The sequence below is a fragment of the Elephas maximus genome, chromosome 2, assembly GCF_024166365.1.
Source record: "Elephas maximus indicus isolate mEleMax1 chromosome 2, mEleMax1 primary haplotype, whole genome shotgun sequence".
NCBI lineage: Eukaryota > Metazoa > Chordata > Mammalia > Proboscidea > Elephantidae > Elephas > Elephas maximus.
This window is the reverse complement of record NC_064820.1, coordinates 49,370,836-49,442,924: the sequence shown is the minus strand read 5'-3', so window position 1 is coordinate 49,442,924 and position 72,089 is coordinate 49,370,836. Positions and strand designations below refer to the sequence as shown.

General features: G+C 42.7%; 1 protein-coding gene and 1 long non-coding RNA gene across 2 annotated transcripts; one reads left to right on the top strand and one right to left on the bottom strand.

Annotated features, from left to right (window-relative positions):
• Window positions 1-27,652: 27,652 nt before the first annotated feature.
• On the bottom strand, window positions 27,653-57,860 carry LOC126062205 (uncharacterized). The gene is made up of 4 exons (XM_049859438.1): window positions 57,285-57,860; window positions 54,055-54,171; window positions 53,372-53,457; window positions 27,653-28,440 (listed from the first exon to the last, which is right to left on the bottom strand). Exons 1-3 carry the CDS (start codon window positions 57,858-57,860, stop codon window positions 53,398-53,400), a joined length of 753 nt encoding a protein of 250 aa, XP_049715395.1. The 3' UTR covers window positions 27,653-28,440; window positions 53,372-53,397.
• Window positions 57,861-62,106: 4,246 nt separating this feature from the next.
• Window positions 62,107-64,073, top strand: LOC126061447 (uncharacterized). Its single transcript, XR_007513777.1, has 3 exons — window positions 62,107-62,306; window positions 63,148-63,298; window positions 63,648-64,073. It is a non-coding gene; the product is annotated as an uncharacterized LOC126061447 (long non-coding RNA).
• The last annotated feature ends 8,016 nt before the right edge of the window (window positions 64,074-72,089 follow it).

Sequence of the window (72,089 nt, the reverse complement as noted above, 5' to 3'; positions counted from 1 at the left end):
CGACAGGAGAACCAGTTCCCTGCGCTACATATTGAGTGTGGCCTTTATGCTCTGGGTTTCTGCAGTTGGCTTGTTCGGTTGCAAACCCAGCTCCGAAATTCTGGCTTTCAAAGGCGCCTTACCTCTCAATAGTAAAGGGAGCTGAAATAGAATGTTCTATGCAGGGGATGGGTTGGGGGGGGGAGCTTAAAAGGGAACACTGAGGCCTGCAACTGATTGAAAACTAGCAACTACATTTATTCCGGTAATTCTTTTCCTCCTGAGTTTTCTCTATAAAAATCGCTGGGGGGTTAGTTCTGAGCTGTCTGAAAGTTTGTGTTTTCTTCCCCTGCGGGTATTTTCTCTACTCTCTTCACCTCACCTCCCTAGTTTCAGTTAGCCTGCCCTGTTCCACCCTCTCCCACCTTTCCCTGCCAGGATTCTCTGTGCTGCCTCTACTGAGTCACTAGTGAACACCAGGCCGGTCTATTCAAAGTCCTCTCCTCCTGCCATCTGGAGGATTCCGACTCAGAGCAATCCCACAAGGAAGGGCAGAAATGTCCAATAGGGTTTCCACGGAGCAGCTGGTGAATTGGAACTGCTGACCTTTCGGTTAGCAGCTGTGCTCTTAACAAGTGTGCCACCAGGGCTCTAGCCTGCCTCCAATGAGTTGCAAAAGTATTATTTTTAACCAAGTTTGGGATCAAGGGTGATATTTTACTTTTTCAGACACAAAAAGAATATTTCCAGTAAGGGGTAGATTGTGAGATATACAGTGTGTTGGAGACACTGATGTATATTTATTTAACTACTTTAACTTCTCTTACTCTGTTTCTCAGAAAGTTTATATAAGAAAGAAAATTAGTAAGCACTGGAAAAAATGACTGTCCAGAAGTGAATTACTTTTTTTTTTTTTTACCCACAACTTCTCCACTAGTGATTTCAGAAGACATTTTCTTAAATTCTATTAAGAAAACATTCTGCATCCCACTTTGAAGTGTGGCATCTGGGGTCTTAAATGCTAGCAAGTGGCCATCTAAGATGCATCAATGAGTCTCAACCCCCCTGGATCAAAGGAGAATGAAGAACACCAAGGTCACAAGGTAATTATGAGCCCAACAGACAGAAAGGGCCACGTGAACTAGAGACTACATCAGCCTGAGACTAGAAGAACTAGATGGTGCCTGGCCACAACCGATGACTCCCCTGACAGGGAGCACAACAGAGAACCCCTGAGCGAGCAGGAGAACACTGGGGTGCAGACCCCAAATTCTCACAAAAAGACCAGACTTAATGGTCTGACTAAGACTAGAAGAATCCCGGCAGTCGTGGTCCCCAAACCTTCTGTTGGCCCAGGACAAGAACCATTCCTGAAGACAACTCATCATACATGGATTGGACTGGACAATGGGTTGGAGAGAGATGGTGATGAGGAATGAGCTACTTGCATCAGGTGGACACTTGAGATTATGTTGGCATCTCCTGTCTGGAGGGGAAATGGGAGGGTAGAGGGAATTAGAAACTGGCAAAAGGGTCAAGAAAGGAGAGACTGGAAGGAGGGAGTGGGCTGACTCATTAGGGGGAGAGTAAGTGGGAGTATGTAGTAAGGTGTATGTAAGTTTATATGTGAGAGACTGACTTGATTTGTAAACTTTCACTTAAAGCACAATAAAAATTATTTAAAAAATACATTTTCCCTCAAGGGAAATAAATAAAATATCCATTGAATTCACAGAAAGTGACAGTCCTCTAAAAATCCACTTGCCAGTAATCACTGCTAAAACTTTCAGTACACATCTACATTTCTTTTACTAAGAATTCTAAAATCCAAAATTCTCTGCCAACTTACTTCTTGTGTGTAAATTGGGGTGGAAAACTCCTTTGGCACCAAAGTGTGACTTGAAGTGAAGTAAGCCAATGCTTACATATAGTGCACTGTGTATTTATTCAAATTGGCATGAATATTCATAATAATCATTGGTTGCCTGTTGCTTGGTTCCTTTTAGTCCATTCAGACTCATAGCAATAACCCCATGTGACAGAGTAGAACTGCCCCATATGGTTTTCTAGGCTGCAGACTTTATGGGAGCATATTGAAAGGTCTTTCTCTCTCGGAGCCACTGGTTGTGTTTGAACCACCATCTTTTGTTTAGCAGTCTAGGACTTAACTGTTCCAACACTAGGGCTCCGAAGAAGTGGCTACTGGACACTATATCAGGATATCAGTTTAGACTATATCAGGATAAGCTCTGGTCACTTTATAATTCCTCCTATTTTGAATTCCAACACACATCTGCAGCCCCTCCATTTCTGAGAAGCTATTGTGGACCTCTAATTTTCCTAGTGTATATAGAAATATGCAAAATAGAAATGAAATCACAATATACAAACCATGATGTTGTTGTTGTTAGGTACCATGGAATCAGTTCAGACTAGTAGTGACCTGATCTACAACAGAAATACTGCCCTATCCTGCACCATCCTCACAATCACTGCCATATTTGAGCCCATTTTTGCAGCCACTGTGTCAATCCATCTTCTTGAGGGTCTTCCTCTTTTTTGCTGACCCTATACTTTACCAGGCACATCTTCATACATATTTATTTTGGAAATGGGGGAGTTTTGTAATGGCCAGAAAGCTGTCTTCCATATTTCTTGGCATAGATGAGTGAGCACCTGCTGTGCTGCATGCATTTGTTGAAACATCTCAATTGATATTCTGTCAATTCCTGGAGCCTTGTTTTTTGCCAATGACTTCAGAGCAGCTTGGACTTCTTTCTTCGGTACCATAGGTTCCTGATCATATGCTGCCTCTCGAAATGGTTGAACATTGACTAATTCTTCTTGGTACAATGACTCTGTATATTCCTTCCATTTTCTTTTGATGCTTCCTGCATTGTTTAACAATTTCCCCATAGAATCCTTCACTATTGCAACTCGAGGCTTGAATTTTTTCCTCAGTTCTTTCAGCTTGAGAAACACCGAGCATGTGCTTCCCTTTTGGTTTTCTAAGTCCAGCTCTTTGCGCATGTCATTATAGCACTTTACTTTGTCTTCTTGAGGTGCCCTTCGAAATCTCCTGTTCAGCTCTTTTAGTTCATTTTTTCCTTTTCCTTTAGCTGCTCGACGTTCATGAGCAAGTTTGAGAACCTTCTCTGACATCCATCTTGGACTTTTCTCTCTTTCCTCTCTTTTCAGTGACCTCTTGCTTTCTTCCTGTATGATGCCCTTGATGTCATTCTACAACTCGTCTGGTCTTTGGTCATGAGTGTTCAATGCGTCAAATCTATTCTTGAGATGGTCTCTAAATTCAGGTGGGCTATACTCTTTTTTTTTTTTTTTTATACTCTGGTTCTTGTGGACTTGCTCTGATTTTCTCCAGTTTCAGCTTGAACTTGTGTATGAGCAATTGATGGTCTGTCCCACAGTTGGCCCCTGGCCTTGTTCTGACTGAGGATATTGAGCTTTTCCATGATGTCTTACTACAGATGTAGTTAATTTGATTCCCGTGTGATCCATTTGGTGAGGTCCATGTGTATAGTCACTGTTTATGTTGGTAAAAGGAGGTATTTGCAATGAAGAAGTCATTGGTCTTGCAAAATTCTATCATTTGATCTCCAGCATTGCTTCGTCACCAAGACCATGTTTTCCAACTATGGATCCTCCTTCTTTGTTTCCAACTTTCGCATTCGAACTGCCAGTAATTATCAATGCATCCTGATTGCATGTTCGATCAATTTCAGACTGTAGCAGCTGATAAAAATCTTCTATTTCTTTATTTTTGGCCTGGTGCATAAATTTGAATAACATTCTTATGAACTGGTCTTCCTTGTAGGCATATGGATATTATCCTATCACTGACAGCGTTGTACTTCAGGATAGATCTTGAAATGTTCTTTTTGATGATGAATGCAACACCATTTGTCTTCAAGTTGTCACTCCCAGTATAGTAGACTATATGATTGTCCAATTCAAAATGGCCAATACCAGTCCCATTCAGCTCACTGATGCCTAGGATATCGATGTTTATGTGTTCCATTTCACTTTTGATTATTTCCAGTTTTCCTAGATTCATACTTCGTACATTCCAGGTTCTGATTATTAATGGATGTTTGCAACTGTCTCCTCTCATTTTGAGTAGTGCCATATCAGCAAATGAAGGTCCTGAAAGCTTTACTCCATCCATGTCATTAAGGCCGATTCTACTTTGAGGAGGCAGCTTTTCCCCAGTCGTCTTTTGAGTGCCTTCCATCTTGGGGGGCTCATCTTCCGGCACTATATCAGACAATGTTCCACTGCTATTCTTAAGGTTTTCACTGGCTAATGCTTTTCAGAAGTAGACTGCAGGGTCCTTCTTCCTAGTCTGTCTTAGTCTGGAAGCTCATCTGAAACCTGTCCTCCGTGGGTGACCCTGCTGGTATCTGAATACCGGTGGCATAGCTTGCACCATCACAGCAACACACAAGCCCCACAGTAGGACAAACTGACAGACATGTGGGGGAAGGAGCAGATTAGCCAGAGAGAAAAGCAAGCAAAAATAGGAAGACAGACACCATGCTGAGGATGCCAAAAAATGGTGAGAAGAATGCTGGAGAATCTGAGACAAGGATTTACCCCCAAAGCAGGCAGAGAATGCCTTCTCTTAGAGCTGATGCCCTGAATTCGGGTTTCTAGCCTTCTAAACTGTGAGAAAATAAATTTGTTAAAGCTGCCCACTTGTAGTTTCTATTTCTATTATAGCAGCACTTCCACGAGAGCCAAAATATGACCTTGAGTATATCCCACCTGCGTTTAGAGACCATCTGAAGAACAGATTTGACGCATTGAACACTAGTGACCGAAGACCAAACTGGTTGTGGAATGACATCAAGGACATCATACGTGAAGAAAGCAAGAGGTCATTGAAAAGACAGGAAAGAAAGAAAAGACCAAGATGGATGTCAGTGGAGACTCTGAAACTTGCTCTCGAATGTTGAGCAGCTAAAGCAAAAGGAAGAATTTATGAAGTAAAAGAACTGAACAGAAGATTTCAAAGGGCAGCTCGAGAAGACAAAGTAAAGTATTATAATGACATGTGCAAAGAGCTGGAGATGGAAAACCAAAAGGGAAGAACATGTTTGGCATTTCTCAAGCTGAAAGAATTGAAGAAAAAATTCAAGCCCTGAGTTGTAATAGTGAAGGATTCCATGGGGAAAATATTAAACGATGCAAAAAGCATCAAAAGAAGATGGAAGGAATACACAGAGTCATTATACCAAAAAGAATTGGGTTATGTTCAACCATTTCAAGAGGCAGCATATGATCAGGAAGCGATGGTACTGAAGGAAGAAGTCCAAGCTGCTATGAAGTCATTGGTGAAAAACAAGGCTCCAGGAATTGACAGAATATCAATTGAGATGTTTCAACAAACAGATGCAGCGCTGGAGGTGCTCACTCATCTATGCCAAGAAATATGGAAGACAGCTTCCTGGCCAACTGACTGGAAGAGATCCATATTTATGCATATTCCCAAGAAAGATGATCCAACCGAATGTGGAAATTATAGAACAATATCATTAATATCATACACAAGCAAAATTTTGCTGAAGATTATTCAAAAATGGCTGCAGCAGTATATCAACAGGGAAGTGCCAGAAATTCAGGCTGGTTTCAGAAGAGGACGTGGAACCAGGGATATCATTGCTGATGTCAGATGGATCCTGGCTGAAAGCAGAGAATACCAGAAGGATGTTTAATGTTTACCTGTGTTTTATTGACTATACAAAGGTATTCGACTGTGTGGATCATAACAAATTATGGATAACATTGCAAAGAATGGGAATTCCAGAACACTTAATTGTGCTCATGAGGAGCCTTTACATAGATCAAGAGGCAGTTGTTCGGACAGAACAAGGGGATACTGATTGGTTTAAAGTCAGGAAAGGTGTGGGCCAGGGTTGTATTCTTTCACCATACCTATTCAATCTGTATGCTGAGCAAATAATTCAAGAAGCTGGACTATATGAAGAAGAACGGGGCATTAGGATTGGAGGCAGATGACACAGCCTTGCTTGCTGACGGTGAAGAGTATTTGAAGCACTTACTAATGAAGATCAAAGACCTCAGCCTTCAGTTTGGGTTGCACCTCAACATAAGGAAAACAAAAATCCTCACAACTGGACCAATGAGCAACATCATGATAAAGGGAGAAAAGATTGAAGTTGTCAAGGATTTCATTTTACTTGGATCCACAATCAACAGCCATGGAAGCAGCAGTCAAGAAATCAAAAGACACATTGCATTGGGTAAATCTGCTGGAAAGGACCTCTTTAAAGTTTTGAAAAGCAAAGATGTCTCCTTGAAGACTAAGGTGCACCTGACCCAAGCCATGGTATTTTCAATCACATCATATGCATGTGAAAGCTGGACAATGAATAAGGAAGACCAAAGAAGAATTGATGCCTTTGAACTGTGGTGTTGGCGAAGAATATTGAATATACCACGGACTGCCAAAAGAGCAAACAAATCTGTCTTGGAAGAAGTGCAGCCAGAATGCTCCTTAGAGGCAAGGATGGCAAGACTGCGTCTTACATACTTTGGACATGTTGTCAGGAGGGATCAGTCCCTGGAGAAGGACATCATGCTTGGCAGAGTACAGGGTCAGCTGAAAAGAGGAAGACCCTCAACAAGGTGTATTGACACAGTGGCTGCAACAACGAGCTGAGGCATAACAGCGATTGTAAGGATGGCACAGGACCGGGGAGTGTTTCGTTCTGTTGTGCGTAGGGTGGCTATGAGTCGGAACCGTCTCGATGGCACCTAACAACAATAAACTAAGACAACATCCTTATCATATCTCTTATGTTCAAGCAATGGAATTAACAAGTATTCAGGCACTGTAAATTCAGATGAGTAAATTTGAGTGCATCTGTCTAAATATAAACATCTCTTGTTGAATGGGAAGCTAATTTGCCCTGTAAACTTTTACCTAAGCCACAATAAAATGTTCCAAATACACACACACAGACACACACATGCATATGTAAGCATCTTACACCCCTGTGATCATTAAGTTTGTGTGTCACTTTGCCTTGGCCATGATTCTCAGTGGTTTGGCAATTATGATGTAGTTTGGCAGTTCTACGATGATGTGATCACTTCCATGATGAGATTGGATATAATGTGATCATCTCCATGATGGGATCTGCTGTGAGTAATCAGTCAGTTGAAAGGGAGTTTCCTTGGGGGTGTGGCCTGCATCAAACTTTCTGGCAAGGCTCCTGGGCTTTTGCTTGTTCTGGATCCTGCCCCTGGCTCCTGTTCCTCTGACCTCTGGTTCTTAGGACTTGAGCTGGCAGATTATCTGTGGTCTTCTCTGCTGATCTTTGGATTCGTTGGTGTTCTCCGCCTGTGAGCTAGAGCTTTCCTATCTGACCTGCCAATTCTGTGTTTGACAGCCCCTACAGCTACATGAATCATGAGAAGCCTCCAGCCTGATCCATGTTCCAGGCTCTATAATCGTGTGAGCCATTTCATTAATATATATTTCTCTCTGTATATATTGATATGCTTTACTGGTTTTGCTTCTCTAGAGAACCCAGCCTTCAACAATCTCCAAATCTCTCTGAGCTTCCCTCCTAGCAACGGCCCCTCCTCTATCTGAAGAGGCTAATAATCCTACCTTACTTGAAGACACTATAAATGAGATAACTGGCTTTGAGGAGAATGTCAATTTACCTTAAATCGTAAATATCCCATGTCATTCCAAACCATAAATAGAGTCTGATACTAGAATATCCCTCAATATATCCAACGGACAGCTACAAATCTGAATTTGGATGTCATTTCTTACCAAAACAATTGCAAGAGATAGCTAACTCATATTGGCAGAAACTTTTGGAATTTGCATGGAAATTAGTTCAAAAAGTGCTAGATCAAGAAGGTCAAAGCAATACATGGAGGAGATAAAATTTATTTATATAGGCACAGAAAACAGAGGTTCTGTATTCCATGTACATCAAGCAACCAGGAGAGGCTCTAGTAGATGTGGATGACTGATCGGAGCTTTCATTCAGTGGTAGACCTCATAGAACGAGACTGACAAGCCAGAACTTTCCTGTTAAGATGTAGAGGAAGAATAAAAAAGTTTAACAACATAAGAACGTTGGTGTGGATTTATAATGTGTGACGTTCTTTACCAGTTAAGCTGAACTATTTTTTTGCGTGTTAAGACTTCAGATGATATTTTTGTTTTAATGTTTAAAGATTATCTCAGGGCAATAGGTTCAGGAGCTCATCCAGCATCCAAGATTCCAGCAAGTCTGGAGTCCTTGAGAATTTGAAATTCTGTTGTGCATTTTTCACCTTTTCATCAGGATTCATCACTGAATATTTGATCACAGGGTTTAGTGACAATAGCTGGGCACCATCCACTTCTTCTGGTCTCATGGCCAAGGAGGCAGTTGTTCATGGAGGCAATTAGCCACACATTCCATATCCTCCTCCTATTTCTGACTCTCATTCTTTCTATGATATACTAGGTTAGTATAGACCAGTTGTGCTCTCCTGGATGGCTGCTTGCAAGTTTTAAGACCGCAGACACTATGCAATGAACTAGGAGGTATGACAGAAGCACTAACCATGTTATTAAGCCAATTAATTGGGATGTCCTATGAAACCATAACCCTAAGCCTCCAAATCAAGGAACCAAATCCCATGTGTTTTTATTTATTTATTTATTGTGCTTTAGGTGAAAGTTTACAAATCTAATCAGTCTCTCATACAAAAACCCATACACACTCTGCCAGGCACTGCCAGCTGCTCTCCCCTTAATGAGACAGCACATTCTTCCTCTCCACCTTGTATTCCCCATGTCCATTCAGCCAGCTCCTGTACCCCTCTTCCTTCTCATTTTGCCACCAGACAGGAGTTGCCCGCAAAGTCTCATGTGTCTACTCGAGCCACGAAGTTCACTCCTGACCAGCATCACTGTCTATCTTACAGCCCAGGCCAATCCCTGTCTGTAGAGTTGGTTTTGAGAATTTTTCAAATCCCGGGCTATCAAAGGGTCTGGGGACCATGGCTGTGAGGGTCCCTCCAGTCTCAGTCAGACCATTAAGCCTGGTCTTTTTATGAGAATTTAAGATCTGCATCCCGCTGTTCTTGGGCTCCATCAGGGATTCACTGTTGTGTTCTCTGTCAGGGCAGTGAACAGTGGTAGCCAGACACCATCTAGTTCTTATGGTCTCAGGCTGATGAAGTCTCTGGTTTATGTGGCCCTATATAAAAAAAAAAATTTTTTTTTTTTTATCTGTCTCTTGGGCTCATATTTACCTTGTGTCTTTGGTGTTCTTCATTCTCATTTGCTCCAGGTGGGTTGAGACCAATATACATATGTTGGATGGTCACCTGCTAGTGTTTAAGACCCCAGATGCCTCTCACCGAAGAGGAATGCAGACCATTTTCTTAATACATTTTGTTATGCCAGTTGACCTAGATGTCCCCTGAAACCATGGTCCTGAGGCTCCCGTCCCTGCTACTCTGGCCTTCGAAGGCTTTGGTTGTATTGAGGAAATTTCTTTGATTTTGGTTTAGTCCAGTGTACTGACTATCCCTGTGTTATGTGTTGCCCTTCCCTTCACCTAAAATTTTTTTTTATCTACTATCTAGTTAGTGAATATCCCTCTCCCTCCCTCCCCAACCTCGAAACCATCAAAGAATATTTTCTTCTGTGTTTAAACTTTATCTGGAGTTCTTATAATAGTGGTCTCATACAATATTTGTCCTTTTGCAATTGGCTGATTTCACTGACCATAAAGCCTTCCAGGTTCCTCCATGTTATGAAATGTTTCACAGATTCATTGTTGTTCATAATTGTTGGGTACTATTCCATTGTGTGGATATACCATAATTTATTTATCCATTCATCCATTGATGGGCACCTTGGTTGCTTCCAACTTTTTGCTATTGTAAACAGTGCTGCAGTGAACATGGGTATGCATATATCTGTTTGTTTGAAGGCTCTTATTTCTTTAGGGTATATTCCAAGGAGTTGAATTGCCGGGTCATATGGTAATTCTATTTCTACCTTTTTAAGGGAGTGCCAAATTGATTTCCAAAATGGCTTTTCCATTTCCACCAGCAGTCTATAAGTGTTCCAGTCTCTCGGCAACCTCCCCAATATTGATTATTTTGTTTTTTGGATTAATACCAGCCTTGCTGGGGTGAGATGGAATCTCATTGTAGTTTTGATTTACATTTCTCTAATAGCTAACGATCGTGAGCATTTCCTCATGTATCTGTTAGCAGCCTGAATATCTTCTTTGGTAATGTGCCTGTTCATATCCTTTGCCCATTTTTTAATTGGGTTATTTTTGTTGTTGTTGTTGAGTTTTTGCAGTCTCATGTAGATTTTAGAGATCAGATGCTGATTGGAAATGTCATTGCTAAAATTTTTTTCCAAATCTGTAGGTAATCTTTTCACCCTTTTGGTGAAATCTTTGGAAGAGCATAGGTGTTTGATTTTTAGGAGCACCCAGTTATCTAATTTCTCTTCTAGTGTTTGTACAATGTTAGTAATGTTTTGTATACTGTTTATGCCATGTATTAGGGCTCCTAGCATTGTCCCTGTTTTTTCTTCCACGATCTTTATCGTTTTAGATTTTATATTTAGGTCTTTGATCCATTTTGAGTTAGTTTTTGTGCATGGTGTGAGGTATGGGTCTTGTTTCATTTTTTTGCAGATGGATATTGAGTTATACCAGCATCATTTGTTGAAGAGACAGTCTTTTCCCCATTTAACAGATTTTGGGCCTTTGTCAAACATCAGCTGCTTGTATGTGGATGGATTTATGTCTGGATTCTCTATTCTGTTCCATTGGTCTATGTATCTGTTGTTGTACCAGTACCAGGCTGTTTTGACTACTGTGACGGTATAATATGTTCTAAAATTCCATGAGGTTTTTGGTTTTACATAAGCAGACTTAGGAACTACTGGATTTTTTTTAAAAAAAAATCTTTGTTCTAAGTATATCTATCACATTTTTGCCAATTCAGCTTTATACAGGTGTACAATTTATTGATAGCAATTGCAATAATTGGCTTGCAAACCTACTGTTAATCAATGTGATTTTTCCATCACCCTTAAACACCCCCCTTTCTTCTCCCACCTTCCTTTAACCACTAACAAACTTTGATCTCTATACATTTGCCTTTTCTTGTCTTTTTATGTAAGTGAGATCATAAAATATTTGTCCTTTTGTGACTGACTTATTTCACTCCGATAAGATTTTAAAGTCTTCGAGCTCCACCCATATTGTAGTATGTATCAAGACTTCATTTCTCCCATTTGCTAAGTACTGTTTCATGGTATATATGTACTACATTTTGTTACTCAATCCATATATTGATGGGCATTTAGGTTGTTTCCACCTTTTGGTTATTATGAATAGTGCTGTAACGAACACTGGTGTACAAGTCTCTGAGTCTGTTTTCAAGAGTTTGGGGTATATATCAAGGACATCATACATGAAGAAAGTAAGAGGCCATTAACAAGACAGGAAAAAAAAGACGAAAATGGATATCAGAAGAGACTCTGAAACTTGCTCTTGAATGTCAAGTAGCTAAAGCAAAAGGAAGAAATTATGAAGTAAAAGAACTGAACAGAAAATTTCAAAGGGCAGCTCGAGAAGACAAAGTAAAGTATTATAATGACACATGCAAAGACCTGGAGATAGAAAACCAAAAAGCAAAGAACACGGTCAGCATTTCTCAGGCTGAAAGAACTGAAGGAAAAATTCAAGCCTCAAGTTGCAATATTGAAAGATTTTATGCGGGAAAATATTGAACAACACAGGAAGCATCAAAAGATTATGGAAGGAATATACAGACTCACTATACCAAAAAGAACTGGTCAACGTTCAACCATTTCAGGAGGTGCCATATGATCAGGAACTAATGGTTCTGAAGGAAGAAGTCCAAGCTGCTCTGAAGGCATTGATGAAAAACAAGGCTTCAGGAATTGATGGAATATCAATTGAGATGTTTCAACAAATGGATGCAGCACTGGAAGTGCTCACTTTTCTATGCCAATACATTTGGAAGACAGCTACCTGGCCAACTGACTGGAAGAGATCCATATTTATGCTCATTCTCAAGAATGGCGATCCAACCGAACGTGGAAAATATTGAACAACATCATTAATATCACACACAGGTAAAATTTTTCTTGAGATTATTCAAAAGCGATTGCAGCAGTATATTGACAGGGAACCACCAGAAATTCAAGCTGCATTCAGAAGAGGACATGGAACAAGGATTATCATTGCTGATGTCAGCTAGATCCTGGCTGAAAGCAGAGAATACTAGAAAGATGTTTACCTGTGTTTTATTGACTATGCAAAGGCATTCGACTATGTGGATAATAACAAATTATGGGTAACATTCCAAAGAATGGGAATTCCAGAACACTAAATTGTGTTCATGAGGAACCTGTACATAGAACAAGAGGCAGTCGTTCAAACAGAACAAGGGGATACTGAGTGGTTTAAAGTCAGTAAAGGTGTGCATCAGGGTTGTATCCTTTCACCATACCTATTCAATCCATATGCTGAGCAAATAATCTGAGAAGCTGGGCTCTATGAATAAAAATGGGGCATCAGGATTGGAGGAAGACTCACTAACAATCTGCGTTATGCAGATGACACAACCTCGTTTGCTGAAAGTGAGGAGGACTTGAAGCACTTACTGATGAAGATCAAAAATCACAGCCTTCAGTATGGATTGCACCTCAACATAAAGAAAACAGAAATCCTCACAACTGGACGAATAAGCAACATCACGATAAATGGAGAAAATATTGAAGTTGTCAAGGATTTCATTTTACTTGGATCCACAATCAACAGCCATGGAAGCAACAGTCGAGAAATGAAAAGATGCATTGCTTTGGGCAAATTTTCTGCAAAAGACCTATTTAAAGTTTTGAAAAGCAAAGTTGTCACCTTGAAGACTAATGTGCACCTGACCCAAGCCATCTCCTCATATGCATGAGAAAGCTGGATGATGAATAAGGAAGACTGAAGAATTGACACCTTTGAATTGTGTTGGAGAAGAGTATTGAATATACCAGGGACTGCCAAAAGAACGAACAAATCTGTCTTGGAAAAAGTATACCCAGAATGCTTTTTAGAAGCAAGGATAGTGAGACTTCATCTCACATACTTTGGACATGTCATCAGGAGGGACCAGTCCCTGGAGGACATCATGCTTGGTAAAGTACAGGGTCAGCGAAAAAGAGGAAGACCCTCAAGGAGATGGACTGACACAGTGGCTGCAACAGTGGGATCAGGCATAACAGAGATCGTGAGGATGGTGCAGGACTGGCAGTGTCTTGTTCTGTTGTACATACAGTGGCTATGAGTTGGAGGTGATTTGGTGGCACCTAACAACAACATCTAGGAATGAAATTGCTGAGTCATATGGTAGTTGTTTCTGGTTTTTTTTTGAGAAACCACCACACTGTTTTCCACAGTAGCTGTACCAATTTGCACTCCCACCAGTAATGGATAAGTGTTCCAGTTTCCCCACATCCTCACCAACATTTGTTATTTTTGTTTTTTCACCTCTTGAGTGAAATGTCTATTGAAGTCCTTTGATCATTTTATGACTGGGTTATTTGTCTTTTGTGGTATATGGATTATTATAGACCTATTCAGACCATGAATCCAATGATTGCTGGTATTCTAAATCAACACAGTCCTTCACATATGTTATGGAGCCACTGAGATGATGTTATGTACATTATGTAACTTCTATAATGCTCTCAAAGCACACATGTACAAGGCAGCGTTGTGTTTCTATAATATGTATAAGACATTGTTATGTGCTTTTAAGCATTGTTATCATGCTTTTCAGCCAGAGATGCACAAATCACTTATAATGTGACTTAAACATAGAAAATTTCTGGTTTGAAAATAGAAACACTGAAGCATCTATGATATGTCACAAACAGCCTCTCTAGTTTGGCTTGGCAGATAGATGCTATGATAAAAGAAATATGACATAAAGTTATTTCTCTGTCAATCATAAACAACCCCTAATCTGTACCCTTTTTGAAGGGATGCTACATATGGCTAATCTCTGACCTTGGATGAAAAAGGCAACATACTAGTCTCTGTTAAACATCATATCACTTAACCCTCATCCTGCAAGGCCAGATTAGAAATTCATATACACTGTGGAATTTGGTTCATTCTCTCAGATAAGATGGAGGCAAGAGATCCCCTTCTAGACTTTGACACTCTCCCTCCTAAGAGGAGACCCTGCTAGAGACTAAGACTGCAACTCTGCCTTCTGAGGCCATCTTTGGAAGCCAGCAACAGGGAACCTCCACCAACTTTGAAACGTAGTCAAGTCTTCCTCCTGAGATCACACATAAAAGGTAAAGAGCCCAATTTTTTTAAAACATTGAACATTGTAATTGCTAACCCTGATTATCCAGTCCTTATTGAATGAATGACTTGTGTTCTTACCTGCATGTCTTGCCAAGACTACCTTGCAATAAATGAGTTTATGCATGATAAACTTGAGTATTTCTTCATTCATGTTTAAAATTAAAGCCACAGGGCAGATGTTAAATGCATTTTCTCTATTCCAGGTAGTAAAAACCTCAAAAAGAAGTTTTCTTTAACCTGGCCAAGGTAGCAGGATTTTTTTTACCTCAAGATTGTGCAAACTTCACTGGCTGTCTATCATCATCTAGTTTGCATGGATCTTGATCAACTTTATGCTTGACATAGTAGGGGCTTTTACTCTGGTCCTCTACATGAATGACATCATGCTGACTGGATCAGGTAGGTAGGAAGTACTTAGACAACTCTAACTAACATAAAAGGATGTGTTAAAAGATGAACCTGTGATAATTCAGAAGCCTGAATTTTGGTGAAAATTTTAAGGGTTTAGTGATCTAGAGGAGTATGTATTTTAGCACAATGACTCACTCTGCTGCTAACCAAAAGGTAAGTTGCTAAAGTCCATGGGGGTGGGGGGGTATTCTGTTTTGTGTTACCTTGATTGGGTCAATGATATTCCAACAAGATTTGTTATTACTGTTATCTGTGTTTGGTTAAAAATATCAAAGTATTTTCTTTATTATTTACGTTTCTTCTTTTGGATGACAACAAAGGAAGGAAAAACAGTCAGTAAATGGGAAATACATAAGGTTCCACATCACTTGTCATTTGTGCCTGGGGTCTGGCATCTGCACATACCTGACTTTGCTGGCCCAACCCCACTATAGCCCATTTCTCCCCATTATCAGATTGCAAAGGTCCTTTGACCTCCTTGGGGGAGCAGACAATTCTGGCCTTGAGCAGCCTCTGACCACCACCATCGTAACTTCACATAATTTGAACTCTGGAACTAGCTCCCATACCTTCCCCTGCCGAGTGAGCGCTCAGCCTTTTCCCCTGACCCCTAACAGGGTGCATGAGTGGCCCCTTCCCTTCTCTGGCACAGACTCCAGCTTTTCTGCTAAGATGCTAAGTTCGGGTGGAAATCAGGAGGGGAGAGCCGTGATGCTAGGGATTCTGCTTTTCAAGAGTTCCTCCGGTCCGCAGGACCAGGAGGCTGATGCAGGAGCCGCAGGTGGCAGGGCGGGATTGGGCTAGCGGAGGAAGAGCTGGGGAAGGGCGGGCAGGCTGGAGGCGAAACCTAGGGTGTGGGTGAGAACTGCGCCACCAGATGAGTCTCCCTGCCTTTCGTGGGCATTCTCTGCGGTTCTCTGGGTATCGAAAAGGCTGGATTCTGCCAGGGGAATTTGTTCGCGATCCGGACGGCTTCTGCTTTGTTCCCTGTTTTAGCCCAAACCGCCCTCCTTCCCCTTTCGCCTCTCACAGGGGAGCCTGCTGGAACCCTCGGTCATTAGAGAGCCTGCTTTCTCCAGGAAAAGAAGCACGAATTTCCTAAATTCCGGGGGAATTGATGTGGCGCCGCAACTGGGAGGAAGGGCCTGCAGCACTTTCGCGACTGGCGCCAAGCTGGCGGTTTCTCGGTCGTAGCACTGCGCCTCTCCCGGTGGCGACGTCCCGTCACAGCCTGCGTTCGGTAACGGCGCCATTAATTGCCGGTAGAAGACCTTTGCCCTGGGCTACTCTTTTTTTTTTTTACTCTGCTGGCACTACTTTTTTTTTTAGTGGCTGCGCGGGGACGCCTGCTGGGTCCTAGCGCCGCTAACTGCCCGTTCCCGAGCCTCCGGAGCGCAGGCCGATCGGTGAACCGAGCGGCGGTTTCTCGTTTGCACTTTCGCTGAGAGCACTCCCTCTGCCCCCCAAGGCGGCGACAGTTCAGCTTGTTTCGCAGAGTTGGTGTTTCTGCAGTACAATATGCTGTGTTCCGGGTGTCGTGGGAACCCAGCAACGTTTGGTGCTCCTTGTCGACGTTTTGTTGGTCGGGGCTAAATACGTTCCCTGGCCGTCGGTTTCTCGGTCGTGACACCTAGGCCATTAATTGCGCCGAGCCAGATGTGTTTCGGTGGCAGCCCCCCTCCTTCACCGAGCCGAGCGCTTTTCGTTTTATTAGCCGAACCGATTTAGCTAAACCAATAATTTCTCACTTGGCAGCACCTCTATTTGGGCCAAGCCAGATGGTTTCCGGGGGGAGAAGGGGCTGACTCGCTCCTGGAAACGAGCAGGGTTTTTCCATCAGCACTTCCATTAGTAGCGCGGAGCGGGTCATTGTGCTCTTTGCTTGGAACATAAAACTTCTCGGTCGCTCAGTGTCATTGCTTTCTCTGTCCACCATAATTTCCCAGACCTTACCGATTTTTAACTGACCCCTGCGTGTAGCTTTAACTCCCATAGAAGTTGGGGTGTATCCGTGAATGCCACGTGTACGTACAGCAAAAACCGTTTTAGCTGTTCCCACAGTTTTTTAGTCGTAGCACGTTACGTTTCGTCAATATTAAGTACCACTTTAGTCGAATACCGGTGTAAAAGAAAAACGGCCCCCTTGTTTGAACTTAACTTGAACCCTTCCAAGGAACAGAGAGCTTCTGCTAAGGACAGTATTGAAAAAGGTCCGCTTAGTAAGGGCAGTTCTGGGAAAAGTCAGTCATTTTAAAAAATAGCCAAACTTGAAAACACCTAACTACAAATGATTAAGTAAACTTAAACTAACCTATAGAGGGATTGCTCAATTTTAACACACCAATCCGAATCCGAGCCCAGTTTTTAGATAGCCCGCCGTCAGCCAAGTAAGCAGATGTCGCCCAGTTACACAAATTTCCCTTTGGTAAGTCCCTCTTTGCACGCAAAATCCCTGAAGTGCACCGTATATATAAACCAGCTAAATTGTACCCTGACAAGCTCCTCTTTTCGGAGACTCCCTGCTGGAGAACAGGTGCTCTTCAATACACCTTTTCAGATCAAGATAACATTTTATTCAAATTCTTCTTTTAGGGGCCAGCGAACAGGGGGGAAAAAAAAAGTTTTAAGGCAGGGCAAGTCCCTGTTTGGTCTTCCTTCAATTTTTTAGTCCTGGGAAGTCTGGGTTTAGGCTTACGTGTGACAGAGATATCATAGTAGGACTGCATAGTTTAACGGTCCTTGCAGTTTCTTTTTTTAGGCTTAGTTTGCTGAAAGCTTTACTTATTTTTAGGTATTCTTCCGTGCTGTTATCTGGGATCGATGTGCTACATATGTTTTGTTTTCAGTTCTATTTGTATTTCGAAAATATATATATTTAAAAACCCTTCATTTAAAATTATTTGTTTCTACTGATTTTCTTGAAATCGTCACTAGTTAGCTCTTTGGTCTGTGGCTTGCGTTCGCCCACTAGCCTTGGAGACCAAAACTACACTCCCGGTTCTCAAAGTCAGCTCTCATCACCGCTGGGAGTCTGGATCTCTGCTTCTCCCAGGTAGCCTAGCACGTCAGACGTCGGTTTCCCATCAGCACTTTCGCTAGTGACGCCAGGTTGGCGGTTTCTCTGCAGACTTACAGCTGATAGCGCCAACGATAAAGTTTCTCTGTGGCAGGACCTCTGGTTTCCTTGGGCTATTGCTTTCTCAGCCTAAGCACCAGTTGTTTCCCCGTGGCAGCCTTTTCATGGTTCGCAGCACCGCTATTGCACGGAGCCACTGGAGCCCTTGTGGCGCAGTGGTTAAGAGTTGAGTACTAACCAAAAAGTCAGCGGTTCTAATTCACCAGCTGCTCCTTGGAAACCCTATGAGGCAGTTCTACTCCGTCCTATAGGGTCTCTATGAGTCAGAATCTTCTCAAGGGGAACGGGTTCCTTATTTTTATTTTTTTATTTTTGGTTGTTGCGGTAGCACTTTCGCTGGTAGCAACGATCAGGTGGTCTTCCTGTCACAGCACATATAATTTCACCGAGTCCTTTGGTCGAACCAGCTACTTTCCCAAAGTGTCCGTTTGTTTTTGATAGCACTGCTGATGATATGAAAACGGATGTTTGTCTTTGGCAACGCTGATAGTGCTCCCTGTGGTTATTTGCAGGATTCCAGAATGTTCTTTGCGCCCACCGAGGTTTTTCTTCGTCGCCTCCGCGCTAGTTGCTAGTTGTTTACGCTTTCTTTTTGGCCGCTAGTTTTCCCGAGCCAGCGGTTTTTCCTTGGCAGCACGATTATGTCGATCTGACCGTTCAATATTGCAGTTTCCCTATTCCCGCTGACCTTAGCTTTTCTAGTGTGGAGCCGCCGTTTCTTATTCGCCCTCTGGCCGAAGCACCGTTACTCGCGCCCGCGGCTCTTGCGCTGTAGCAGGAAAGCTTGTCGCTATGTGCTGTTCATTTCACCTTCCGCGGGTTCGCTGTGTGCTTGATTTCTTCGCCCTAACAGAGTAACAGAGTATAATACAGCAGTGCGTGCAATTTCTGCGTCATAGCAAGTCTCTGTGAGACCTGCTGGAATTTCTAAACCTTGAACAAGTCGAATATAGCAGTGAGTGTGATTTCTCAGACATAGCAAGTTGCGATTTAGGCGCAGTTCTATTCTGTCGTATAGGCAGCTATGAATGGAATCACTCCACGGCGACCGGTTCAACACCAGGTTAGCCCTGCCAGCGACGTATTTGTCAGGGGAAGTCATAGTTTAGTCGTAGAAAGACCTGGTTTAATCGTGCTTTTGAGATTTCATAGGCTGAGCAAATTCAGGCTTAGCGATATCACAGGGTCGCTGGTCAGGCATTTTAGTATCTACGAGTTCTTGTAACAAGTCCGGGCTGCACCTACGCCTGCTGTTTCTTAGACACAGCGAATGAGATTTTTTAGTCGCAGCCTGCTCCGATGTAGTCGAATCCAGCACCACTTCAGACCTGCCTTTGACTTCTTAAGTCGTCGCAAGTTCCTAATTGTGAGAAGCAAGTCCTGCTTTTCAGCTATTCTTGTTACTTTTAGATTCCGTAGAAGTCGGTGAATACCCGCGAATGCAATTAAAAAAAAAAAAAAAGAAGGCAGCAAATCTGCGTTTAGTCTTGCCTGCATTTCTTAGTTCTACGAAGTCCGGGTTTAGCTGCGGTGTGACACAGATATCGTAATTGTTATTGCACCGTTTAACTGTGTTTGCAGTTTCTTTTTTGTACGCTTAGCTCTCTGTATATTTTCCTTATTTTGGGGTATTTTTTCGTAGTGTTTTTTCCGGGATCGATGTGTTCGGTGTTTTGCTTTCGGTTCTACTTGTATTTTAGAATTACATTATTTAAAATATTTAATTTTTTTCATCTACTGATTTTCTTGAAGTTGTCACTACTCAGCTTTCTGCTCTGTGCCGTGCGTCCGCCCACGAACTCAGAGGACCAAAACAAACAAACAACCCCCCCCCCAGTTTCTCTGATCTGAGTCTGAGCACCTCTCTCGTGTAGCATCGCTCTTTACACCAAGGCAACCATTTTTCATCAGCACTTTCGCTAGTTACGCCAGGCTGCCCTTTTCTCAAGCTGTGCCACCTCGTTAGTATCAAGCAGAAACTTGCTCTGTTGCAGGATCTCTGATTTCTCTGGGCTATTGCTTTCTCGGTCCTAGCACCAGAAATTTCCCTGTGACGGCCTGCTTATGGTCACACCACCACTATTGGCTCTGAACTGTTGTTGCATCTGAGCCCTGGCGGCACCGTGGTTAAGAGTGTGGCTGCTAACCAGCGCTCCTTGGAAATCCTATGAGGTAGTTCTACTCTGTCCTACAAGGTCACTATGAGTTGGAATCGACTCAACGGCAACAGGTTTGGTGTTGGTTTTGGTTGTTGCATTAGCACGATTCCTAGTAGCGGTGAGTGGCCGGGTTTTCTATCACAGAACATAATTGCACCGAGTCTGTCGGTCCTAGCGCTGCAGAGTTTCTTCGAGCCGATGCTTTCATTTGACAGCAACGTTGATTGCGTGAAAACGGGTGTTTGTCGTTGGAACGCCGCTAGTTTCAGGAACCGTCATATCGGTGTTATTAACCGTGCTGCTAAGGAGAAACTGCCGGCTCGGAGAAACTAGCGGTGAGCAGAGAAAGTACAGGCACCAAGCGACTAGTGCTGGTGCGACGAAGAAACGAGCCGGGCTGGACGCAAGGAGTTGTCTGCGATCCCTTAAATGACCGCAGGGAACGTTAGCCGCTCTGGAACGGTTCCTACGTTGCAGCTTCCGTATTCGCGCCGAGTGTAGCGTTTCTCTGGTGGGGCCGCAGTTTCCCATTTGTCCTTAGCCTGTAGCCTGCGCGGGAGCTTTCTTTCTCAGCACCGTTACTCGCGCCGGGCGGCTCTTGCTCTGTGGCGGGAACGCTAGTCGCTCTGCGCTGGTCGTTTTGCAGTTTGGCCCTGTGGTTAATTTCGCCCTAACAGACGTTTGGATTTAGCGGTAGTGCGACTTCTGCGTTGTCATAACAAAGTCCGGATTTTCAATAGCAAGTCTCACTTTTTGGCTATGGTTATCAGTTTTAACTCAGAAGTCAGGGTATTCCAGGAAACAAAAAAAAGATTTTTTTTTTTTTTGGGCGTAACAAGTACCCGTTTAGTCTTGCTGACAATTTCTTAATCCCAGGAAATCGAGTTTAGACAGAACTGATACAGACTTAGGCGTGACAGATCTTGTAATAGTAAAACTGTACCGTTTGACGGTGTTTGCAGTTTTCTCCTATAGGGTTAGTTCTAAGTATGGTGTGCTTATTTTTGAAGGTTTTCTTCCGGTGTGTTTTGTGGGGCCGATATGTTCGATGTGTTTTCGGTGTATTTGCATTTTATAATTATTGTCAATATAAACTTTATAAAATTTTTTTTCTACAGATTTTTTAGAAATTCTCACCACTCAGCTTTCTGCTTTGTGGCTTGCGTTCGCCCAAGAGCTCGGGAGACCAAAAACACCCGCCAGCGGTCTCACGGTTTCTTGCTGGCAGCACAGCTCCTCACACCCAGCTGCCGGTTTCTCATCAGCACTTTCGCTAGTGTCGGAGGCTGGCGTTCCTCGGTTGGGGCATCGCTGGCAGCGCCAAGCAGAAATTTCTATGTTGCAGGACCTCTAGCTTCTCCGGCCTATTGCTTTCTCGGTCCTAGCACCAGTAGATTTTCCGTGACGGCCTTCTCATTGTTGCAGCAGCGCTGCTGGCACCGAGCCATGGTTGCGTCAGCACTTTCGCTAGTCGCGACGAGTCGGCGCTTTCTCTTTCCAGCACCCGCGGCTCTTACGTTGGAAGAAGAGTTGCTGTGTGCTGGTCGCTTAACAGTTTCGGCGATTTGCCGTGTCAGTTATTTTTTCGCCCTAGGAATTTTGGACTTAGCTGTGCCTGCGATTTCTGCGTCTTAGTAAGCCCCTTGAGCCGTGCCTGCGATTTCTGAATTTGTACAAGTCGGGGTATAGTGCTCAATGTGATCTTCGGAAATTTGAGACTTCCGGCTTAGCGGACTGCACCGTTAAATGGTGTTTGCAGTTTCTTCTTTGTAGGATTAGTTCTTTGTATGTTTTTGCTTATTTTTGGATTTTCATTTGGTGTGTTTCGTTTTCGGTTCTCCATGTACTTTGGGATAGTATTATGTAATTTTAAAATTCGTTATTTAACCATTACTTACTTTTCTACTGATCTTCTTGAATTTGTAATCTCTCAGCTTCATGCTCTGAGGCTTGCTTTTCCCCACGAGCCTGGGAGTAATGCTCAATCCCCAAAGAGCCACTCAGTACAAGACTTGCATTCACTTCTTCCTGTAAAGCCAGGGGGAGGATTTGTCAGTCTTGGGAAGAGTCAAGCCAGGACCTCAGTTGCTAAGAAACCCTTGCTTTTGTACTAGCAAACATTCAACATATAGAGGCTTTCAGACTGAGCTCTCAGTGAAAGGTTTCTTTGTAGCACTTTTGGGGAAGCAGAAAGGAAATGTAGAAGAAGTAATTTGCACGGGGCGGGGGGGGACTAGGGAGATGTACCAAGAATGTTCCAGGAAACGTGTAACAAAAATGTCCTTGCACAGACTGTTTTCAGAAAAAAAAAACTGGTAAGAAGGAAGAATTGCTAATAAGATGACAGTGGTTTTTGGTCATGCTCAACTTTGTGTATAAAAGCTGTTTTTCACTTCCTGCTGCCCAACTCCAGTTGTATGATCCCTCAATAAAACTCATTATCTTTTCTATTCTACCAGAGTACACGAGTTTCTTCTTTGAAACTTAGTTGAGTAGATGTTAACGGGTTTGTTTTTTTCTTGCTTACACTCTCACCTGTAACCTTATTAATGCGTTAAAAAAAAAAATTTTTTTTAAAGGTTTGGTGTTTCTGTATAATTTTATGGAGAAAATAAAATTTTTACTAAGAAATGTGAAGGGAAAACTTCATAATTTTTTCCTTGAGGAAATGGAAATATGTTACTGCACCTGGCAATATTGTCCAGAAAGAAGAGCCAAGAGGATATCTGAGGAGAAATCTCAGGGATCCTTTCCACTGGAAGTGGAGCCCTGAAACATCTATTCCTCTCCAGGTGGGAGGAGAAAGCCTGGTGCAACATCTTTGCCCCTGGGGTTGCAAAGTGGCAGCAATCCTAAAGGTGCACACCTTCAGAAATCTCCCTATCCACCTGTCTGTTCTCTGGGTGGCACAGTCTGGTGAAGGGAGGATGCCTAGGTGGGGACATGCCTTCAACACTGCTTGAGCTACAAAGGGCTGCTAAAGTGCCACTAGTGGTGCTAGGACTGAGAAAGCACAGAGCTGGCTACATTCTACTAGTGAGACCTGCCTTATTAACATAACTGCCTCTAATCCTGCCTCATTAACATCATAGAGGTAGATTTTCTAATACATAGGGAAATCACACCAGATCACAAAATGATGGGCAGCCACACAATACTGGGAATCATGGCCTAGCCAAGTTGATAGACATTTTGGGGGGATACAATTCAATCCTTAACATTTGGGTAGGCAATGGTTGCCTGAAGATTGTAAAGCTAGGGGACTAGACCTGTGTAGTGTAGTGTTTCAGCCCTACAAAGCCACCATGTTGATGCTTTCACTCAAACTTCAGCTGTACCACTCTCTTACAGTGTAACTTTTCAGAAGTAAATTTAAGGGTTGTGCCTCATAGTCATCCTCATCAATAAAGTGGACTGCATAACTATATTATCCACTGTATCCACTTTTTCCTCAGTTATGCCATTGAAAGCCTATAGAACTGTCTTTACAAAAGTGTAAGTATTCACCGAATATTAATGACAATTTTTATAATTATTCTTTTTCAGTGATATCATTGGAGCAAAACTTTCACTGCATTTTTAGCTCTGAGGTACCAAAGTCTTGAATTCTGTTACCCTTTTGTCATTTTCGTTATTCCCCTTACCTAACCTTTATAGTTTATAAATTATCTGCTCTGCCCCATACCCATTATGCCATTGACCTTTCTTCAGTATAAAGCTCTCACCTGTCCATGGTAAATTGATTAGGCATTGTTTTTATCCCACAGTGTGACCACAGGATGGTATTTTTGCTTCTTCAGACTCAAAAGGAAATTTTTCTCTGATTTGTTTAGTCAGGGCTATCTTCACAAAACTTACAGCTTAGCTTATACCCAGCCACGACGATGTGGTATGGATGGAGACATAAACACATAGATCAATGGAACAGAATAGAGTTCAGAAATACACCAGAAAAATGTAGTAAAGTGATTTTTGACAAATGTGCAAAGCAATTCAAAGGATAGTCTATTTAAGACATGGCATTGGAACAAATAGACATTTGTAGCCCCCTCCAAAAAACAAAGCAAAATAAATCCTCAACTCAACCTCACAATTTATGCAAAAATTAACTCAAAATGGATCATAAAACTATAAAGCTTTTAGAAGAAAGGGTAGGAAAAATCTTCATGATTTGGGCAAAGAATTTCTAGACATGACACCAAAATTATGATCCATAAAGAAAATAATTGATAAATTGGACTTCATCAAAATTAAAAACTTTTGCCCTGCTAACAACCCTGTAAAAATGATCAGAAGACAAACCACAGATTGGGATAAGATGAAAGCAAATCAGACATCTGACAAAAGACCTATATCCAGGATATAGAAAGAATTCTTTAACGTAACAGTAAGAAAACAAACAATTCAATGAGATAATGGACAAAAGACTTGAATGGACACTTCACCAGAAAGGGTCCATGGGTGACAAATGAGCACCCGAAAAGATGTTCAACATTAGCCATTATGAAAATTAAAATGAAGGCATGGTGAACAGCAGGCTGTTCACAAAGCCGAGTTGAGTATGGGGATGAAGAGATTAATGAGAGATCCCTACATGCCTAGGACGGCTAAAATAAAAACAGTGGCAATGCCAAGTTCTTGTGAGGATATGGGGCAACTGGATCTCTCTCATACCTTGCTGGTGTAAATGTAAAATAATAAAGCCACTGTGGTAAGCTGTTCGGCAGTTCTATATAAAGTTAACTGACACTGAGCATATATATCAGTTTCTATTGCTGCATAACAAATTACCAGAAATTTAGTGCCTTAAAAGAACTCCCATTTTTTAGCTCAATAAGGACTCCATATTCTTGTTGGCTGCCAGCTGAAGGTCACTCTCAGATCCCAGAGCCCACCTCCCTACTCTCTGGCATGTGGCCCTGTCCATCTTCAAAGCCAGCAAAGGGGAATTTTCCTCTCATGGGAAATTCTCACATCAATCCTTCACTCATGCTTCAAGTCTTTCTTTTCAGTTAGAGCCTGGTCCCTTTTAGGGACTTACCTGATTAAGCCGGCCATACTAAGAATAATCTTTCTTAAAGTCAAATGTGCTATATAACTTAACCTAATCATGACAATGACTAGATATCTTAAAATTTCTGCCTGCCATAATATGACCTAAGTAAGTCCCACTACTGGCTGTTTATCCTAGAGAGATGAAAACATGTGTCCACACAAAAACGTGTATATGGATGTCTGTAATACTTTTATTTGTAATAGCCCCAAACTGGAAACAACACAAATGTCCTTCAACCAGGGAATGGATAAACAAACCATGGTGCATAAATATAATGGAATACCGCTCAGCATAAAAAGGAATTATTTAGTGAAAAGAACATATCACAAAAAGGTACATATAGGTGATTCTATTTATATACACTCTTGAAATAATCAAATTATAGTGATGGAGAACAGATCAATGGTTGTCAGGGTTTAGGACTAAGGGGAGGTGTGTCTATAAAGGGGTAGCATGAGGGAGTTTCTTTGTAGTGATTGTCATGTGTTTCTATAATGATCTCAAATGCTGTAAGGTATTATGACACTATTATGCTTTCAAAATACATATGTATAAGCATTCATAATATGAACTTAAAAATGGAAATACATCTACCCTTGTGAGGTTTTCTAACATAAGTCATTAGAAACTTGTAAGTCATAAAAAGTTATTTAGAAAATTTCTGAACTTAGACCTAGAAGCACAGGAAGTACATAAAGAATGTAAAGAACCTTTAAGTTGACTTTGACCTGACACATTGTAATAAAAAAGACATAACAGTTAATCTGTGTAAACTAGCATAAGTCTAAACAATTTCCATATCTCTAACCTTTGAGAAAAGATACATCATCTCACTACTCCCTAAAAAAAAAAAAAAAGCCCTGGACAAAAGATATAACATACTAGTCTTTGGGGTCACACTGGCCCTTGTGAAACCAAGGTGATAAATTCACATAGAAGCCCCAAATTTCTGCTCACTCAGTGAGAGAAGGCAGAGATAGACCTTAGATTCTGTCCACCACCACTGACCTCGGACCCCACCCATGATGGACCGCTGCCAAGTTTGAGTGGTAGTTAAGCCTTCCTCCTGAGACCTCTCCTTAAAGATAGGAGCCTGAAGTCTAAAGATTTGGACTCTACCGTTGTACCAACATTGTAATTGTTAATTCTGATTCTCCAGTTCTAAAGGAATGTTGTGAGGTCTTACTCGAGTGCCTTGCATGACTGCCTTGAAATAAACTAGTTTATACACTGCAAACCTGAGTATCTCTCTATTAATTTTCTAAGATTAAATCCTACATGACAGTGATGGAACATTTCTGTCCTAATTATGTGGTGGTTGTTACATGAATGTAAAGACGTAAAAAATTTCATAATTGTACTTCACTCCCTCCAAAAATAAGTGCATATAAAACTGATGAAATCCAAATAGTCTGTAATCTAGTTAACAGTATTATGCCAAAGTCAATTTCCTGGATTTGATAAAGTACTATATTATGTAAGATTATGTCATTGGCGGAAACTAAGGAAGCTAAGTGAAGGGTACCCAGAACAGTGTCTACTGTTTTTGTAACTGATCAGTCTAAAATTATTTCAAAATAAAATGTAAAAAAAAAAAATTTTTTTTGGTTCATCTGGAAAACGAAGTACTTTGCAGCAATTAAACAATATGAAATAAATACATGCTGACCCAAAGTTAGTGGAGATATATAAAAATTTTAAAAATCAAGCCTTATGACAGTAATCTGGTTGAAAATATACTGATATTAGCATATGTATAGAAAAATATCTAGAAGTGCACGATTCAAACCATTAGCAGTGGTTATCTTGGATTGTGAGGGTTTATCCACTTATATGAAATTTCAATGTTTGAAATTTTTCAACTTGAAAATTCACAGTTTTGAAAACTTGAGTTAATTTGAGAAGGAAAAGTGATTAAATTTCCTTTACCATTTGTTCTTAGTTACCTACTGCTGCTGTAACAGAAATAACACACCCCCATGCTAAGTAATGTAACCTTCAGACCATCCAAGGAGCAATTACTGGTAACTGCTCTCTGCCAGGTGGCCTCAGCTTTGCCAGTGCACTCAGTTTGAAGGCAACTCCAGCGCAAGGTCCAGCTGTCCCTTTTTACCCTAGTAAAACCAAGGCCTTGCCAAGGGCCCCTCCAGGTCTGCCTCCAGTTCTCACCTAGGTCCCTGCTCCCCTTCCTGCCCCACCAAAAACCAAACTCATTGGCAGAGTCGATTCTGACCCATAGCTACCCTAGAGGACAGAGAATAACTGTCCTATAGGGTTTCCAAGGAGGGGCTGGTAGATTTGCTGCCGGATTTTTGGTTAGCAGCTGTGTCACTTAACCACTGTACCACCAGGCCTCCTTCCTGCCCCAGTCCCACCTGTATGCCAATCCTAATCTTGATTCCACCCACTGGAAATCAATTCTAGAGACAGAGAATAAGAAAAGAGGCTTTAATCAGTGCATAGTATTTCAATAAGGCAAGAACCAGGACAATTCTAAGTATATCTAAAAGAAAGGTTCTTTAGCATATTATTGATTCCATGAAGTAGTTTCCTAACTGAAAATCCTTTAAGACCTTCAGAAGAGGAAGAACGTGAGGAATGCTCTCTACACACAGACCTCAGGACTCCTAGGTGAGCAGGTTGCAGCACAGCGTAACTGACAACAGGGACAGTATGAGGGCCTCCACAGTGGTGTCTCGGGCTTCTTCCGGGGCATAGGTTGAAGGGGGTGGTGTTGTGGGCCCTGAACAAGGCTAGGGTAGCTAATGCACAACTTTCCAGGCTTCTCCCTGCTGTTCAGGCTTGGTTTTCAGCCTCTTCCAGCAGCAGCCAGGGTACCCCGAGGTGCCTTGGGTTTGTGTCTGTCCACCTCCGCTGGCATCTTCTGGCTGGTCATGCCCCATTGGGATGCACTGTCGGTAACATCTGCTTCTTCTGGAGGTGATTGTAGCTCCTTCTCAGTTTCAGATATTGGCCCCAGGGCAGGCGGGTCTCTGCAGCGTTTTTGGCCTCTCTGGACTCTGGCAAGGTCTCTGTGCCGCAGGGATGCCCAGCCCAGCAGCCAGCGAGCACCCATAGCTTACATCCTGGCAAAACTGGCAACCATCACAGGAGTGGTGGCTTAGTGCATCGAAGTTATCCAGGGCCCAAGCCTGATTCAGTCCTGAGGGTATGTCAGGCTCTGGACACGCCAGTCTCCAAGACAGCTCATCTAAGGTCGAGCGAGGGAGCTCCATAGCGTCACATTCCCGGGCAGGCCAAGCCATGTAGCTGGTGTAGGAAACGAAGGAAATGATTTAGTCGAATACTGACTAGGTTTTTGTAGTGTTCTCTGGTATAAAACCAAAACCCAACTCATTGCCATAGAGTCAATTCCAAGCCACAGTGACTCTATAGGGCAAAGTAGAGCTGCCTCATAGAGTTTCCAATGCTGTAAATCTTTACCAAAGTAGACTGCCACGTTTGTCCTGGGGAGAGGGCTGGTGGGTTTGAACCTGACTTTTCGGTTAGCAGCTGAGTGCTTTAACCACTGCACCACCAGGGCTCTCATACCACACTCCAATCTAACATGGGTGGGGATTGACACCTATTTGCCTTGCAAATTGCTTCAGAGCCTGACAGGATTAAGATGAAAATTGGATCATCTGGTCTGCATTATTGAAACTCCCTCAGAGAGGGGATGCTTATAATGAATGAATCAGGCAGTGGCAAGGGGAAGGAATGTCCTTGGGCTGAGGGGTCACCTACTGGCAATTTCTATTCACTGTGGAAAGTCTCTTTCTAGGGCAGGCACTCTAATTCTCTTAGCATATAGACAGCCATTGCTGGGTTTTAGAGATGCAATTCAGCAAGTTTAGATCATAGTCCAAGATCACAGAGCTAGCTCATGCTGGAGCTGGATTGAGAACCAGGTCCCTAAGCATATGTATCAGGTATCAAAATGAGTAAAGGAATAATTAAAAGGAGTAATTAGGTTGGTGTCTTAGGCTGGGTTCTCTGGAGGAGCAAAACCAGGGAAGCATGCACCTGTACAGAGAGAGAGAGAGAAAGAGATTTATCTCAAGGAAATGGCTTACCTGTTGTAGAGGCTGGCAAGTTCCAAGTCTGTGGATCAAATGTCAGCCTGGAGGTTTCTCCCTCATTTGGTCAATGATAGCGCAACAAGATTTGCCGTTACTGGTTATATGGATTGTGAGGGAATGTTTCTCAACGAAATTTCACACACCCCCGCCCCCAAACGTAAAAGTCTTTTCATTAATTGATCCGTTTAGATGTTTAACAGGTATATCTCACTCAATAGAAGTAGCAAAAAGTACTGTTTTAAAATCACTTGAATAATTCCTCTGTGATAGTGGTTATGACAGCAACTTGTTACATATTTAGGATCTTTTTTGTTCAGTTTGGTTTCAATTTTTAAGGAATTACTTTAAAAGTTGTTTTATTAACATGTAATGTATTAAACAGTTTTCTCAACTAAATCTACAAATTATATTTAGAGAAGTCTAACTTTTATCCAAATGTCCTCTACTCCGTTCCATTTCTATCCTGTAGGTAACTATGTTATCTTAACCTCTATATCTACCTATAAAACAGAGACTATTTACCCACTAGTTTTTTTTTTTTTTTTTATTTCCCCACTATAGGGTCGCTATGAGTCGGAATCAACTCAATGGCACTGGGTTTGGCTTTGTTTTGGTATTTCCCCACTTGGATTTTTCAATAGTTACATTCCCAGCATCAGCTTCTCTCATAGCCCTTGGCCACTACCCTCCCCCCACCTTTCAGGATTCCACAGAGGAGCTCTCACTATGCATCTCCATCAGTGAAAGAACCTAATTTGTGATGGAAAATTGAGACCTCTTCCCACCCCTCCAATTGTCTTATTGACTTAAGAGTGAGAAAACAAGAGGGACAAAGTAAGGCCTTGATGATCAGCTTCCAAAAGGTCACAGCCTTTAAAACCCTATGGAGTAGCTCTACTCTGCACACATGGGGTCACCACGAGTGGGCATCAACTCGGTGGTCTCTAACGACAACAAAAAGTGAAGGGTGGAAGGTGGAACAGAGAAAGGGATTTCCTCTCAAGAATGAAGGAACTTGATTTTGATCAATAATTGAAAGCATTAGGATAAACGGATTCTGCTCTCGTGTTTTCCTGCCATTTGATGTGAAGAGATAAAGACTCTCAATCTCACATTGTTCCATTGTTTTAAGGTTTGTGAAAAGGTTTTAGAAAAGGGATATTTAAAACATGGCTAGGGTAGAAGATGGTAATAATTCATAAAGTGTACTTATCATTAATCACTTTAGAGATTACTGAATTTAAAATGGCCAGAGATTTTAAACATATTTTTCACTGTGTAAAACAAAACCCTTTATTCTCTAACATCATTAAAACCTCAGAGTAGGTTGAGACATTTGAAATGCCAGCCTCTTCACTGTCTCTGCCACAGGGCTTAGAGAAGGGGTTTTGACAGAGTAAAAGCAGAGAACACAGAGCTTGGTTTATACTTAGATATTATCTACCTACTCCTTGGCCCAATGACACAGTACAAAGAAGTCTTTTCTTACCTCCCCAGGCAAAGAGCTGTCCTCCATCCTTTTCCCTGGCAAGTTGCTGGATGCTGCAACCCCCAACATGAGGATATGATTTGTTGATGATGTGACCCTAATACTTCCCAGCATGTTTTCTTTTTCAAAATGGGCAACTGAGAGCTTAACATAACTAAGGCCATGATAAACCTATAAGTTGTTCTTCCTCTGCCTGCCTCCTTCACATACCTCTGTTAATGACTTTGTTTTGACCAAATGTTAAGGGCTTTGTTCTTTGTTTTAAACTGATGCAAATAACCTTTTGTTCTGTCCTGACTACCTGTGTCCTACAGCCCCCACAGGAAAATCAGAGCCTCTTTAGCCTAATAAAGAAATGTCTGGAAGGGGACTGCAAAGACACTTGTGACCCTTGTAAGATTCTATATAAGCTCTAATGTAAAATTGCTCTTTGGGACTCCACTGAGACAGCCTGTGTTGCTGCTGGGTCCCCAGTGATATATACATCTCCTTAATAAACTTTCTCACTCTTTCTGACTTGGAGTATGTTTCATTGGCTCGACTGGTCCAGGGCACGGACCCTAATTAGGTAACAAATTTTTGGTGCCCAACGTGGGGCTTGAATTACTCAGGCCCTGGTTCCATCTCCCTAAGGACTGAGCCCCTGGGATGGACCCGAGAAGAGAGAAGGTACACCTCTCCTTGAATTGTGGAGGTATCTCAGCCTGTGGTGGCCCAGAGGTCTGGCGATGGGGGAGGACTCCAGGGCAGCGAACTCCAGACAGGGAGAAAGTTTCTGCTGGCCATGGTAGGTCCAAAACCCACGGGTGGTAAATCCTCTGTAAAAGCCACAGGGACATCGGTTCTCAAAGATGAAACAGGCTGCTCAGCCACATTGGAAATCCCAGTCAACACCCCTTCCCCCTTCTCTTTGTCTTGCTAACCACAAGCTTGTTTTGAGCAGGAAGTCGCAGCAGGTAGTGGCTCATCTGCTGACTGGCCCTAGTTACACCTTGAAGCATGCACAGATTGAAATCACATCCTTCAACTGACCCCACCCCCAAATATAGGCATGGGAGGGCTAAAGGCAGAAAATTCCGGGTACCAAACCCAACCCCCTGAGGCCATTGGAAACAAAGCTCCCCAGCACCCATAGTCAGCGAGCAGCTGGCCTTAAGGTCACTAGATCCCACGCGCTCCTTGTATGCGCAGATAATAAACTTGCCACTTTCTGTTTCCATTGCAATCAGTGTCCCTCTTATTTCAATCAGCTAATAAGACAAGAACCGAGTGGCATTAGGTTACAAATTCTGACGACTTCCGCCTGGACGGCTGACTGTGAAACCTGGGCGTTGGGTATCGGGACCCCTGATACCCTTTAAGGCGCGCCCCGATCTCATTTGGTCAGTAAGGAGTCTTGGGCGGTTACCGTGATTCCCGCTCGGGACAAGGAAGGCTGCATCCCCACCTCAGCTCGGGAACAGAAACTGGGCGGGAGAGGCCTCTAACTTCAGGTAAGCGCTCTCAACCAGGTTGTTCCACTGGTCTCGGGAATTAGGCAAGAAGAGGGTGGCCAAGCGCAGTCCTAAGACCAGACCCCATAAAAACGAGGGAAATAGGGGTTGTGGCCCACTGGGACCCACTCTTTCCTAATTAAGGGGCCCTCACCCCATTAAAAAAATTTTCTCACCCCATTGGCGGTTTGGGGGGTTCAAGTCCCTCTGCAATTTTTTGGAACATTCTCCTCTTTCTCATCGTAGTATCCACTCTGCTCTTTTTGTTCTCCGTATTTTATTTCCTCTTTCTTTTCCATGTAGAAACGGGTGTTTTTTTTTCACCCCTGAGAAGACTGTAATCTCAAGAATTACCAACCCTAGCTGTGGGTTGTAGATTTAAGTCTCGGTGTGAAAATAGCCCAAGAAAATAAGCTTGAGAGTCCCTTCGTGGCCTTAAAGTTTTTTTTTTTTTAATTTTCCTCTCTTAGGAAAAAAAAAAAGAGAGATACATGGCGAAAACAGATTTTCAGTCTACACTAGGATCTGAATCACAATACAGAGAACGCCCTGGGCACAGTGTTAAGATTTTAAAAGGAGGTTCTCTCCCAGAGCTGAGAAAACTCTTGGCTGCAGTGCATGAGACAGATAAATTCCTATTATGCTAAAAGAAAAGCTTCAAAAACTGAAAGAAGTATAGGGTTAAAAACCTCTTGGCTAATAGAACCGACCTGCCAAGTTTACTCTGAGATAAAGAGAAAAATTGTTTTGCCTTTCAAAATGCCTGGGTGCACTTAAACATATGTAAATGAGTCAGGAGGACCTAATCGTGTCTTCTACCTGGATTTAAAAGGTAGGTAGGGCGGGACAAAATCAGGCCTCCTCAGCCCCCAGCCCTCAGCCACAAAGGTCAAATAAAAATCAGAATGACATACACAAATTGGCCTACAGAAATGTTTCCAACCCTAGCCAGAGACTTAAAAGGTTATATCCATATCAATGAATTGGGCAATTAAACAGAAACTTTGTAATTTCCAAAGCCAGTTGATGAAATCTTTGAGTTAATAGATATTAGTCTTAACTTAAGCTTATATACTTTTGCTTTTTATACCACAAGAGAAAGGATATATGTGTGTGTATATTTGGGTCAGCTCATGAGTTCATTTTTGCCATTTAAAGGGGTGTACTATAAGAGATATACAACAAAAACAACTTTTAAGAAGTTTATTAAAAAGAAATTTATTTGATATGGTCAAAAGTTTTATCTGTCTGAAGTTTAATGATTTAATTTATGAGATTTTTAAGAGCTTTTATAGCACATAAAACAAAGAATTAGGTTTCTCGCTGTTAAAATAACAAAATTTTCTTTCATTTCTGAGTTAGAGTTTATTTATGTAAACTGCCTCTAAAACAAACGTTCGATCTCATTAGAATAAGATACCTGAGTCAGAAACCAAGCCACATGGCTTTAAGAAGAAAAAAAGCTAAGGTTTTTATTTTGAGATCTTTGGTGAAATAAGTATTGTTTCACAGTAACTTATGATAAACTCTTGACAAGTTTGAAACTTCATGGAAAGCCACAAAATTTTTATAAAAGTGCTGAAAAGGTTTATTTAACATGTTATAAAATACATGGAACCTGTTGTTAAAATCAAGAGAAGTACTGATTCTTTCTCTTTGGGTTAAAATTTATTTATATGTTAGTATTTCCTCTGATGTTTTTGCCTAATATTAGACAACAAATGCATAATATTATGTCATAATTTTATTATTTATTGCTAACTTGATTCAAAATTTATTTTTTGAATCTAACATCATCAAAGCCAATAGTTTTACTGGAGAATTCAAATCATTTACCTATGAAGTTATTTTTTTAATTACTATTCAGGTATTTAGAGACCTGATAATCTTGGTATATTCTTAGTATATACTGACTATATGGTTTTATGTCTCAAGATTATTATGTGTTATGCCTGAAGTTCTTTAAAAATATGGTTATTAGTGGGTATATTTAAAAATATTTTATCTAAAGTGTTTTTTTTTTTAACTGATTTTACTTGGCCTTTATATTACGGTTGTAATTAATTTCTATCAGGTCTTTGACTATTAAGAGTTACGTTTATAAATTAATCATGGCCATAATAAATTGTCATCTACAGATAAATTTCTACTTTGCTGATTTTCTGAAAACATTTGGCCAGAATATCTCAACAAAAAATATGGACTGTATTGAACCTGCAAAAAAGACTGACTAGACTCAATCAAGATTTCCAGAACTCTATACAGAAGCTGATCCAGAATCACCCGCAACAGAAGTTAAACTACGTAAGACTGAGAAAACGAAACAATACTATGGGTTTTATGTAAAAATATTTCTGATATGTTAAAGTCTGTCTTTATGGAAATAATGCTTTAAAGTCCTACATTCTAGATATAAGAAATCATTTTCCTCTTTTCTCCTAAATTATCTACTTAATGGGTTGAATTATTTTAACTCTTGAATTACAAGTTCCTTTTGGTGAACTTAGCAAAGTTATAAATATCATAACTAGAAAAGTGTCTAAAATTTGAGCTATGATTTTACAAATTAGAATAACATCAGATTTTCTATTAGTTCTCTCAAAGAATAGTTTGTTCCTTAATAGATAAATGTTGCTGTGTTTATATTAATACACAATCTTAGGTTTGAGAGAATGTAGTTGTTACTGAGACACATGAAAAACAGCTACTGATGCTACTTACGTGTAAACAAACACCTTATGAGATTTGTTTCCCTGGTTCAAAGACCTTAGAGTCATGGTTTCATTGATTATTTCAGACAATTGGCCTAGTGTTAGTGTTTCTATTCTACCTCCTGATTTACTGTATGGTGCCTGAGATCTTAAAAACCAGATTATGCCCAATTACCATTTATTAAACATTTTTAATAAAAGATTCTACTACAAGATCCTGATCCAAAGAGGGAACTATTAAAGACTGTATATAATTTTCCTAAAATCCAGATTTCTGACTTTCATAGAGGTTGGGACAACCTCCATAGGCCATCACCTTTGGGTGTCTTTTTAAACCTTGAGCTTTGAGAAAAAAACTGATTCCTAAAGCCACTAGTAGTCAAACAATGGTCCATATAAGCTAACAAGACCATTTTGCTCTGGGCATTGTGCTTTTTTTTTTTTTTTGAAAAATTGTCTGTTTTGAGAAACTGACTCCAAAGAGCAGCAAATAGAGTTATATTTAAGGCAAATCAGTAATTGGTTTAATCAGTTTTCAAGACAGTGTTGTGTGAAATACCTGTCTAATGCTTGTAATCAAACTCTTACCCTCTTGCTGTATAGAAAATTATGTAACTTAAAGAAATCAGGATCTCAGAGGTCAACCTCATGACTCGGACCCCATTTTGTCTTAAATTCTACTTCTCTTTTGAGAAAGTGACCCATGACTTAAGTAAACCAATGAGACACAGCTTGCCCTCAGGGAAAACACTTAATATGTTTTAGACAGATTAACTAGAGAGCTCCAGCAGAAGTCCATCCCTGTATTATCTTGCTAATCATGTATTCTTTAATAGAAACTTGTTTGTCATATATAAATTTTTCTATGCCTTCTGTTTTCTCTAGACAAACTTTGTGTTCTTTATAAATGATATGTTTTTGTGTGGTAGATCCAACTAAACAAATTTAGATGATCCCTTTCCAACTAATAGTGAATTTACATAGACAATCTCTTGTTTAGATTCCTAGCTAATCTGGGCAATGAATACACTTTGAGAACTTTAAAATTATCTTCAGATATTTGTAGTAAATACTAGAAAGGTAATGTTAATTTGTTATCCTTTGTAAAACGAGAGTCAGAAGAAAGCCCACTGGTCGAACACTCAAGGTATGGTTGGTAAATTTAATTCCTTTTTTTTTTTTTAATGGTATATTTGAATTGGAGGAATCTTTTTAAGAAATTTATCAATCACTATGTGATAAATAACAGACATAGTGATGTTGTTAGTGACATAAAAACACAACAGTGATCTCTACCTCATTAAGCCAAGTTGACATGAGATAACAAAATAGCCTTAAATTTTTATTTATTGATCCAAGAAAGTATAATATGTGCTGTAGCAACTACCTCTTGTTACTTTTAAATAAATAACACAGGAGAAATAGAACAGGATATACATAACACTGGATAGCAAGCTACTTGGTCACACATTATAACACCCTTACAAACACCAGATTTATCTGTACTACTACAAGTAATATTCTTAATCTACATCCTGATAATATTAGGCATAATAAAAATTTATCCTATGGTCTTACACACCTTAAAGACAAAAGGCGGCCTCGGGCTAAAATGTTGATGTACATTGAGTCTGCTCACTTCAACAATACAATTAATGAGAACTTCGCTCTTAAGATCCTGGTGGAAAACCAGCACCCTGACTTTAAAGAACCTGCCAAGGTCACCATCTAGGAGCTTGACTAAGTCCAGGTATTACTCATCGATGTGGTATCTCCAGTCTCTGACCAAAAAGAAGAAATGATTTAAGTAATAATATTAGAGTCATTATTTCCTGTCCTTGAGCATAGAGAATGGGACCCAGCTAGAGCTGGCCTCACAAGGACACATCAACTGGGCCCTGAGGTATAAAGACAATAGATAGAATCATCTTAGAAAAAGTCTTGTAGGGAAACTTTCACAGAAGCCAGAACACAAAAGACCTTCCACTCTTATCCTTTTCTGTTAACACCTAGTAAATAGAAATTTGTTGGACCAATGAAGACCCTCCTGACTGTCGTTACTGAAACCTGTACCAATGATCATTAAAAAAAAGATAATTCAGAACATAAGATCACAGGTTCTAGCCAATTTGTGAAAGGGTGACACTTTCAATGGCTTTGCTCATTTTATACCTTGTAATATTCGTAAGACTTGAAAAGACATGACTCTAACAACTTGCTTGTCTACTTCCCACTTTTGCCTTTTTTAAAAAAAAGTATGAACCAGTGAAAAGACTTAAGCGGCTATTCAATAGATGAAACAAAGACCAGTAAATAAGTATCATAAAAATAAGTACCATAAAAGTATTAAGAATTGTTTTTTGCTCTAGCCATTTTACTAATTTCTATTTTAACTTTTACTTGTGTTGTTCCTCTCTCTAGATAAGCTTATGTGTCTTGATGTATGCCTTAATGAGTTGATGCCTTCTCCCCTGAAGGGTAGAGTCATTTCAAGTGATTCAAAAGTTCCAGCTCCAAATGATGGTTGCCCAGAAATTTCGACCCATCCCCCTATCAAGAAGGGAGACAACAGCAATTCCGGGTAACAAACCCAACCCCCTCCGATGCCGTTGGAAACAAAAAACTCCCCAGCCCCCTTAGTCAGCGAGCACGGGGCCTTAAGGTCACTAGATCCCATGCACTCCTTGTATGCGCAGATAATAAACTAGCCACTTTCTGTTTCCATTGTAATCAGTGTCTTATTTCAATCGGCTAATAAGACAGGACAAGAACCCAAGTGGCGTTCGGTTACAATATCGGAAGGTGCTGAAAGGGGGGACAGAGGAGGTGGGACAGATACGGTCTCCCCAGCCCACACTAGCAGTGGGATACAGTTCGGCCCAGTTCCCTTGGGAGGGCTTTATCCACTCCAGGAGGTGCCAGTCCCCACTGCAGAAAGGCCACTTCAGATAATCTGAGTCCATAATCCGTCCTTGGCATCTGAACGCATTTAAGGTCTTTACCAACAGAGATCAGGTAAAAAAGGTAGAGGAGAAGACCAGGACATGAAGAAACAGGCCAATCTACTGGCTGCTGTTCTAGGATCATCTGGAGGAAGACAACGAGACCAAGGTAAGGACAGGCCCTGACTAAAAGAAAAACCGAAGTGCATTTTACAAAGACGGACACTGGAAAAATGAATGCCCCAAAAAGAATAGAAAAGGGCCAGGCAAGATTGAAAGGGGGGAAAGGCTTTTTCAGAAAATTACGAAAGAGCAGGAGGAGGATAGCCAATATACTTTTTGGTGATACTGAAGCAGCCTTCTCAGTATTCACCCAGTAGCCTAAAGGGACTGCCTCGACCAGCAGTACTCAAGTTGTCGGGATGACTGGAAAAGAGGTGACTAGATAATTTTTGGAGCCAATAGACTGAAATAAGAGAAACTAAGCTATCCAACCAGCTTCTATACAACCCTAAATGCTCAGTCCCACTTTTTGATGGGGTTTCCTTAGTGCATCTGAAATCTTTTGATGAAAAAGACCTGTTTTTTTCTGAGGGTACCGCCTACAAACACCTGGAAAGTGCAAACAGCTCTCTTAGCACTCACCCAACTGGTACTATTCCCGGTGACCATCTTACCCATGGTTCAAAGAGTGGTTAATGACATGTCCCCGTGGGTTTGGTAGCACTCACCCAACTGGTACTATTCCCGGTGACCATCTTACCCATGGTTCAAAGAGTGGTTAATGGCATGTCCCCGTGGGTTTGGGCCAGTGGCTGGCTAAGACGAGCTTGGACTGTCCTCCCTATGACTGTGGAGCTGTTACTCAATGTCATGCCTCCTGGGATTAAACAAGTTGGGGCTCACCTGGGGCTGCAGGGACTGACCACTGGATACCTAGGGTGAGGACTGTTGCGAGAGTGCAGATCCCCATTCAACAATCCTGTTCTCTCAGTGAAGAAGACATTGCCTGATGAGTACCATTTTGTTCCAGATTTGCAGGCTGTTAACAAAGTTGTGAAGACCTTATACCCGGTAGTCCTGAACCTATATGCCCTACTATCGGCCCTTCCACCTTCCAGTACTCATTTTACAGTTTTGGATTTAAAAGACTCTTTTGGAGAGCCAGCTAATCTTTGCTTTTAAATGGGAAGGGGACAAAAGGGAAGAAACAACTCTGTTAAGACTGTGCTACTTTGAGGGTTTAAGAACCCCCTCACTATTTCTGGAACAGTGCTGGCCCAAGGTCTAGAGTGATTACCTCCCATCAGCTGAGAATATTCCTGCAATATATGGACCTCCTGATAGGGAATAAGTCTGAGAAAGACTTAAAATACTGTGTCTTAAACTTTTTGGACTGAGGGTCTTTAAGAAAGTTACAAGCTAACCTCAATCCGGCTATTGGGGCAGAGCCGAGATCCTTTCAAATGGACTCCTAAGTGTCAATGAGCCTTTTGTGATTTAAAGTCCGGGTTAATGAAAGCCCCAGCCCTGGGGCTGCCAGGTTATTAAAAATACTTTGAATCATATAAATAGAAGAGAAGTAACTGTTGGTATATTAACCCAGTTCTTGGGACCATAGAGACACCCTGTTGCCCACCTATTTCTCTAAAAATCTGGACACTGTCTGAAAAGGCTGGCTGGCCTGCTTCCGAGCAGTTGCCACCACTAACATTATCAAAGGTGGTTGAGTTAATTTCTTTGGGACATGATACTATCGTGTTTGTCCCTCATGCAGAGTCTGTAGTATTGGAACAAAAAGGACATTTTGTGGCTCACCTCCAGCTAAGGAACCGTGCATCAAATACAGCTTTTAAGAGAAAATCAAATTTAACTTTTGTGAAGTGTTCAAAACTAAACATCGGATGAAACGTTTACTGGTGTGTGTAGATTCTTTTTCAGGATGGGTAGAGACTTTTCCCTGCCAGACCGTGATGGCTAGAGAGGTGCAACAGGTTTTAACAGCTTTAAGAATAAAGTGGGAACTCCACACAACATGGAAACCTCAATCTATCAGAAAAGACTGAAAGAATGAATCAGACCATAAAACGTCATCTTAGTAAAACTGTGCCCTAGTGAGATAGATGTTCTGCCACTGGCCCTCCTCTGAGTCCATATTGCACCCCGGAGAAAACTTAAAATCAGTGCTTTGGAGATACTTAATGGGAGACCATATTGTTTCGACCAACTCTCCCAGCAATCCTCTACCGAGCCCCTAATGTAATGATGTCTAAATATTTGCTTTCTCTAACCAAAATTCTTTCCCCAGTTAACATTGGTGCTTCTCCAAAAGTAAAAGGACCTCCTGTTACAGCCTAAGTGGATTGGACCCTTCACCACACCACTCAGCACTGACACAGTTCTGAAGCTTGAAGATGTCAAACCATGGATCCATCATTCCAAGTCAAGCCCTGCCCAGTCTACAGTGACAAAAAGAGTGAAAAGGCCAACCCATTGATGGCCTGAAGTTAAGGCTTTCTGGGGTTAAAAAGTAAAAATGTTTTTTATGCTAACTTGGATGAGACTACTATTAGGGGCCAGAGAGACTTTTGCCCAGGGAATCTTTGTTGCTGAGATAAACATCCCCCAATCCCTTGTTAGAAGATAAAAATTTTTAGATCTATATTGCTAGAGAAGTGTTAAACATTGCTGATTTCTGTCTGCCCTGTCTGGAAAGAGGGTTGCATGCCAACTCGGCCCTCAAGTCCTGTCTCATCAGGGTTTGTACTCTTATACACGGAGTTAAAATATCCTGGTATTTATAACTAAACCAAAACCCACTGGAGTAGAACTGCCCAATAGAGTTTTTAAGGAGCACCCGGCAGATTCGAACTGCTGAGGTATTTATAACTAAAAAACCTGTTATTCATGAAAGATTTTATTTTCTTGACTGACCTCTTGGCTGCCAGATTTTACCTGCCTAAAAACCTTATTTATTAGTGAAATTAGAATAGTTATTATAGGCCTGTTAATCTGTTGCTGTCTCCAATTTATGCTTATATGTGGGATGGCATTCTCTGTCCCAAGTCAAACTGTCCAATAGATGGCTCAAACCTGTCCAGGCAGAGTCCAATCTTTTCACCTGAAACACTCAGATCTATAAAGAATAAGTTGAAGCTTGGTATAGATATATGTGATCATCCAAGTTTCAAAGAGGGGAATATGTGACCTAAAAAAAAAAAAAAATTTTTTTTTTTTTTTTTTAATACTCCCCAGCATGTTTTCTCCTTTTTCAAAATGGGCAACTGAGAGCTTAACAGAACTAAGGCCACGATAAACCTGTAAGTTCTTCCTCTGCCTGCCTCCTTCACGTACCTCTGTTAATGACTTTGTTCTTTGTTTTAAACTGATGCAAATAACCTTTTGTTCTGTCCTGACTACCTGTGGCCTACAACCCCCACAGGAAAGCTGGAGCCCAGGTATCTGATATGAATATCTTTAGCCTAATAAAACCTCTGGCAGGGGACTACAAAGACACTTGTAACCCTTGTAAGATTCTATATAAGCTCAATTTAAAATTGCTCTTTGGGACTCCACTGAGACAGCCTGTGTTGCTGCTGGGTCCCCGGTGATACACACATCTCCTTAATAAACTTTCTCACTCTTTCTGACTTGGAGTATGTTTCATTGGCTCGACTGGTCCAGGGCACGGACCCTAATCAGGTAACAATGAAAAACAGAAAAGGCTTTTTTTCCCACCTTCCCACCGTTCTGCCCAGTTGATTTCAGATGTAAGGTGGGATTTGTTGTCTATCCTGCTATTCAACGTGTGGGCTGCCGATCATAGCATTAGCACTACCTAAGCGCTTTTTCGTTGTTCTTGTTAGGAGCCACCAAGTGAGTTCCCACTCCTAGCGACCCTATGCAGTACAGAATGAAACAGTGCCCAGTCCTGTGCCATCCTCACAATTGTTACTATGCTTCAGCCGATTGTTGCAGCCACTGTGTCAATCCATCTCTTTGAGAAACTTCCTCTTTTTTACTGACCCTCTACTTCACAAAGCATGATGTCCTTTTCCAGGTACTCATCCCTCCTGACAATCTGTCCAAAGTATGTGAGACACAGCCTGGCCATCCTTACTTCCAAAGAGTATTCTGGCTTTTTAGAAATGCAGAATCTCAGGCCACCCCCAAACTCTGGGATCAGAATCTCATTTTTAAAGACAGTATTTTAAAGGTGATTCTTATGCATATTAACATTTGAGAAGCACTGGTATTCTCAACTCCAGCAATCCTGCGCGTTCGGGGAGTGTAGAAACCAGCTCCCCATTGAAGGGACCTGCAGGCGGCAGAGTGAAACTGGTCACCCAACCCTCAGTCACCAGTTCGAGCGTGGCTGGCGCACCGGCTGAGCCACTGCCTGTGGGATTCTGGGCCAGATCAAGCCAGAGTCACTGCCTGGGGTAGTGGACTCTTAGGGCCTCTGTGGCCCCAAGTACCAAGAGGGGGCGTTGCCCACAGCTCCGGAGGCTGCAGAAGACCAAGACCCACATCCCAGAGGACCACAAAAGCTGTTCTTATCCACTGGAGCCCACCAACAGAGCGGGAAGCCTTCCCCTTCTCCTTTTCGTGCTCAAGAACCAAGTGGTGGTGTACGGGGGAGGGGGAGAGCTTGCACTCGGAAGAGGCAGGGGGTGATATTCCTCAATAAGACAATCCCTACACAGGAAGAGGCAGGGGGTGGTGACATTCCTCTGTAAAATGGTCCCAAACGTAGTTAAACTTTAAGCCAAGGAAATGATCTTTACAGGAGCCTTTGATTTGATAAAACCCTTAACTTGGTAAAGTCCCTAGCTTGATAAGATCTCTAACTTGGTAATTAAACCTTAAGCCAAAGAAATAGTCTTCACTGGGGGGGGTCTTGTCCTGGTGTTTAAATGTTAATAGAGACAGATCAAGAGACAAAAGGAGTATAAAACCCCAAGAAAACTACTATCGGGGCACTCAGATTATTTCTCTACCTGAGTAGCCCATCTGAGGCTTCCTAGTCTTTTACTACTAACCCTCTGCTTACTAATAAACCTCTGCTCCCTTGGCACTATTTGTCTCGGTGTTTGAATTCTTTCCTACACCGAAGAAAAGAACTGAGGCCATTCTCAGGTAACTTTCTGGTGCCCTGACTCGGATAACAAGCTTCCTCCTTCGTCCGGAAAGTGGTGAGTCCACCTCAGAGTGCGGGCTCTCTTTCTTTCCAGCCCAGCGCCCAGGTATCCCTACCTCTACGTGTGTGTGTTTTGCTTCTTCTTGAGAGAGAGGTCTGAGAGTTGCTAAGAAGATATGTACTTGGTCTGACTATTAAGAAGAATAGGGTAAAAATGAGTGTCTGATTTTTTTCAGACTCGGAAGAGGCACTTCCTCCCTCTGCTTTCCGGAGGTGTCTGGGTCAACCCAAGAGTGCAGGGGCCTCACAGACACTTCCTACTTCACTTAATTAACAACCAGGCAATAGGATTGGTCATCCAGTGCTCTGAGTCCCCTGACTGTCTTAGACAATCAGGAAAGAATCCGAGACACGTAAGACACGTAAGAGAAGTGCCGGCCGACTAGAGGGGTCACACCCTCTAGGTCAGCTCACAAAGCAGCACATTTTTGACCCAAAACACCTGATCCCTGCTAACCTCTGCAATATTCATGCCAAGTATGTGAGTCTCTTTAAGGGACCAGTCACCCATTTACCTTTTGCACCTCTCAGCCCCATCCAACTTCTGGGTAATCTACTTAAATCTGTATCTTCCGTGTGTGCTTTGTAAAAGGGATCAAGTGCTGTATTTGTGATAGGCTAAGGGATAATTGTTCTGGCAAAGGACCTCTCGCTTTCCTGTTTATATTACTAGTGTGAAGCTCTACAAAGTAGGCCTTTCCTTAATCAGCTCCTCCTGCTCTCAGGTTGTAAAAGAATGAATAGGGACACTCTGGTCTGCCTCATTGAATCAAAAATCTTAAGGTTATTCATTAGACTAACTAAAGTTATATCTGTTACCCCCCTTACAAAGAATTTGAATGTCCGAAATTATACAAAGAAGTGGGCTACAGGAGTCTACTTTATGACAGGCCTCCGTGCCCTGATTCCCTCTTTCATTGTGCAAGAACAATTCATAAAGTATACAGAGAGGGGCATACATGAGGAACGGGTTTGCTGGTTCTGCAGAGAAAAGGAAGGGGGGGCCCAGAAAACAATAAGATTACCCCCCCTGCGTATGGACAGAAGAGGGGCTCCCACAAATGCTAAATTATCTCCTATGCCCAATCCCAAGGGACCCCCAAGATTTTATGCAGTGTGTCTGGGGGCGAGGCAGTCAAGGTGTCAGCTTCAATGGGTAGTAAAGTTTGCCAATAAAATGAAGGCTTCCCAGACAGAGGCACAAAGGACCCCCACCCTAAAATGGCTAGCAGGGTATGCGATAATTAGTTTCTTGGCAGAACAAAAACATTAACAAATATACAGGTTCATGTCCCGCCACGACGGCAGACATAGAAAAGAACAAGGACCCCTAAGACAGAGGTAGTAGGAAGTTTCTAGGTAAAAACTTCAGGTGCGGGCTACAAAGACTAGTTAATTCTGGAAGCCCAATGTAAGCAAGGACCCCTAGGACAGAGGCAGCAGGAAGTTTCTAGGCAAGAAACTTCAGGTGTAGGCTACACAGTAAGACTAGTTAATTCTGGAAGCCCAGGCCTGAGAAGGGATGCCTTCGCCAGGCAGGGATTTAACATAGGGGGCACAGGAGACGTTCTACCTGCTATGACTCACTCTGTTTCTTTCCAGATGGGAAACCAAAACTTAGTATCATTGGCCTCGCCTCTGGGATGTATCTTTAAAAATTGGGACAGGTTTGACCCTCAAACCCTGAAGAGAAAGAGATTAGTCTTTTGTAACACCACATGGCCTCAATATAAATTGCAAAATGGACAGATTTGGCCACAACAGGGAAGTTTGAATTATCATATGATCCTTCAGCTAGATCTGTTTTGCCGGACACAAGGCAAATGTACAGAAGTCCCTTATGTCCAGGTTTTTATGGCCTTAAGAGAAAATACAGAACTGTGTAAAAGTGTAAGATAGACCCTGTAGTTGTCGTCATCGTTACAAAACAAACAATAGACACCTTAGACCCAAACCCTACCAACCCTGCAACCCCATCCTTAAATACTAAAGAGATGTCTGTTCCTCCTACCCCTCCCTACTCCAATTCCTCGCCCACACCACCTTCACCACCTTTCCTGTGCCCCCTTCAAGAAGTGGCTGGCCCTAAAGAACCAGTCAGGGTGCAGGTTCCCTTTTCAATGCAGGATTTAGGAAAACTAAAAACAGAGCTAGGAAGTTTCTCTGACGACCCTAACAACTATATAGAAAAATTAAAAAACTTAACACTCACCTTCGATTTGGGTTGGAAAGACATAATAGTGATCTGTAACCAAACACTCACGCAGGGAGAAAGATTAAATCTCACCGAGGCAGCCAGACGATTTGCAGATGGGCTATATATACAAAACCAACAGGCCTACCCCATGGGCACTGCCGCAGTCCAAGGCATAGTCCCGGGATGGAATTATAACACCCAAGGAGGGGGACAAGCAGGAGACCACATGTTAGTATGCCTGATTGAGGGAATGAAAGCTTGCAGGATAAAACATACCAATTTTAATAAACTGGCCACCATAGACCAAGAGCCCCAAGAAAACCCCACGGCCTTCCTAGAAAGACTAAAACAAGCCCTCTTAAAATATACCAGTTTAGACCCAGAATCACCAGAAGCAGAACTAGTCTTAAAAGACAGATTTCTAACTCAAACTGGCCCAGACATTTGATGTAAACTTCATAAACAAGGGCTAGGACCTCAAACTCCCGTAAATGAACTGTTAAAGGTCTCTTCCTCAGTCTTGTATAATAGAGACCAGGAAGAAGAAAGGCTCCGAGAAAAGGAGAAAAAAGATGAGAAGAGACAGGCCCGTCTCCTAGCCGCCCTAAAGGGTAGGCACCACCTGCTACCGGCAGGAAGACCCAAGGGTACTCCACCCGGTGCATGTCACAAATGTGGCCAGCTTGGCCACTGGAAAAGATATTGCCCCCAGAATAAACCACCCCAGAAGCCCTGTCCCAACTGCCAACAGCATGGCCATTGGAGGTGAGACTGCCCTGAGGGTCGAAGGACTCCCAGGCCCAATCCCTCAATGGAAATGGCCTTAAGCTGACGGGAGCCTGTGCTCCAAGAAGCTCCCAGAGAAAACACTGAAAGCATCAACATCGGTGCGGAGAAGCCGACGGTCAGTCACCCTAGATGTAGCGGGAAGGTCAGTAACTTTTCTTTTGGACACAGGAGCCACCTTTTCCATACTAACCTCCTATTGAGGACCCCTTTCTTCTAACAAAAGCACAGTTCAGGGAGTAGAAGGGAAACCCAACGTAGAATAATTTACTCCATCATTACACTGTCTGTGGGGTGCAACAAGCTTCTCACACCAATTTTTAATCCTCCCAGAACTTCCTGCCCCACTTCTAGGGAGGGACATATTAAGTAAATTAAAAACTTGAGTGAGCTTCTCTACAGAAGATCTAGCTCTTAACCAAATAATGACCTTACACATTAACAGAAATGGAACTTAACATAGATATGAACAACAAGAGTTAAACCCCCAGGTGTGGGCTACTGAGATACCAGGATGGGCATATAACACCACCCCAGTAATGGTAAAGTTAAAAGACCCCAACAAATTTCCAAGAAAAAAACAATACCCCCATTAACTTAGAAGCTAGGCAGGGATTACAAAACTTAATTACTACCTTTTTAAAACACGGAATATTAATACCCTGCAACTTCCCTTGCAATATCCCCATTCTCCCCGCTTAAAAGAAAGATGGGAAATATAGGCTAGTACAAGGCCTTAGGATCATTAATGAGGCTGTAATTCCTCTCAGCCCTGTGGTCCCTAACCCTTAAACCATCTTGGGAGAAATACTGCCTAACACCCAATGGTCTTCCGTTTTAGATTTAAAGGATGCATTTTTTTTTTTGCATCCCTTTAGACCTGGCTTGTCAGTTTCTTTTTGCCTTCGAATGGTCTGACCCTGCTGGTCACAAACAACAGTTAACATGGACAGCTTTACCTCAAGGGTTCAGAGACAGCCCCCACCTTTTTGGCCAAGCTTTGGCACATGACCTAGAAGACCTAATACTTGAGGCGGGTGGGCAAGTTGTTCAATATGTTGATGACCTGCTCATCTGCTCATCCACAGAACACTGAGAACGCCAACATGTTATTCAAACTGTAAATCACCTGACAGAAAAGGGTTACAAAGTCTCAAAGGAAAAGGCCCAACTTTTACAACAAGAAGTAGAATATCTAGGACTAAGACTGGCCCCAGGAAAAAAAACGATTATCTCCTCAACGAGCTTTGGCCATAGTAAACATCCCCGAGCCCACCACCACAAAACAGCTCAGATCCTTCTTAGGTTTAATGGGCTTTTGCAGGCTATGGATTCTCGGATACAGTGAAAAAGCCAGGCCACTATATAATGCCCTCAAAATAAACAACCAACAAGGAACTAACGTGGACCGAGAGCAGAGACATGCCTTCGAAAACCTAAAAAAAGCCCTCCTACAAGCTCCTACCTTGGGATTACCCAACCCAGAAAAACCCTTTCAACTATATGTAAGAGAGAGAAAAGGAGCAGCCATAGGAGTCCTCACCCAGACCTCAGGGTCTGATAAGAGACCAGTAGGATACCTATCTAAAGAATTTGATACGGTAGCTCAGGGGTAGCCTCACTGTCTCTGAGTGATGCCACCCGCTGCTGTTCTTGTACAAGAGGCTCTAAAACTAATGCTAGGGCAGAAAATTGATTTATAAACTTCACTCCAAATCAGCCTATTGTTAAACAACAAGGGCCCTCAGTGGCTTACAAATACCAGAATCCTAAAATACCAAGTAGTTTTAATAGAAAATCCACAAGTCACAGTAAAAGAATGCTCCACTCTAAACCCACTTCCCTGTTATCTACCCACAATCCTAAGGTACCCAAACCTTCACAACTGCTGTGAAGTCATTAGTCAGATCTATGCCAGTCAACAAGATCTTAACTGACCAACCTCTCATAAACCCTGATGAGGAATGGTTTACTGATGGCAGCAGTTTTGTCAAAGAAGGGAAACAACACGCAGGGTATGTGATCATATCTCTACACCGGTAACAGAGGCTAAATCTTTACCCACAGGAACCTCAGCACAGTTGGTAGAACTAATTGCATTGACCCGGGCCCTTGAGCTGGGAAAGAAAAGGTGAACATTTTTACAGATTCTAAATATTCCTTCCTTGTATTTCATGCTCATGCAGCTTTATGGAAAGAAAGAGGGTATCTAAACACTAAGAACAGTCCCATAAATGTGGGCCCCATATTTTATGGCTCCTAGAGGCAAAAAAAAAAAAATTTTTTTTTAGAGGCAGTCCACCTGCCTCTACAAGTAGCCATAATACATTGCAAAGGACACCAAAAAGGAGATAGTAAAACAGCTCTAGGTAACCAGCTAGCTGATCAGGCAGCAAAGCCAGCTGCAGTATCCAAAGATCCATTAATTGGTGCCCTACTTCCTTCAGCCATCTTAAAATGCCTTACACCACAGTACAGCAAAGAAGAAAACCAGTGGGCTGAGAAAAATGGGTATTCCCAAGATAAAGATGGGTGGTATTATAGAGAAGTCCTTCATCTGCCCCAAAATATTCAATGGAAAATCCTAAAGAGTCTGCATGATTCATGCCACCTTGGCCGAGATAAAACAACTCAGCTTTGCTCCCACCTGTGTTCAGGTAAAGGGCTTCAGAAAACCATTAAACAAATTATCTAAGGGTGCCCCCTTTGTAAAATAAACACCCCTCAAGGTACCCGCCTGCCACCTGTGCTAGAGAAACCTGTCCAAAGAACTGGGTCATATTCAGGAGAAGACTGGCAATTAGATTTCACCCAGATGCCAAAATGCCTAGGCTACAAATATTTATTAGTCTTCATAGACACCTTCACAGGATGGGTAGAGACATTTCCCAAAAAAACAGAATGAGCCCAGGAAGCTGTAAATAAACTGCTAAAAGAAATCATCCCCAGTTACAGACTTCCTAGGTCTCTACAGAGTGATAATGGCTCAGCATTCATTTCAACCATAAGTCAAAAGGTAGGTACAGCACTTGGAATCAAGTAGAACTTACACTCGGCCTGGAGGCCCCAATCCTCAGGAAAAGTAGAAAGAGCAAACCAAACACTAAAAAGAATTTTAGTCAAGCTGGGCCAGGAAACCCACCAATATTGGATCCAGTCTCTCCCTACAGCTTTGCTCCACATGAGGATAAGCCCTACTTCTCATTTAAAGTTTAGACCCTTTGAAATTCTGTATGGCAGACCATTCCTTAGAACAGATCTGGTCCTAGATGAGGAAGCCAACCAACCAGTACATTTTGTAACCTCCCTGGGAAGTTTCCAACAAGCTATTCAAGAGTTAGGAGTACCCAAATCTCCAGTATACAGCTCAGTCCCTTTATATGAGCCAGGGACCTTAGTCCTAGTTAAAACTTGGAAAGATGGGTCCCCAACATCCCAGCTTGCCCCAATGTGGAAGGGACCGTATACTGTTATGCTTTCTACCCCCACAGCTGTAAAGGTACCCAGAATTTCTAGCTGGATACATCATTCCAAGGCGAAACCCTACCACACTAAAGATACATTTGAAGAAACCCTGAGCCAACATCAAGAGTGGACGAGTGAACCCATAGAAGACTTGAAGTATCTGTTCAAAAGAAAACAAGACAATAACAACAGATAAGTCAAAACTCAGTGTGTTCTTTTCTGTGCCATAACACTTTCACTTGTCCAATTAACACGGCCCAAGCCTATCTCGCCCTTTATTAAACCATTACAAGGAGTCATAAAGGCACTTACACATACCAAATACAACCAGTCCTGCTGGATTTGTCTACAGGCTTGGGGACAGTCAGCAGAAGGGTGGTCTACCTCTTGGCAGGTCTGGGCTCAAATGTGAGGCTTTCTTCACTATACCCTCTCTACCAGAGCACGGGGGTGTTCAAAAGTCATGATAGCCAAACTGTATACCCTATCACAGGGGCCGTGTACCGAGGAGTACAATTAAAAGCGGGGTTGAGCCCATTGTGCGTCTACTCACCGGGCCCCCAGAGATACTCTTATCAGGTAGGATCTCTAAGCCACTCCTGCTGCAATGTAACCGTCACCATAACTCACAACTTCAGAAATCTAACTACATGTCTCCCTGATCCTCCACCCTTGTCTAGCTGGATAACCTTCCCTCCCAACACCTCCTCATACACACTGGAGTGTTTTGCCAGGGGAGACCACTGGGTTGCAACCATTTGGCCCTTCTGGATGCTTCCACATGGAAATCTGGCAACAATGGAAATAACTGCACCTTGGTACAGGAAACTGCCAAAGAAAAGGTTTTCATAGAATCTATCTGCAGAATGATCTTCTGGGAAAACCTAGAAAACAATGCCACCTATAACATTACCCCCCCGCTTTTAGTCCACTAACAGTAGCTGCCCTAGCTACCACGTACAATTGGAAATATACCTCTACCTTCAAAAAACCAACTCCATGCAATTACACCTCATCAAGTGTATACCATGTTTCAGGTTGTCTTCCATTAGCTTCAGGCCTATATTATGTATGTGGAGCTGCAGCTTATATGCCTACCCACAAATTGGACGGGATTATGCACAGTAGGATATGTCCTCCCTCCTGTGTCTTTAGCTGAAGCAGAAGCTCCTATCCCTTTACCTTTAAGCACCACTCATAAGGTGACAAAAAGAGCAGCGCCCCTAATTCCCATATTCATAGGACTTAGCAGTCTTATAGGAACAGCAGCCAGAACCACTGGGGCACTTGCAACTACTCAGGTTTATGCAAACCTCTCACTTGAACTAGCCCAGCTCAATACCCAGGTAGCAGCCTCTATAGCTACTCTACAAACCCAAATAAATTCTTTGGCAGCTGTAAACCCAGTGCTGTCGAGTCGATTCCCACTCATAAAATCGTAGAGGATTAGACATGTTGGCAGCTAGCCAAGGAAGTATATGCCCCATGCTAGGTGAACAATGCTGTTTTTGGGTGAACCAAACTGGCCAAGTCCACGAATATATCCGCCACTTTTTAGATAAGGCCAGACAACAATACAAGCCAAACAAGGATCTAACTCTTTGGTCATCTGTGTGGTTGTGGGGATCTTGGCTAATACCATTCCTTGGCCCTTTAATGTCTGTGATTCTTCTTTTGCTGTTTGGACCCTGCCTCTTGAAAATACTAACTCGTTTTGTATCCTCCAAATTACAAAAGTTTCAATTACAAATGGCTGTAATTCAGCCATCATCAAATAATACAAGCCCTGAAAGCCCTTTGGATCAAGCTGCCCAGCGCTTCCATCCTCGGCTACTGGAGTCAACAACCGCCCCCCCACCCCATAGGGAACAAGTGCCTCTCCTAGGGTCAGCTCTACGCCCCAATGACAAGAAGTAGCTATAGAAGACAGACCACCCCCCTTCAACAACCCCAGAGATTTGGGAGAATGGCACTTGTGGGGAGAAAGATGTAAGAGGGAGAGGGGAAGAGGAAGAGGCAGCGGGTGGTGACATTCCTCAATAAGACAATCCTTACAAAGGAAGAGGCAGGCGCTGGCAACATTCCTCAATAAGATGGTCCCTACATAGTTAAACTTTAAACCAAGGAAATGGTCTTTACAGGAATCTTTGATTTGATAAAGTCCTTAACTTGATAAAGTCCCTAACTTGGTAATTAAACCTTAAGCCAAAGAAATAGTCTTCATGGGATGGGGGGTGGGGGGAGGGAATGGGGTCTTGTCCTGGCTTTTAAATGGTGATAGAGACAGATCAAGAGACAAAAGAAGTATAAAACCCTAAGAAAACGGCTTTGGGGCACTCAGATTCTTTCTGTACCTAAGTAGCCCGCTTGACGCTTCCTAGTCAGGTGTACTTTTACTACTAACCCTCTGCTTGCTAATAAAACTCTGCTCGCTTGGCACTATTTGTCTCAGTGTTTGAATTCTTTCCTATACCAAAGACAAGAACCGAGGCCATTCCCTGGTAACAGTGGGAGTAAAGCAGCTGGGCTATATCCAGGAAACCCCCTCCCCCACCCCCAGCGGAGGCTGCACTGGATTGAAGATTGCACTTCCCCTTGAAGGTTGTCGGCGCAGCAGCTCACAGGAAGCTTCAGCGTGGGAGCATTTTTCTTCTCTACGTGCCCGCTTCCTGTCATTAGAACAGTTCTCAGCTCTTCCTCTGGCCCCATATTTTTCCTTTCAAGGACATCTTCCACCCACCTTCTCTCAATTCAATTTTCCTTAACCACCGAGAAGTCAGTAAACATAAAACAAGCCTTCCCAGGCTGAATTTCAAAAGGCAGTCCGCACCACAGCACGGGTAAGAGTCCCTCAGAGTGGAGAGTACCAGCGTCAGACCTGTGGGAGCTCGCAACACCTTACACGGCATAAGGGCCTGGCTGTCTCAGCACCATCTCCTTTGGGACTGTACATGAGAGAGCCCCAGAATATGCAGAGTGAGTTGATCTTGTGATCAGACAGGCAGAGGGGGTGGGGGCTGGGGGAGTGAAATGGCACAACAGCCTCCCCCACCTCCGTTGGAGGCCAGTTTCCTGCTGTTATTAAGCTCTGGAGAACATCTTAAGTTTTTTTTTTTTTTGCGCTTGTAGGGTAATGCTATTCAGCTATATGCATCTCCTCCCTAATGGAATCAGCTTTGCTCTTCCCTGAAGCATAAAAACCAAAATCCCATTGCCGTAGAGTCGATTCTGACTCATAGCGACCCTATAGGACAGAGTAGAACTGCCCCATAGAGTTTCCAAGGAGCACCTGGCAGATTTGAACTGCTGACCTCTTGGTTAGCACTTAACCACTACGCCACCAGGGTCCCGTTCCCCACACCCCCTGCCTCCGCAAAGCATGCTGGGGATGAATTTGGGCTAAGGTACAAGGCTGGGAGTGGCACAGACAGGGCCTGCGGCCAAGGCTGGAGAATGCATTAGCAACAAGGAGGAAAACATCTGGGCTTGGACCTGAAGTCCCTGGGAACACTGACTGCACAAGGACGTGGGAGAAAATGATGAGCCTTGGTCCCAGCTGGAATGGTACATAAGCTTGGGTCCCTTGCTAGGTGGTTGCAGAAAATACTCCAGCCGTCTGCCACTGGAGAGCAGCTGCTTGCCCGTGTCAGTAAGTTTCCCTGAATAAACTCATGAATCTGGAAAGGGCTACATGTCAGTTCTTCAGATTATCTGCCAGGACGCATAGTGAGGGTCTTTCCTTGCTAGGGCTGTCCCTCGACAGTCATTCTTCCCTAATATCTCCTTTCTACAGTGAATGTTCCCAGATCTCCATTTTCTAACCCCCAGCTCCTCACCCCAGTCAGTTTCTTCCGTTGCATCCTCACACTGTCACATTTCTCTTCTGGACAGAGGCTGTATCTCCAAGATTGATCTGAGGTCTCTGATGAACAGGGAAGGTACAGAAAACGGAGGGGCAGGTTAAAGGGGTCTTGGAAAATTTACCAAAATTAACTTTAATACTTGTGAAAACAAATTCAACAGTATTTCTAAAGCTTGTCCAGAACGTTAGCATTGAACGAATAGAATTTATTTCTGCATATTTTTCATGGGGGGGGGGAGTGATTCAAAACAGTCAAACCCAAGGAATTTCTCTTTTAAACTAAGCATATATATATTACCTTCATTTCTATCTGGAAGCCTCTGACACAAAGAAATAAATGAATGTCTAGCATCACCTCTCTACTGTGTGTTTTTCAATTCGCTGAGGGTCAGATTAGAAACTCCATTCTCTAATCCTGAACATGTACATTATTCATTCACAGGTACTTAGGGATCGCCCATCAAATACCAGACACTGTGAAAACAAAAACAAACAAACCCATTGCCATCTAATGGATTGCAACTCACAGCGACCCTAGGAACTGGAAAACAATGGAGAACAATACAGATTTGGTTCTGCCTTCAGCAGCTTCCTCTTGTCTACTACTGTCACTTGAATTTCATGGAACACTAGGAAGGAACTGGGATGCTTTCTTACTGTCTTTTCCTGGTGGCTCCGTTGGGAGCGGAAGATGATGCTCCACAGATTCTTAGTATACACCGCGCTGCTTGGCTCTTCATCCATTATCTCACTCTTCCCGCACCAAATCAAGACCTGGCAGGAACATAGGAATTACGTGACGTACTGGAATAAGACCAGGTTGTTAGGCCTGGGGCTCATGACTGGGCACTCACTGGCTGCAGCCCATTGCCCTCCACCAAGGAACAGGTTGGGGAGCGAGCTGAGACGTAAGAACAAGTTGGGAGCTGGGTGTCTGCACTGGGAACCAGATTCCTGCTCATCCTGGCAAGTAGGAGGTATCTTATCCAACCCACTGAAAATGGGTGGGGTTGGGATGAGAAGGCAGTAGGAGACCCGGACTGTCTTGGCTTCTAGCCTGTCTCCAATCTTGATCAATGGAGAATTGGAAGAAAGGGGCTAATCTTGCAGGGAGATGGACAGACCTCTAGCAGAACAAGCATACAAAGTGAAGATAAAGAAAGGAACAGGAGGTTGGGGAGCACTTATTTGGGAAATAATGAGACTCAGAAATCACATCCCCAAGAGTGGTGGTTTTCAACCCAATTTGCATATTCGAATCATCTGGGGAGCTTTTACAACCAGTAATGCTCAGGCAACTGTGCTCAAGGGTTAAATCACTGGTCAGGGTGAGGCCTGAGTGCTGATGGGACTCTGTAGAGCTCCACAGGTGGTTCTAGGGTGCTGTCAAGGTGGGGGGAAGGGGGAAACAACATCAGCATCACCAGGAGTTCATTAGAAATGGAGAGTATTTGGTCCCAGAACTACTGAGTAAGAATCTGCATTTTAACTAGATCCCAAGTGATTCATATGCCCAATGAAGTTTGTAAAGACTGCCCCAAAGCAAAATGATTTACAGTTAATTGGAAATCAGCTAGGGATGAGATTGGGCATATTTTCCCCTCAAGGCCCAGGCTGTTTTCGCCTGTTCACTAGTGATTCCTTATAGCTCTTTCCTTTATCATCTCCCCCTCCTTGGGAGTTGTGATATGCTACCTTGCCCTGTGTAGAGAGATTCTTCTCTGATCCCCTATTTCCCCTCGCCCTTGAATTCACAAGAATGAGAGGCCAGCATTGGGGTACACCAAATCCTTTGGTAGTCCACATCTACCCAGGAGAGAGGATCTCTGTCTTCGGGGGCTGCATCATGACTAGGGTCTTCTGACCTCGTCCCATCCCAGCAGGTCTGTTCTATCATAAACGTCTTCATCCCCAGAGGCAACTCAGCTGTGTGAACAGCCTTTTGTTCCCATATCCTTCAGCAGCCATCACCTGCTGCTATTGCCTAAATCTGTAATCTCTGCCACTTGTGATGTCTAACTGCCTTTTCTCTGATTCCTTGTGCTTTTTGAATTTTTTTTTCCCTAAGAAATCTTATATTATTTCATCTCGGTACACCATCATAAAAGTCCAGCCTGTAGAGAAGACATCATGAGCATTCAAATGTTCCCTCTGGTCTTCAAGTCAACCCCCGTGGAGTCCTGGCAGGACTGAATACAGCTGTTTCTTGTCTGGCTCTCCAGCTAGACCGAGAATGTAAAGGGGATGGGAGTCTGGCCTCACTCATTTGTGTGTGTCCAACACACCACACACAACACAGTGCCTACCACAAAGCACTCTCTCAATGTCTGTCAATTAGACAGTTTAATGCACAGAATTAGTCCATTAAACATAAAAAAGAGGCTTGATCAATCTATTTGCTAGATGGAAGAAAAACTATTTGTTCATATCTGTGTTTCTGAAAACAAAGACCAGAAATTGACTATGGGTGTAAGAATTATAAATTATTTTCACTTTATAAAATTACCTCATTTTAAATATTTTATATCAAGAATCAAAATTATCCTTTAGTAGAACACACTAACATACTTGAACAGCCACTCTTTTGCATTTATTCTTCATTGATGGTAACTTATACCTTAAAAAAATAGTGACAGTTGATATCAATGGAGCACTGTTTTTGTACTAGGCACTTTGAAAAGCACTTTATCTCATATTACCTCCATGAGGCAGGCACACTTACTGTCTTCACTTTACAGGTGAAATAACCCAAAGTTTTAGAGGCATTATTGACACAATTAGTAAACGTTGGGACCCAGATAATTTGAAACCCAGAACTCATGATATGCAAGTCCTGTCTTTAGGACAAGTGCCTGTCTTTCCCCACTCCCCAAGCCAAATACAGGCTGCTTGGGACCTGGATTCCACTCTGGCCCCAGCACTAACTAGTACTGTGAACTGAACCTCACTGATAAAATCAGACAATTCCTACCTGGAAGAGATGCCATGAGAGGTAGACACTGTGAACAACAGACATCTCAGGAAAAGCGGTCAGTGCAGTCAGGCATAATATGCTGACCGTGCTAATTTTAACCTGAATTTCTAGACTAACAGGTATGTGTTTAAGAAAAACATGTTTTTCCTTGGTGGTCAAAACCATGACGTGAAACCATATACCCTGAGGGGTACTGACCAAATGACCATCTGCACCCCTCAAAATATATTACTCAGGAAGAGGGCTGCGTGGGAGCTGCTGCCAACAAGGTATTTTTGCAAGATACACAAAATACATGTAAGCATCCTGTGATCATGATCTAAGCACTCTGTGAAACTACCTGTAATCACTAACTACAACTATGAATAACCAGTAACCATTCAGAGTGTGATTATTACAATATTAATTGATTTTCCTGTAATCACCCTCTCAATGGTTTGGTCCCTCTTTTTACCCTATAAGAATACTTGAATAACCGAGATGCCCCAGGGTTACCTGGTTTCATTTTCAATTGGCTGCGCAGTTCCCCAATTGCAGTTGTTTTAAACTCTTACCAAACCTCTCTGTTTTAACTTGAAACAGACTTCAAGTTTTTCTCTGCAACACAGAGTAGCCTGTCTGTGATGGCTAGATGTTGTGAATAAACCCCCTTCCCGTCCAAAGGCTTTTCTCTACCAGGTCCTCAGCTGTAGTTTATCCAACTCTGCTCCTGCTCCAGCCCATACGGCAATCAAGTTATCTTTGAGAAATATCACCCAGGTTGGTGCAACTTGCACGTGAATTTCATCTGTTTAAGCTTTTCCAATCACGGTGCACCAAGGCTTAATGCCAACACCAACCATTCTACCCTTTTTTGATTTCTAACACTTAAGAGGCCTGGAACAAACTACGCCTTATCTCAGTCCAGACGCACGGCCTTTTCAGGTCCTGAGGCTGAGGTATGGCACACCGGTGTTTTTCCTGTAGAAAACAGGCTTGGAATGCTGCAGCCGAGGAGGCAAAGCCTCAGGCGCCATTGGTCCTGCTCCAGGAATCTTTCGGGCCTTGGGCGCTGCCCTGCTACCCCAAGCTGGGCGACCCCTTTCACCACAGCCCCGAGGTCTCCTTGGAGTTTCTCCACTGTTTTTGCGGGCTGCCCTGCTGGAACTGCTCGGGAAACGGACCTTTGTTTGAGGAATGCTGCGCTCCCTGCCCAGAGCGTTCTGAGCCCCAGCCCACATCCTGGACCCTGATGGAGACAAAGGCGGCCGCAGGAGAGGTGGGTGCTGCAACCTCGGAGGCGACAGAAGACGTGAGCCTCAGCGCATGCAGAAAGAAGGACGGCTTCGGAACCGCCGAGATCCACGTCCGCGGAGACCTGCCCGCTGCCCAACCAGCACAGCCTCAGGCTTCCGCCCCGGGGTTCCCCATGTAAGCAGCGCGCAGCCGGCGGGACCACAGCGCTCAGGTCCGGAGCGGAGTGAAGGGGCCTGCGCCGCGCGGATCCCATCACGCTGAGGGCCTGGAGTTCTCCCCGAGGGCTGATCCCTTTCTTGCTCCTCTCCCCTGCTTTCCCTAGACGAATTTGAGACTTTTCAATAAATTTTTTACAAAAATTAACATTGTCTTCGCTTGTTCTTTTACTAGTGTGATTCACGGGAGGTGGTGGGTTGTGGAGCGAAGTAGGGATGCCCTCGAGACCTCCCCAGGATCAGAAGTGTTTGGGAAAGAGAGAAAACCGAATCACCATTGTCGTCTAGTCCGTGGCGACCTCATGTGTTAAACAGAGTAGAATTAATTGCTCCTTAGGGTTTTCTTTGATGTACTGTTAACGGAAGCAAATCGCCAGGCCTTTCTTTCAGGGTACCGCTGGATGGGTTTAAACCGCTAACTTTTAGGTTAGCCTTGGGCGCAAACCGGCAAAGCGGTTTCGCCACTTAGGGATGGGGAAGGAAGAAAACAAAAAATCAAACCTGTTGCAGGCTAGTCATTCTTACTCATAGGGACCCTACAGGACAGAGTAGAACTGCCCAATAGGGTTTCCAAGGAGCGGCTGGGGGATTCGAACTGACGACCTTTGATTAGCAGCTATAGCTCTTAACCGCTGCACCACCAGGGCCCCGGGTAAGGTGGAAGAACCTAGTAAATTCAGCCTCAGTTTTTATCTGGGGTTGGGGTGTTTGGCAACTGATTGAACTGCTACTGGGAGTCGCCTTTCTGAAGCTTTTGACCTCAGCCTCCCTGGAAGGAGCAAGTGTCCCGTACAGGAACTGAGAGGTCAGAATCTAGAGGGTCACCAGAGGCAGCGCCCAGCCCTGCTGAGCTTGTGGGCAAGGCATTTCTTCCGTGTTCAGCCCACAAAGCCAGACTGGAGTTGCTTTTCTTACCACCTGCACCCCCAGTGGTGCACACTGGTTAAGCACTGGGCTGCTAACTGAAAGGTTGGCAGTTTGAACCCACTATCCACTTCCCGGGAGAAAGATGTGGCAGTCTGCTAAAGATTACAGCCTTGGAAACTCTATGGGGCAGTTCCACCCTCTCCTACAGGGTTGCTATAGTCGGCATCTACTCCATGGTAGTGGGTGGGCACCCCCAATCCCTTTTGCCCCTCAGATACTACCCAGCTCTTCTTTTTGGTGAGTTCCTTTTTTTTCGTCTTGCTGCTCTCAGTCGCACCGATCCCATGCCAGACCTAGTTCATTTTTACAACAAAAAAATTTAATCGAAGCATAACATTTAGACAGAAAAGTGTAAATGTCAGCAGGATGAATTTTCAGAAACTGAACACACCCAGAGCCAGTGTCCAAATGTCCCCTGTTTTTAAACAGGACTTTCCAAGTGTTTTCTAAAAGAGAAAATTTCCACAATTAATATGGTCATATTCTGCTCTATTTCAGTCCTTTGAATTTTGAAATACCCTTTATTTTATTCTGGTGGAATATGTATAACAAAATATTTGCCATTTCAAACATTTCTACGTGTATAAAGCAGTGATATTAATTACATTCACAATATTGTGCAACCATCGCTGCTATTGGTTTCCTATTTTTTTCATTATCCTTCATGGGAGCTCAATACTCCTTAAGCAGTAAGTACCTCCTGGTTTCCCCCTTCCGCCCACCCCCGGTAACCACTAACGAACTTTAGTTTATGCATTTGCCTATCCTGGATATTTCATGTAAGTGGGATCATACAATATTTGTCCTTCTGTGTCTGACTTATTTCATGCAGCATGTTTTCAAGGTTCATCCATGTTATAGCTTACAGCATGTCTCAGAACTTCATTTTCTGAGTAATATTCCATGGTTATGTCTGTAACACATTTTATCCATTCACCTGTTGGTGGACACTAGGGTCGTTCCCACCTTTTGACTATTGTGAATAATGCTGCAATGAACGTTGGTGTACAAGTTTGAGTTCCTGCTTTCAATTCTTCTAAGTATATACCTAGGAGAGGAATTGCTGTGTCTTTTTTTTTTTAATGGTAGTTTTATGTCTCACTTTTTGAGGAAATGCCATCCTGTTGTCCACAGTGGCTGCACCAGCAATGAATGAGGGTTCCAACTTCTCCACATCCTCACCAACATTTGTTATTTTCCGTTTTTCTTAAAATAGCCATCCTCGTGTGTGCATGTGTGTGTGGAGGGGGTGAAGTGGCAGCTCTTTGTAGTTTCGATTTCTATTTCCCTAATGACTATTTTAATGACTATTGCAGAGGCCTGGTGGTGCCGTGGTTAAGAGACCAAAAGGTCAGCAGTTTGAATCTACCAGTCACTTCTTGGAAACCCTATGGGGCAGTTTTACTATTTTTTTTTTTTTAATAGGGTCATTATGCTTCAGAATTGACTTGACAGAAATGGGTTTAGGTTTGGTTTGAATGACTAATGCAGAAGCCCTGGTGACACAGTGGTTAAGTGCTAGACTGAAAGGTTAGAGGATCGAACCCACCATCGGCTCCACGGAAGAAAGATGTGGCAGTCTGCTTCTGTAAAGATTTATAGCCTTGGAAGCCCTGTGGGGCACTTTTACTCTGTTCTATGGCTTTATGGGGTCGTATGAGTTGGAATCTGCTCAATGGCAGTGAGTTTTGGTTATACACATACTAAGGAACCCTGGTGGTGTAGTGGTTAAGCTCGGCTGCTAATTGAAATGTCCGCAGTTCAAATCCACCAGCCACTCTGCGGGAAAAAGATGTGACAGTCTGCTTCTTTAAAGATTTACAGCCTTGAAACCTTATGGGGCAGTTACTCTGTCCTACAGGGTCACTATGAGTCAGCATCCGCTCGACGGCAGTGGGCTTGGCTTTGGTACACACAGTCTAGACCTTTAGGGGTATTGTACTGTTTTCGTCACCCCACAGCTCTCAGTGCTATCCCCGTGTCTCCTTGGCTTTAGATTCGCGTTGCTATTCACTTGCTGCCATGTAACCGCCTTGGTCCCTAACCAGCAGCATTAGCGTTGCTTGGGAACTTGTTAGAAATGCAAACTCTCAGCAGGGGTCTGAACACAAACAGACTGGTTCAAGGCCCTGGTGCAGATTCATCATCATCATTGGGTCGCTATGAGCGGAAATGGACTGAACGCAGTGGGTTTGTGTTTTTGGTTTATGCTTGGTTCACTTCCATAACACTCCACTCTGTCCACAGTGTGTTCTTTCTAAAATGAAAAGCTGATCCATTATATTATGCCCCTGTGATAAAATTCTCTGCTGTATCACACGCATTAAGCATAATGCCCAAGTTCATTACTGTAGGAAAAACAAAAGAAAAACAAAAACCATCACCACAAACAAACAAAAAACCTGAATGATCTGACCTCTCCTTATTTATCCCTCTTTAACTTCTAGGATTACGTCTCAAGCCATACATACAAGTCATTCTCCCTAACTGTAATCCTCTGAAGTCCCTGTCATAGGGAAATCCAAAAGGAGGAAATAAAAAAATTAAAGATGTCCAAGCCTCATTGTTGCCACCCCTACACCTTTGTTTATATACCTGAAAAAATCCATTTAAAACCACCCATCTTTTTATTATTACTCTATACTTCTAGGTCAGTTTACCTAAAGAAAGACAAACACTGGCTGATGAATTTTCCAAATGGATTGCTGAAAGCCAATTAGCCGTATTCACTTGCTTCTTTTAATTCTTTAGTTTTATCCAACAGTTTTTCATTGAGTATTATGATCAACATTTAAAAGAACATTTAATTGGTGTCTACCTTAACTCTTTTTCGTGCTGCTGCAAGTATATTTGAAATCCAAATTTGAAGGAAAACAAATCATTAAAACCGACCCTTTATGTAATGTTAAGTGCTAATGGTAGAAAATATTTTTCGAGAATGAATCCAATTTTGTAAATATTTATCTATTACACACATATACCAAGAATATTGGTATTTGGAGACAAATATACCAAAATGTTAACAGTAGTGTAAATTATTTGTTGAAATTATAAGTGATTTACTTTTATCTTTCATACTTGCTGTATTTTCTGTTTTCTACAATGAGCGCATATTTTTGTAATTTTAAAAAGGGTTATAACAGGGAATAAGTATTAAATACAATAAAATGTTTCGGAAATAGACCTACAAATTCCAACTCTGACTCTCACCAGCTGTAGGATTTTGGATAAATTGTAATTATCTAACCTCTCCGAGCCGGTTTTCTCATTTGACACACGTGGATAATAGCATGTAAAGACTTGATTTGCAATAATGATTCCTTCCTCCGTTAGCGCAAAAAACCTACGCGTCCGGCACTTAAAACAAGAGTGTGTTGGTCTACCGGTTTTGACGCTGGCCTGGCATCCAGCAATCGCTGCGGCTTCCCGCCGGCTCTGGGCTTGCACAGACGTCTCGGGGGCGGCGAGCCTGACGGAGGTCCTGGCTTTCCCCTCCGCGCCCGTGGGTGTTAGGTGACACCTGAGGTGCAGCCTTTTCTACCGGTCGATGAATTCCCGTGAGTATAGCAGAGGGACTGCGCTAGGCGCCTGGGACCCGGGTGGTAGGGGGACTGGGCGAGGAGCCCCGGGGGGCGGGCGCGAGGCTCGGCCCAGGACCATAGCAGGAGCCTGGGGTGGAAGGGGAGCCCGACGCCAAGAGGTCTTCAAGGGCTCGGGAGATTCCTTCGCTCCCCAAGGGCCGGGGAAAGGGCAGCTGAACCGGCTGCTCGGTCCAGGGCGCCCGGGAGGTGGCCGGGCCACGCGCAGGACCGGAGGGTGGCTGGGCGAGCGTAAGGGCCGGCCGCGGTGCGCATAGCGGGGCAGAGCCGGGTTTGCCTCCCGCGCCCCCCGGACCTCGGCGCAGCTGGGTCCGTAGTTTCTCCAATCCCTCCGTTTGCCTCCACCCCCCGGGCCTCATTCCTTCCCCCCGCGCTGATGACTGGTGCAGCCCCTTTGTCCTCCCTGCGACCACCGAGCTGCTGCAGCGCTGTTAACCACCTGAAACAAGAGGTGCGGTTCCCCTTCCTTAGGGCGGGCCGGGGGCGCTAGGGCTGGGCTCCGCGCTGTCCTTTTCCTTGAAGCCGCCGGCCGTCAGGAGTGCCACCTGGTGGTCAGCGAGCGTCGGAGCACCGGGAGACCTGAGGGAAGGGGACCCAGGTGAAGTCCGCAGGGGACGAGACTGCAAGAGAAACGGGCCCCTCCTGCTCCTCGTGGGGACAGCTTCCGGCCGCAATTAAGCTCTGCGGAGTTTGCAACATTTACTTTCTTCCTTCCCAGCATCTCGTTTATTCTCGTCAGTGGAACATATTTGTTCTTCAGATTGTAGTTTTTTTTTTTTTTTGTCCTCCCTCCACCCAGGACATTTCCCACACCCACCAACTCGGGGCCACACTGACGTCCTCAAAAAGGGAAGGGCAGCGGCCTTGACTGTGCCAAGGGAAACGGACATTCATAGTTTAACACTTACGGCGTGGAGTCAGGGCAAGGTTTACCGTGAAGCTGATGAAACGTAAGCTCAGAACCTCTGTGAAGGATCCTAACCGTTGTATTTTTGTAAAGTTTGCATAATTAAGGTTTTTTTTTTTGTTTTTTGTTAAGTAGTCTCCCCCCATCTCCCATATAAGTTTCTGCTAGACAAAACCTTAATGTCCCCTTGGGTGGGGTGATTGGAAGTCAGAAATGAGTAAGGTGATTTCAAAGGGTGTGGCTGTAAAAAAGGGGGAAGGAGAACAGGGTGAAGGAACTAGAGTGTTCTGACCCGCGAGGCAGCAGTAAGGGACTGATTTTAGGCTCAGTACTACTTGAGAAACTGCCCGTGTACCTAATGCTCTCTTCTTCTGTCTCTTCCCTGCTTCCAGTCCACCCTCCTGGACCCACCCACTGCACGCATAGGACAGCCTACTACTGTGCCCAAAAGGAGAGTGCTGGATCCCAAGGGGTCTCTCTGGTGGTAAAGCTGGTGACAAGTTCAAGTGGCAGCTCACCCAACTGGATGCACAGGAAGAAGCATTTTTGATTTCTCAGATTCTAAGAGAATTCCTGGTCAGATTTTTCTAGTTGTGTTTAATCATGGGATGAATAGATATATTTTCTGGGGGATTAGAAAAGTTGTTGTTATATAGGAAGCAAATGCCAAAATGTTTTACTTGAAATTTTCTTGACTGTTGTTTCCAGTGCATTTCATTTTGTTTGTTTTAAATGTTTGTCTAAAATATTTATCTGTTAACCTTTAATAAAAAAAAAAAGGACAAAGTTGAAATTCCTGCTAGCACTCGGGCATATGCACCTCCAGATCTCACATAAATAAACATACACGTATTGTGGTATACGTGTGTGCGTGTATGGATGTGTCTTGTACAGAGATCAAGAGGCAGTCTGTCGAACAGGTCAAGGGGATACTGCGTGGTTTAAAATTAGGAAAGGTGTGTGTCAGGGTTGTATCTTTTCACCGTACTTATTCAATCTGTGTGCTAAGCAAACTGAACTACATGAAGAAGAACGGGCCATCAGGATTGGAGGAAGACTCGTTAATAACCTGTGATATGCAGATGACAAAACCTTGCTTGCTGAAATCCAAGAGGACTTGAAGTACTGACTGATGAAGAGCAAAGACTACCCTTTAGTATGGATTCCACCTCATCATAGAGAGCAAAAATTCTCCAGACTGGACCAATAAGTGATATCACGATAAATGGAGAAAAGATCGAAGTTGTCAAGGATTTAATTTTACTTAGATCCACAATCAATGGCCATGGAAACAGCAGTCAAGAAATCAAATGACATATTGCCTTGGGCAAATCTGCTGCAAAATACCTCTTTAAAGTGTTGAAAAGCAAAGATGTTGCTTTGAGGACTAAGGTGCGCCTGACCCAAGCCATGGTGTTTTCAATTGCCTCATATGTATGCAAAAGCTGCACAATGAATAAAGAAGACCAAAGAAGATTTGATGCCTTTGAATTATGGTGTTAGCAAAGAATATTGAATATACCATGGGCTGCCAGAAGAACAAACAAATCTGTATTGGAAGAAGTACAGTCAGAGTGTCCCTTGAAAGCCAGGATGGTGAGACTTCGTCTCACATACTTTAGTCCATTATCAGGAAGGACCAGTCCCTGGAGAAGATGTCATGCTTGGTGGGTCAGCAAAAGGGAGGAAGACCTTCAATGAGATGCATTGATAGGCTGCGATAATGGGCTCAAACATAGTAACGACTGTGAGGATGGCACAGGATCAGACAGTGTTTTGTTCAATAGAACAGTATGTAGGGTTGCTATGGGTCAGAACTGACTCGATGGCACTTAACGACATATATATATATATATATATATATATATATATATATATATATATATAAAACAGTTGTATTAACTGGTCTTCCTTGTAGGCGTATGGATATTATCCTATCACTATCGTTGCCGTTGTTAGGTGCCATGAATTAGTTCTGACTCATAGCGGCCCTATGTACAACAGAACGAAACACTGCCGGGTCCTGTGCCATGCCCACAATCGTTGTTATGCTTGAGCCCATTGTTGCAGACACTGTGTCAATCCATCTTGTTGAGGGTCTTCCTGTTTTTCATGTACCAAGCGTGGTGCCCTTCGGCAGGGACTGATGTCTCCTGACAGCATGTCCAAAGTATGTAAGGCTGAATCTCGCTGTCCTTGCTTCTGAGGTTGTACTTCTTCCAAGACAGATTTGTTGGTTCTTTCGGCAGTCCATGGTATAGTGAATATTCTTTGCCAACACCACGATTCAAAGGCGTCAATTCTTCTGTCTTCCTTACTTGTCCAGCTTTCGCATGCATATTGATGCGATTGAAAATATCACGGCTTGGGTCAGGTGCACCTTAGTCTTCAAGGTGACATCTTTGCTTTTCAACACTTTGAAGAGATCTTTTGCAGCAGATTTACCCAATGCAGTGTGTCTTCTGATTCCTTGACTGCTGCTTCCATGGGTGTTGATTGTGGATCCAAGTAAAATGAAATCCTTGGCGACTTCAATCTTTTCTCCATTTATCATGATGCTGCTTATTGGTCCAGTTGTGAGGATTTTTCTTTTCTTTATGTTGAAGTGCAGTCCATACTGAAGGCTGTGGTCTTTGATCTTCATCCTATCACTGACAGCCTGTATTTCAGGATAGATCTTGAAGTGCTCTTTTTGATGATGAAGGCAACACTGTTCCTCTTCCATTTGTCATTTCTGGCATAGTAGGCATAGTAGGCAATATGATTGTCTGATTCGAAATGGCCAATACCAGTCCATTTCCGCTCACTAATGCCTAGAATATCAATCTTCAAGCATCCCATTTTATTGTTGACGACTTCCAATTTTCCTGGATTCATACTTCGTAGATTCCAGGTTCTGATTATTAATGGGTATTTGCAGCTGTTTCAAATGAAGGTCCTGAAGGAATTACTCCATCCAAGTTATTAAGGTGGATCCTACTTTGAGGAGGAAACTCTTCCCCAGTTGTATTTTGAGTGCCTCCCAACCTGAGGGCTCATCTTTCAGCACTATATCAGACAATGTTCCACTGCTATTCGTAAGGTTTTCACTGGCCAATTTTATATATTTAATTTGCTTTACTTTCAGTATTTAGAGTGTTAAATTAGACATTATACTACATCACTTAATACTCAAAGTAGTTTCATACATAGCTAAATTGCTTTATCACATCTGCCAAATTAAATATTCCTTAATATACTATAACATCCAGTTTGTATTAAAATTTCCCTCATTGTCTGAAAAAAATCCTTTACAGCTGGTTTGTTCAAGACAAAAACCAATCCAGAACTACATTTTTATTTGATGATGTCTCTTAAACCTGCTTTTATCTAGAATAGTACTCTCTTTTCTATAATTTATTCTATTTTTGTTAAGAATATATACAACAGAACATATACCTATTAAACAATTTCTACATGTACCATTCAGTGACATTGATTACATTCTTTGAGTTGTGCAATCATTCTCATCCTCCTTTTCTGAGTTTTTCCTTCCCCGTTAACATAAATTCACTGCCCCCTGCAGTGTGATGGATCAGTTTTATACCTTTCTCACGTGATCTTGTAACTCCTACCCAATGATTGGGTGGGACTATACAAGTAAGATAATTGTGGCCCATCGAGAGGGTTGGATAGCTTGCTAATAATGCAAATAAAGTTCATGGCACCCGTGTGTGGGTGGGGCCGTGCAGATAAGGTCTATGGAGAATCCTAATGAAGGGATTGTTCAGCTTTGCCATCCTGCTAGGCTTAATATGAGCCATTCCAGAGGCGGGAGAGGAGGATCTCACAGCCACCAAGAAAGAAGAGCCAGGAGTGGAGAGTGTCTTTTGGACCCAGGATCCCTGGCCTGAGAAGCTCCTGGAACCAGGAGACTGAGAGAAAGAGCTGTAACATGGAAGATGGTGGGAAGCTGTGGCAGAGAAATGGCAGTAGAAGAGACTGGTAGGAGACAGTGCAGTGGGCTTCTGGGTCCACAGAGCGAGAAAGCTTAGCTTCTTCTGGCAGGAGGCTTGCTGGAGGAGTAGGGTGCCTCCAGGCACTTGGTGGAACTAGGTTTCCTGACCCATGGAGCTAAAGCTGAGTGCTTTGAGGCTGAGTCTGACTGGCAGAGTTGGGTGCCGAGGGCCAGAGAGAGAGAGGCATGCCTGTGAGCATGGCTGAGAAGAGGTTGTCCTGGTTGAAGAGCGTTCCTGACCCTGATTTTAACCTGTTCCTTCCCTAATAAACCCCGTAACTATGAGTAGGGTCTGTGAGTTCTGTTCAGCTATTGAACTCAGCAGAGAAATAGAGAGGGCTGTGGGAGAGGTGGTTGGTGTCAGAATTGGTAAAGGTGGCAGAGAGAGGAGGCATATATGACCTTTGCCTCATAGGAATCTGCCTTTGGGCTGTTGATCTTGTTTTTCCTTCCCCCTTGTGAAGTTAGAGGAGGTCAGACAATGCCCCTGCCACTCCATTTTTACACCCTTTAAGTCATGAAGTGCTGTGGCTGCTAACCATAGGGCCAGCAGTTTGGATCCACCAGGTGCCCCCTGGAAACTCTATGGGGCAGTTATGCTGTTGTCAGTTTGATCCCATATAGATAGATATTCAAAGATCACAATGCTCAAGGTAGACATTCTTACTAACCAAAGCCAAACCGTTGAGTTGATTCCGACTCATGGTGGCCCTATAGGACAGAGTAGAACTGCCCCATAGAGTTTCCAAGGAGTGCCTGGTGGATTTGAACTGCTGACCTTTTGGTTAGCAGCTGTAGCACTTAACCACTGTGCCACCAGGGTTTCCAACATTTTTACTAGTTAAGCTAAAATATTATTTGGTTTAAAGAAGACTTCAGGGGACATTTTTGGTTTAATGTTTAAAGATAATCTCAGGGCAATATTTTCAGGGGTTCATCTAGCCATTGAGGCTCCAGAAAGACTGGGTTCCATGAGGTTTGAAATTCTGTTCTGCATTTCCCCCCTTTTGATCAGGAATATTCTATAGAATCTTTGATCAAATTGTTCAGTAATGGTAGTCAGGCACCATCCAGTTCTTCTTGTCTCGTGACAAAAGAGACAGTTGTTCATGGATTCAATTAGCCACACATTCCATTTCCTCCTCTTATTCCTGACTCTCCTTCTTTGTTGCTCCAGGAGAAAGAGACCAATTGTTGTGCCTTAGATAGCTGCTTGCAAACTTTTAAGACCCTAGGCACTATGCAATGAACTAGAAGGTGGAATGCAAGCATTCCATAAGATATTAGGCAATTAACTGGGATGTTCCATGAAACTGTGACCCTAAATCTCCAAACCAAGGAAACAAATTCCATGAGGTGTTTGGTTGCACACAGGCAGCCTCAGCAGCTTTTTTGTTGTTGTAAATACACCTCTTTTAGTCTGGGTTCTCTAGAGGAGAAAAACCAATGAAGCGTATATCTGTATCTATATAAATTTACTTCAAGGAAATGGCTCATGCAATTGTGGGGCTGGTAAGTCCCAAATCTGTGGGCCAGGCAACAGGCTGACAACCTCTGCTGGCTCACATGGTTGCAGGGGCTGACAAACCCAAAATCTGCAGGTCAGGCATCAGGCTGGAGGCCTCTGCTGGCTCACAGGGTTGCCAGGGTTGGCGAATCCGAAATGCAGATCAGGGGCAGGCCAGAGATTTCTGAAGGCTTACATCCCAAGAACCAGAGGTCAGGCAACAAGGCGAGTGCAGGACTGAGAAAAGAGAGTGAGCTTTTCCAGAACATGTATTTATATACTAGAAACAGGCCACACCCTTAAGGAAACTCCCCTTTCAACTAATTGGCTGCTCATCTCAGATCACAAAATGAAAGGTGATTACATAGTGTCTGCCAAACAACAGAATCATAGCCTAGCCAAACTGACAGATAATATTAACCATCACAATATCTGTCACACAGCTTTTGCCGATTCAACTTATTACAGGTATACAACTTATTGACAACAATTACATTAATTGTCTGTGCAACCCTACCCTTAACCAATGCAGTTTTTTCCATTACTGTAAACCCAAACTCAGTGCTCACAAGCAATAACCCCCTTTTCCCCTCCCTTCCACCCACTAATAAACTTTGGTCTCTATCCATTTGTCCTTTTCTTTTTATATAAATGTGGTCATACAATATTTGTCCTTTTGTGATTGACTAATTTCCCTTGGCATCATGTCTTCAAGCTCCATCCATATTGTAGCATGTATTAAGACTTCATTTCTCTTACGGGCTGTGTAGTATTCCATTGTATGTATGTATCACATTTTGTTTATCCATTCATCTGTTGATGGGCATTTAGGCTGTTTCCACCTTTTGGCTAATGTGAATAGGCTGCAATCAACATTGGTGTAGAAGTATCTGAGTCTCTGCTTTCAATCCTGTTGGGTATATACCTAGGAGTAGAATTGCTGGGTCATAGAGAACAGTATTCTTTTTAATAACATTACTTGTATAAAAATAACTGGACCATATAGAATGTTCCACTTTCTGAAGCTCCTCGAATATGATTTTTTTTTTTTTTAATCCAGAACAAAAAATAGACATAAAAGAACAAGGTCATTTCTGTTGCTCTCTCCTCTTTACTTCTACGTGGTTCCTTTTCCATAGTCTGTCTTCTTGGAACTGAATCTCTGCCTCCCCACCCCAGAAATTTGGGCAATCAATTCCACCTATTCACTAACATTTGCACTAACTTCCCCCTGAGTTAAACTTAGCTGGCAAAAAATTGGGTAAAGAATTTATCCAAAATGAGAAAGTAAAAAGATTTTTTTCCCAATTTCCTTCATCAAGCTAGGGCACCTATCCAGCCTTAAGCTCTACATTGTCCATCCTGTGACAAACAAGATTGACCCCTGTATACTTAATACACTTACATGGCTCCCTGTAGTCCTTAGGGCTTAGTACAGTTTCAAAGCTCTAACTTATCTGATTTCTTTTGCATATACAGACTCAGTAACATCACACAATTCCTCTTAACTCAGCATTCAACGGGTTGTCCTACTTCCAGTTCACCCTACAATGCTCTGTGTTCTCTTTTTAGCTCTTTTTTGGCTTGTGAGATGCTACTTATTTTTCAGGAAGAGTGTCTTGACTCCTCTAATCTCTAGGACCTGGCACTTTGAATATCCTGAAAAAAATATGATTGAATTAATAAATGCCCTGTATGTTTGAAAGCATCAGAAGTGAAGTAACATTCCAGCTATGAAATATATGGCACAGATAGCAGGCACCACAGTGGCATAGGGAATGATCAGAAATAATTTATGGAGTAAGATGTGGAATGGGTGAAAAAAACCTTAGTTTACCTTCTCACCCTTCTCAACCCTGGCAGTATCAACCTATCTGCAAATTCTTTCCTTTAGGAGAAGCCTAGTGTTTTTCTTTTCTTAGTAAACCAGTCCTAGGAAACTACACATGAGCCCATAGCTGTGGGTTGAATGAAGGCCCACATGTATTGGTATCTGCTATAGGTCATACGGAAACCCTGGTGGCATAGTGGTTAAGCACTACGGCTGCTAACCAAAAGGTTGGCAGTTCAAACCCACCAGGCACTCCTTGGAAACTCTATGGGGCAGTTCTACTCTGTCCTAGAAGATCGCTATGAGTCGGAATCCACTCGATGGCAATAGGCTTTTTTTTTTTTTTTTTTAAATGGGTTGAACAATCTCTGCTGGTTTAAGTGGCTCCCTTTCCCACTCCACTCCAGTACCCCCAGGACCAAGTCTCCATCATCTTTTACCTCTTTGTTTTTCCAGTTCCAAAAAAAGTCAGTAATGGGCATTCAGGAAGTTTTTTTTTTTTTTTTAAATCATTGTTTTTGATATGTATCACTGTGTCATTTACAACTCACTTTCACATCATTATTTCTTTTAATGCATGCAAACAATTGGTGAGGTAACTAGTTAGGAGCAAAGACTGGACAAGAACTTAATTTTCCAAACCCCTGAGCCAAGTCTCTTTATTCTGTGCTGGAGATTCTGGTTATCTGGGAAGGCCTGGCGGGAGAGCAATAACAGATATGTCTGAATACCAGTATAAATGATGGTATGACAGGAACACATTCCTCCACCGCCTTTGCTTAGCCACTTGCCCAAGAGATCTACTTTTGCAAATGCCCTCGCTTTTGTCACAGTTGTGAAATTACTACCAGGTACCAACCAGTCTGTCTGGAAAGGAGTGAAAGGATAGGATGCTCACTATCAAAGATTTATTCCATTTCAGAAAACTTAAAAATAAGAGAAACTTCAATGCCATCTGAGGAGTTGAGTCCAATCTGTGTGGAAGAATTCCTAAAATGATTCCTTAAGCAAAGAGAATCCCTATAGGCCTAGGTGTGTCTTTGGGAAGAGGGATGGAGGGAAAGGAAAGTCTCCCCAGGGAATAAGGCCCAGCAATTTGGAATGTGATCATGTTTCTCTGTCAGTTTTTTTTTTTTTTCCACTACAGTATATATCATCCCTGAATTAAATACAGATTCTTATTATGTTCAAATAGGTGAGATTACTAAATCATCAGGGTTGTTCCAGAGGAAAATCTCATTGCCATCATGCTGAGTATAATCTGAATTTCTGTTACTTAAAATTGTCCAGGAATTTATAACAGTGGATAACATAATTAGCAGAAAACAGTATGCTTGATATCTAACACATGCAAACATTTCATTCATTGTTTACGGAACTCTACTTTTAGGTACTAAGTCTTAGTCTGGCAACCCTGGTGGTGTAGTGGTTGAGAGCTATGGCTGCTAACCAAAAAGTCAGCAGTTCGAATCCATTAAGCACTCCATGAAAACTCTATG

What these genes read in the sequence shown, in the direction of transcription:
- LOC126062205 (XM_049859438.1), bottom strand. Translation starts at nt 57,860, where the DNA reads ATGGGATCCGCGCGGCGCAGGCCCCTTCACTCCGCTCCGGACCTGAGC. An exon ending in CCTCAGGACCTGAAAAGGCC is followed by an intron (nt 54,172 to 57,284) that starts GTGCGTCTGGAC and finishes TGTTCCTGCCAG; the next exon opens with GTCTTGATTTGGTGCGGGAA. An exon ending in GGAGCCACCAGGAAAAGACA is followed by an intron (nt 53,458 to 54,054) that starts GTAAGAAAGCAT and finishes CCTGTTCATCAG; the next exon opens with AGACCTCAGATCAATCTTGG.